A 72,089-nucleotide genomic window follows, 5' to 3' on the forward strand; every position below is an offset into this window, starting at 1 on the left:
TTTGTTGGATATGCTCAAGAATTTTTCTGAGATGCACACTTAGGACAAAACTAATGCATCACATTTGAACCTTCAACTTTATTATATGATTTTACCTTGTGATACAAAGTGATTATAATGATTTATCTTCCTACCAGATATATAGGAAATGAAAAATTTACTTTGTCCTTAAGATCATAAACATTGGAGCCAGACTGCCTGGGATTACTTTTCCTTTTAACTAAAATGCACAACTGAAGTACACTTAGAAAACCACACAAATGTAAGTGCACAGCTTGATGAATTCTCATAAATTGAACCTATCTTTATAACAAGCAACTAGATAAAGAACCCCAAAATTACGAACATCCATGTGTCTCTGCCTGTGTTGTTTTCCACTATTATATTCCCATCCCTTCAGAATAACTGGTATCTTTACTTCTAATTCCATAGATTAGTTTTGCCTGTTTATAAATTTTATACTACTGGAATCACAGAACATGTATTATTTGCTGCCTGGATTTTATGGCTCAATTCATATTGCTTAATACAACAGCAATCCATGCATTCTCACAGGCAAATAGAATATCATTGTATAAATACACCAGGATTTATTCATCCATTCCGCTGTCTGTTAGCAATTAGATAGATTTCTATTTGGGCTCATTTCTAATAACGCTGCTATCAGCATTCTCGTACATGTTTTTTTGAGAATGTACATACATTTTTGCTGGGTTACTTAGAAGTAAAATTGTTGATTTTAATATTTAGTAGATACTGCTGAACAGTTTTCCAAAGCAGTTCTACTGATTTTTGCTCTCTGCCAGCGGTGCATGAGAGTTGCAATTGCTCTACGACCACAACTTATTTGTTTTATTTCTACTTTGTTTTGTTTTGTTTCCACTTTAACCATTCTGGGGGTATATTTTAGCATTTCAATGCAGTTTTATTATGTATTTTACTCATGATTATGTCAGCAGAGCCCTTTAAAGACGTTTATAGACTATTTGGACTTTCTTTTTGTGAAGAACCTGTTAAATATTTTGTCAATTTTTTTTATTATTAGTTTCTGCTTTATAACAAAGTGAATCAGTCATACATATACAACTGTTCCCACATCCCTTCTCTCATGCATCTCCCTCTCTCCCACCCTCCCCATCCCACCCCTCCAGGCGGTCACAAAGCACCGAGCTGATCTCCCTGTGCTCTGCGGCTGCTTCCCACTAACTATCTACCTTACGTTTGGTAGTGTATATATGTCCATGCCTCTCTTTCGCTTTGTCACAGCTTACCCTTCCCCCTCCCCATATCCTCAAGTCCATTCTCAAGTAGGTCTGTGACTTTATTCCCATTTTACCCCTAGGTTCTTCATGACATTTTTTTTTAATTCCGTATATATGTGTTAGCATACGGTATTTGTCTTTCTCTTTCTGACTTACTTCACTCTGTATGACAGACTCTAGGTCTATCCACCTCATTACAAATAGCTCAGTTTCGTTTCTTTTTATGGCTGAGTAATATTCCATTGTATATATGTGCCACATGTTCTTTATCCATTCATCCGATGATGGACACTTAGGTTGTTTCCAGCTCCGGGCTATTGTGAATAGAGCTGCAATGAACATTTTGGTACATGTCTCTTTTTGAATTATGGTTTTCTCAGGGGATATGCCCAGTAGTGGGATTGCTGGGTCATATGGTAGTTCTATTTTTAGTTTTTTAAGGAACCTCCATACTGTTCTCCATAGTGGCTGTACCAATTCACGTTCCCAACAGCAGTGCAAGAGTGTTCCCTTTTCTCCACACCCTCTCCAGCATTTATTGTTTCAAGATTTCTTGATGATGGCCATTCTGACTGGTGTGAGATGATATCTCATTGTAGTTTTGATTTGCATTTCTCTAATGATTAATGATGTTGAGCATTCTTTCATGTGTTTGTTGGCAGTCTGTATATCTTCTTTGGAGAAATGCCTATTTAAGTCTTCTGCCCATTTTTGAATTGGGTTGTTTGTTTTTTTTGCTATTGAGCTGCATGAGCTGCTTATAAATTTTGGAGATTAATCCTTTGTCAGTTGCTTCATTTGCAAATATTTTCTTCTATTCTGAGGGTTGTCTTTTGGTCTTGTTTATGGTTTCCTTTGTTGTGCAAAAGCTTTGAAGTTTCATTAGGTCCCATTTGTTTATCTTTGTTTTTATTTCCATTTCTCTAGGAGGTGGATCCAAAAGGATCTTTCTGAGATTTATGTCATAGAGTGTCCTGCCTATGTTTTCCTCTAAGAGTTTGATAGTTTCTGGCCTTACATTTAGGTCTTTAATCCATTTTGAGCTTATTTTTGTGTATGGTGTTAGGGAATGATCTAATCTCAAACTTTTACATGTCCCTGTCCAGTTTTCCCAGCACCACTTATTGAAGAGGCTGTCCTTTCTCCACTGTACATTCCTGCCTCCTTTATCAAAGATAAGTTGGCCATATGTGTGTGAGTTTATCTCTGGACTTTCTATCCTGATCCACTGATCTATCTTTCTGTTTTTATGCCAGTACCACACTGTCTTAATTACTGTAGCTTTGTAGTATAGTCTGAAGTCAGGGAGCCTGATTCCTCCAGCTCCGTTTTTCGTTCTCAAGATTGCTTTGGCTATTCGGGGTCTTTTGTTTTTCCAAACAAATATTGAAATTTTTTGTTCTAGTTCTGTGAAAAATGCCAGTGGTAGTTTGATAAGGATTGCATTGAATCTGTAGATTGCTTTGGGTAGTAGAGTCATTTTCACAATATTGATTCTTCCAATCGAGGAGCATGGTATATCTCTCCATCTATTTGTATCATCTTTAATTTCTTTCATCAGTGTCTTATAATTTTCTGCATTCAGGTCTTTTGTCTCCTTAGGTAGGTTTATTCCTAGATATTTTATTCTTTTTGTTGCAGTGGTAAATGGGAGTGTTTCCTTGATTTCATTTTCTGATTTTTCATCATTAGTGTACAGGAATGCCAGAGATTTCTATACATTAATTTTGTATCCTGCTACTTTACCAAATTCATTGATTAGCTCTAGTAGTTTTTCGGTAGCATCTTTAGGATTCTCTATGTATATATAGTATCATGTCATCTGCAAACAGTGACAGCTTTACTTCTTCTTTTCCAATTTGGATTCCTTTTATTTCCTTTTCTTCTCTGATTGCTGTGGCTAAAACTTCCAAAACTAAGTTGAATAAGAGTGGTGAGAGTGGGCAGCCTTGTCTTGTTCCAAATGTTAGTGGAAATGGTTTCAGTTTTTCTCCATTGAGGACAATGTTGGCTGTGGGTTTGTCATATATGGCCTTTATTATGTTGAGGAAAGTTCCCTCTATGCCTACTTTCTGCAGGGTTTTTATCATAAATGGGTGTTGAATTTTGTCGAAAGCTTTCTCTGCATCTATTGAGATGATCATATGGTTTTTCTCCTTCAACTTGTTAATATGGTGTATCACATTGATTGATTTGCGTATATTGAAGAATCCTTGCATTCCTGGAATAAACCCCACTTGATCATGGTGTATGATCCTTTTAATGTGCTGTTGGATTCTGTTTGCTAGTATTTTGTTGAGGATTTTTGCATCTATGTTCATCAGTGATATTGGCCTGTAGTTTTCTTTCTTTGTGACATCCTTGCCTGGTTTTGGTATCAAGGTGATGGTGGCCTCATAGAATGAGTTTGGGAGTGTTCCTTCCTCTGATATTGTTTGGAAGTGTTTGAGAAAGATGGGTGTTAGCTCTTCTCTAAATGTTTGATAGAATTCGCCTGTGAAGCCATCTGGTCCTGGGCTTTTGTTTGATGGAAGATTTTTAATCACAGTTTCAACTTCAGTGCTTGTGATTGGTCTATTCATATTTTCTATTTCTTCCTGAGTCAGTCTTGGCAGGTTGTGCATTTCTAAGAATTTGTCCATTTCTTCCAGGTTGTCCATTTTATTGGCATAGTTTTGCTTATAGTAATCTCTCATGATCTTTTGTATTTCTGCAGTGTCAGTTGTTACTTCTTCTTTTTCATTTCTAATTCTATTGATTTGAGTCTTCTCCCTTCTTTTCTTGATGAGTCTGGCTAATGGTTTGTCAATTTTTTTTTTTATCTTCTCAAAGAACCAGCTTTTAGTTTGGTTGATCTTTGCTATCGTTTCCTTAATTTCTTTTTCATTTATTTCTGATCTGATGTTTATGATTTCTTTCCTTCTGATAACTTCGGGGTTTTTTTGTTCTTCTTTCTCTTATTGCTTTAGGTGCAGGGTCAGGTTGTTTACTCGAAATGTTTCCTGTTTCTTAAGGTGAGATTGTATTGCTATAAACTTCCCTCTTAGAACTGCTTTTGCTGCGTCCCATAGGATTTGGGTCGTCGTGTCTCCATTGTCATTTGTTTCTAGGTATTTTTAAATTTCCTCTTTGATTTCTTCAGTGATCACTTCGTTATTGAGTAGTGCATTGTTTAGCCTCCATGTGTTTGTATTTTTTACAGATCTTTTCCTGTAATTGATGTCTAGTCTCATAGCATTGTGGTCGGAAAAGATACTTGATACAATTTCAATTTTCTTAAATTTACCAAGGCTTGAGTTGTGACCCAAGATATGATCTATCCTGGAGAATGTTCCATGAGCACTTGAGAAAAATGTATATTCTGTTGTTTTTGGATGGAATGTCCTATAAATATCAACTAAGTCCATCTTGTTTAATGTACCATTTAAAGCTTGTGTTTCCTTCTTTATTTTCATTTTGGATGATCTGTCCATTGTTGAAAGTGGGGTGTTAAAGTCCCCTACTATGAGTGTGTTACTGTCGATTTCCCCTTTTATGGCTGTTAGTATTTGCCTTATGTATTGAGGTGCTCCTTTGTTGGGTGCATAAATATTTACAATTGTTATATCTTCTTCTTGGATCGATCCCTTTATTGTTATGTAGTGTCCTTCTTTGTCTCTTCTAATAGTCTTTATTTTAAAGTTTATTTTGTCTGATATAAGAATTGCTACTCCAGCTTTCTTTTGATTTCCATTTGCATGGAATATCTTTTTCCATCCCCTTACTTTCAATCTGTATGTGTCTCTAGGTCTGAAGTGGGTCTCTTGTAGACAGCATATATATGGGTCTTGTTTTTGTATCCATTCAGCCACTCTGTGTCTTTTGGTGGGAGCATTTAGTCCATTTACATTTAAGGTAATTATTGATATGTATGTTCCTATTCCCATTTCCTTGATTGCTTTGGGTTCGTTATTGTAAGTATTTCCTTCTGTTGTGTTTCTTGCCTAGAGAAGTTCCTTTAGCATTAGTTGTAAAGCTGGTTTGGTGGTGCTGAACTCTCTCAGCTTTTGCTTGTCTGTAAATGTTTTAATTTCTCCATCAAATCTGAATGAGATCCTTGCTGGGTAGAGTAATCTTGGTTGCAGTTTTCTCTCCTTCATCACTTTAATTATGTCCTGCCACTCCCTTCTGGCTTGTAGAGTTTCTGCTGAGAGATCAGCTGTTATCCTGATGGGGATTCCCTTGTGTGTTATTTGTTGTTTTTCCCTTGCTGCTTTTAATATGATTTCTTTGTGTTTAATTTTTGACAGTTTGATTAATATGTGTCTTGGCGTATTTCTCCTTGGATTTATTCTGTATGGGACTCTCTGTGCCTCCTGGACTTGATTAACTATTTCCTTTCCCATATTAGGGAAGTTTTCAACTATAATCTCTTCAAATATTTTCTCAGTCCCTTTCTTTTTCTCTTCTTCTTCTGGAACCCCTATAATTCGAATGTTGGTGCGTTTAATGTTGTCCCAGAGGTCTCTGAGACTGTCCTCTGTTCTTTTCATTCTTTTTTCTTTATTTTGCTCTGCAGCAATTATTTCCTCTATTTTATCTTCCATGTCACTTATCCATTCTTCTGCATCAGTTATTCTGCTATTGATCCCATCTAGAGTATTTTTCATTTCATTTATTGTGTTTTTAATCGATGCTTGATTCATCTTTAGTTCTTCTAGGTCCTTGTTAACTGTTTCTTGCATTTTGTCTATTCTATTTCCAAGATTATGGATCTTGGAAATAGAATCTTGGATCAGCTTTACTGTCATTATTCTGAATTCTTTTTCAGGTAGACTGCCTATTACCTCTTCATTTGTTAAGTCTGGTAGGTTTTTATCTTGTTCCTTCACCTGCTGTGTGTTTTTCTGTCTTCTCATTTTGCTTATGTTACTGTGTTTGGGGTCTCCTTTTTGCAGGCTTCAGATTCGTAGTTCCCGTTGTTTTTGGTGTCTGTTCCCAGTGGCTAAGGTTGTTTCAGTAGGTTGTGTAGGCTTCCTGGTGGGGGGGACTAATGCCTGTGTTCTGGTGGTTGAGGCTCGATCTTGTCTTTCTGGTGGACAGGTCCACGTCTGGTGGTGTGTTTTAGGGTGCCTATGGCCTTATTATGTTTTTATGTAGCCTCTCTGCTAATGGGTGGGGTTGTGTTCCTGCCTTGCTAGTTGCTTGGCATAGGGTGACCAGCACTGTAGCTTGCTGGTCGTTGACTGAAGCTGGGTGCTGGTGTTGAGATGGAGATCTCTGGGAGATTTTCGCTGCTTGATATTATGTGGAGCTGGGAGGTCTCTTGTGGACCCGTGTCCTGAAGTTGGCTCTCCCACTTCAGAGGCACAGCACTGACTCCTGGCTGCAGCACCAAAAGCCTTTCATCCACCCGGCTCAGAATAACAGGGAGAAAAAGTAGAAAGAAAGAATTAGTAGAAGAAAGAAAGAGAGAGGGAAAGAAAGGAAGATGGGAAGAAAGGAAGGAAGGATGGAAGAAAGAAAGAAAGGAGGGAGGGAGGGAGGAGGGATGGAAAGAAAGAAGGAAAGAAAGGAGGGAGGGAGGAATGAAAGCAAAAGGAAGAGTGAATGGAAGAAGGGAGGGAGGAAGGAAAGAAAGAAAGAAAGACAGGAGGGAGGGAGGGAGGAAGGAAAGAAATAGAAAGTGGAAAGAAGAAGGGTGGGAGGGAGGGAGGGAGGAAAGAAAAAGAAAGAAGGAAAGAAGGAGCGGAGGGAGGGAGGGAGGAAGGGAAGGTAGTAAAAAAAGAAAGAGCAGGTAAAGTAAAATAGAATAAAGTATGAAATATAGTAGCATTATTAAAATTAAAAAGTAATTATTGAAAATAAAAACGGACCAATAGAACCCTGGGACATATGGTGGAAGCAAAGCTATACAGAGAGAATCTTACACAGAAGATTACACATACACATTCACAAAAAGAGAGCAGAGGGAAAAATCAAAAATCTTGCTCTCCAAGTCCAACACCTCAGTTTGGGATAATTCGTTGTAAAAAGAGGAAAAGGACAAGAAGTCTGAAATCTTGCTAAGTCCACCTCCTTAATTTGGGATAATTCGTTGTAAAAAGAGGAAAAGGGGGGAAAGTCTTAAATCTTGTCCTCAAAGTCCACTTCCTCAATTTGGGATGATTCGCTGTCCATTCATGCACTCCACAGACGCAGGGCACATCAAATGGACCGTGGAGCTTTAATCCGCTGCCTCCCAGGCTGCACAGAGAGATTTCCCTGTCTCTGCTCTCACAGCTCCCGTGTCTCAGCCTTGGACCTGGCCCCGCCTCTGTGCGTAGGTCGCCGGAGGGCGTCCGTTCTTCGCTCATACAGGACGGGTTTAAAGGAGCCACTGATTCGGGGGCTCTGGCTCACTCAGGCAGAGGGGAGGGAGGGGTGCGCAGTGTGGGGTGGGCCTGCAGCGGCAGAGCCCGGCGTGACATTGCAGCAGCCTGTGGAGCTCCGTGCGCTTTCCCGGGAAAGCCGTCCCCGGGTCCCGGGACCCCGGCAGTGGCGGGGTGCACAGGCCCCCCGGAAGGCGGGGCGGACAGTGACCAGCGCTCGCACACAGGCCCCGCGGCACCGGCGGCGGTGGCGGTGGCAGCAGCAGCCCCAGCGTCCCATGCCCGTCTCCGAGGTCCGCGCCTTTCCCGCGGCTCGCGCCTGTCTCCGGCGCTTCCCCAAGCAGCCCTCTTAATGCCCTCTCCTCACGCACCAGGAAACAAGAGGGAAAAAAGTCTCTTGCCTCTTCGGCAGCTCCAGACCCTTTCCCCGGACTCCCTCCGGGCTAGCCGTGGTGCACTAACCCCTTCAGGCTCTCTTCCTGCCGCCAGCCCCAGTCCTCTCCCTGCGCTCCGACTGAAAGCCGATACCCGAGCCTCAGCTCCCAGCCCCGCCCGCCCCGGCGGCCGAGCAGACAAGCCTCTCGTACTGGTGTGTGCCTGAGGGCACCGGTCCTCTGTGCCAGAATCTCTCCGCTTTGCCCTCCGCACCCCTGTTGCTGTGCTCTCCTCCGCTACTCCGAAGCTTTCCCCCTCCGCCACCTGCAGTCTCCGCCCGCGAAGGGGCTTGTAGTGTGTAGAAACCTTCCCTCCTTCACGGTTCCCTCCCACTGGTGCAGGTCCCGTCCCTATCCTATTGTCTCTGTTTATTCTTTTTTTCTTTTGCCCTACCCAGGTATGTGGGGAGTTTCTTGCCTTTTGGGGGGTCTGAGGTCTTCTATCAGCGTTCAGTAGGTGTTCTGTAGGAGTTGTTCCACGTGTAGATGAATTTCTGATGTATCTGTGGGGAGGAAGGTGATCTCCGCGTCTTACTCTTCCACCATCTTCCTCCGGGGATCTGTCAATTTTTTAAAAATTGATTTTTCAATATTTTTTTCTTAGCAATTTTATTTGTATTCTGGATGCAAGGACTTTGGTAAGCTATTTATTTTAAATATTATGTCTGTGGCTTGTCTTTTTTAATCATTTGATGTTTCTCTTTGATGATGGCTTATACAATATAGTCCAAATTATCAAGTATTTCCCTCATGATTATTGCTTTAGAGTCCTATTTTTTTAAATATTGGAATACCCCAAGTACAATATGTTGTTTTCTTATATTTTATTTTAAAACATTATTGTTTTCCTCTTTGTATTTACACCTCTAATCTATCAGGAACTGTTTTTGTGTATGTTACAAAGTGGGGGCCAGACTCCCTGGTTTGAATCCTCTGTCCAGTAATTTTGCTGTGTAAACAGGGTAAGTTACTCAACATATTTGTCCCTAAATTTCTTCATCTGTAAAGTTGGGATAAGCATACTAACTAACACTTGTTATGACAGCTGCTGGGATTGTTGTCAACACGTAGCCCTCATCTGTCAACTTCTTTTAGGGAGGAATTCAGCTGAAGAGAGCTGCCTCACTAACCCCCTAGCCTGGGGTGTCTGGCATCCAATGGCTGATCAACACAAGTGATAAAGTCCCAGGTCTCTGTCACTTCAACTCAGACAGTTCTGACAGTCATTCTATTTTCACAACCATCATCTAGTTGGCTAAGGATTGTCTTGAGATTACATCACAGCTTGATTCCTCTTTCTGTTCAACCTGACTTCCTTCTTTTCTCTTCCTCAGGTGTTTGTCATAGGAGAAATCACTAACAAAGCTCCTGCATGGCAAAGTCAGCTTCCTTTTGAATAAACCAAACCTGTCACCCTACCTTGTGGGAATCTTATTTATGAGGATTAAGTAAGTTTATATATGTAAAGCCCTGGAGCACTGCTAATTACCATCTAGTGTAATCAAAGGAAGACCAGGGAAGGCTCTTGGGAGAAAATAGCCTCCGCATTAAGACAGGAATGGTGAACAGCTCCTAGCAAGTTTAAGTTTGTTACGTAGAAGGAAGTATGTTCCAGGCAGTGGAAGTAGCACATGCAAAAACTTTAAGAGAAGAACTAGAAACTGAAAGACATTCTGTATGTCCTGAGAATATTATGGGAGGAGGTAGTGTGTTCAGAAATAAGGCTGGACAGGTGAGCAGGAGTCTTCTTTTTCAGTGTGTTGTCAACTTTGCCAAGAGATTTGTATTTTTTTAATAAGAGGATGGAAATGGCCAAAAAGAAGCCATTACAGGAATTCATAAATATTTGTGTTGTGTATTTCCAAGATTACTCTAGCTCCAAAGAATTGAATAAATTAGAGAAGAGGTATTAGTTGGAAAACTATATTAGTCTAGTTTATCAGTGAGAGTGACATAAAATAAGTGCCAAAGGATCCAGAACCAAAAAGTTAGGTGCTAGCAATAGAGAGGAACCAAAATTAACATGATTTAGTAAATTATTTGTTATGGGGAGGGTGGGAGACAGAGGTCATGGTTAATGCTCTTGCTGATGGCTTTAGTAACTGTATGTATGGTATACTCTTTGTTGAGTGAGGGAAACAAGAGGAAGAGGTTTGACACAAAGTGAAAAACTTATTTTTAGATATGTATTAGACTACCTATTTGAAAATCCACATGGATCTTTTTTAAAGTAGACAAAAAGATATTATCACTGGATCAAAAGGTATTTTATGACTGTGGTACTTCAGTAATGTAATATTATTCAGTGCTAAAAAGAAAGGAGATATCATGTCATGAAAACACATGAATGAAATTCAAATGTATATTACTAAGTGAAAGAAGCCAATCTGAAAAGGCTACATGCTGTATGATTCCAATTTTATAACAAAGGCAAAACTGTAAAGACAGTAAAAAGATTCGTGATTACCAGGCATTTGGAGAGAGAGAGAGAGATGAATAGGCAAAGCACAAAGGATTTTTAAGACTGTGAAATGACTCTGTATGATACTATGATGATAGATATATGTCATTATAAATTTGTCCAAACCCCTAGAATACTCAGCACTAAGAGTGAACCCTAATCTAAACTATGGACTTTAGGTAATAATGACGTGCCAATGTAGGTTTCATCAATTGTAACAAACGCACCACTTTCATGAGGCACCCTGATATGCTGGAAGTTACACATGTGTCGGGGTAAGAGTTATACGGGAAATCACTGTGCCTTCTGCTCAATATTTCTGTGAACCTAAAACTGCTCCAAAGAACAAAGTTTACTTTAAAAAAGTATTTTATGTGGTCTAAGTTTCAGTAAAGATTTCTGCTTATATGGCATATATTAAAGGGACAATAGCATAAGTAGATTGCCAGGTATCTTTCTATTTTACATCCATTCAAAAACAAACAAATAAATATTATCTATTAAATGGCAATTAACCATTTAACATTAACCACAATTAAAAAATGGCAATTAACATTAACCACAATGAAAACACCCATGAGCAAAATTACCAAGAATCTGTGCCATATGGCTCTTACATTTTAGTAGTAAAAATCACACCCTCAAGAATTAGCATAAGAGTCAGTAAAAAATGTGCTTCATTAGTGGGGGTAAGTCCTAAGGATAATAATTGATCGTCTGAGAACTGACAAAGAGGAGACCAAATTAAAATAATGGAGAGGTGCATGACATGCTTGGTCCTACAATACTCATTTTTTTAACGCTTGTTTATTTTATGTTATTACAATCATCATTAATGCAGTATTATTTTTTGCTTTCTACTCAAAGACGTTTAGGTTTTCTTCGTTACCTTCTTTGTTCTAGTGAATTAGGATCCATTTATTTAATTTAAAAACTCTAGAATTCTAAAGATTCCATCTTACAGTGGGTGTATTCTGCATTCTATCTAGTGGCATATATACTCAATTTTAAAAGTAAATATTTGCTGAAAAAATTTGATGCAAATTTTTAAAGTGGTATGCTAGGTTATAATTTTAAAAGTAGTAGTGCAGTGATATAAAGGACTCACAACTCCTCATATCACTCACACTGAGAGACCACCTGGGTTGAGATTTGGAGATTTCCAAGTATCTTCAGGGCTTGTGGAGCTGTGCATGAGTCCCTTGGAGGGAGTGGGGAACAGAACCGTGAGTGGTGGTGGTTATTCCAACCCTAAACCAACAAAAAGAGGCTCTAAGTAGACAGCATGAAATGCTTAAGTTGTGTTTCTCTGCACTTGAGGGAACACCTTGAGCTCTTGTCTGATTTACAAATAAGAAAGGAGGAGAGACTGATGAAGTGGTTTATTGAAGCAGAATAAAGGTGATTTTTTGGTGTTCGACATTTCACAGTTTGTGAGGCAAAGCATTTGAGAGCATTTCTCTTGAGTTACATGAATCAACTCAAGAAAGAGAGCCAGAAAGCCATCATTTTAAAGTTTTGCCCAAGAGGGGGAAATAGAGCTTAGCAGAGAGAATCTAAAAGGATTCCTGGGTGCTGAGAACTGAGGGAATATCCAGTGGGAATTTGCTCTACAGGAAACTGCAGGTATGAGATCCCCAGAACAAGGCAACTTCTCTCAATACAACACACCCAGTTAGTCACCTACTAAATCTGAGATTGTGTGCATCATGGTGAGATTTCTTAAGTGAAATTTTTACTGATGCCCTTCTTTTGCACCTTTATACTCTAGGTCCTATCTCAACATTGTCAGATATTACAGTTATTTTTCTGGGGGAGAAGAAGCATTATGTAGGGGAAAGAAAGAGAGCAACTTGGTCATAATCCCCCTTTCTTGAGAGAGGCTTATATAAATGCGGAAACAGTCTCAACTTTAGATCATATTGGGTTGTTTGATTTTTACCTGGTGGTAGACATTTAAATTCTTGAATTAGAAATATATTTTATGGTCTAAAGTGCTTGTAATATTTTAAATTACCTAAAAGTAATCATAAAGTTAGGGACACTGGCCAGCTTTCCATCCAGGAGCAGGGAAAAAACAAACAAACCCTTCGATACAAATTCCAGGAGATAGTGGGAGAAAATGATTTACCATTACAATCAATGAGTTGTGTGAATTGTTCCTTATCAGTGAATCAGAAACCCACACACACAGACGTATACACACACACAGAAACTACTTTTGTTGCTGTTGTTATTGATAATGTGAAGGATGAAAGAGTAATCCATTGACTCCCTGTGTAAAACATGAATACTAAAATTCTACAAAATTTCCCCATATACACAACAGGCTTTTTAAAATTAAATGTGAGATATTTAAGTGCTGGTAAATATTAATTGTATTTTTATATTATCTGTCTTCTCTTTTAAAAGTTACTCATAATTGATTACTTTTACTTTTTAGAATATATTTTATAGGCTTATTGTATAGTTATGTAGACATGACTCTATATTTAGTTGGTTTTATTGCCAACATTAAGCTTTTTTTTACTCTCTTCCTCTTCAGTTTGCATTTTGATTCATTTTTCATTCAAAGAGAGATTACATTTATGTAATTTATTCAGGAAGTTTACTTGAGTGATATACTTACTAAAGTCTTGCTTTAGTGATTTTAATCAATGAATAATTTATAAGCACCTACTATGAGTCAGGGAAATCTGTTTGCTTATTGCATGACAGGTATTTTGGTTGAGTAGAGAATTCTTGAATTTTGAGTCTCCTTTGTATAACTCTTCACCTATCACCCCCCAAAAGCTCTTTAGTTGTATTTGCATTATAAATGTCCTTTAAAGTTTCCAGTCTGTTTTGTTTTTTCTGTGTATTTCGCTCATCTCCATTCTACATAATTTGGATGCTTACACAATTTTTGAATATTTGGAATAAAAGCATTTCCATGAAATAACACTTTGTATTAGCATCTTTTACTTTTGCTCATAGATTTGTGTTAGTCTTCATTTAGAAGAGTTTTTATTATTAACTTGAGTTATAAATAACTTGAATTTCCTGTTCTGTTTTATCTTGTTTATAGGTTGGATTTTCTTCATTTGTCAAAGGTCTTATATTTTCTTGTAATTATCCTTTTTTTCCCATTAATTTGTCAGTTGTCATTATTTTTCTGTAATTTCCAATAAGTTGCTTGATGCTTACTGGACAAAATTATGCCTATCAAACTTAAAAAAAAAAAAAAAACCAACTTCTCCATCTTTTTAGACTGTTTTCTCTTTATGATCAATTGCTCTAGCTTTATAGCCAAGATATGTTCTCTTGAATCTGTAGGACAAAATAAAAATTGTTCTGAAGTTTTGTTCTGTTTATGGCAGCGAAAGTGTTTTCATGGTACTATCTCCGTTGATTAACAATAGAAGACTCTGGCTTTTGACCTATTATGTCTTTACATATTTTTGATATTTTTCATTTTTGTACTCTTTTAAGTAAAAGTCCTAGAAATAATTCTCTCCTTGTAGTAATTTCTCATTCTGGAAAAGGACCATATTTGTGACACCCAAACATGAAAAGCCTTTTGATTTGTTGTGGCTTCCCAGTCTAAAAGGAATTCCTACTTCTCAAATACTCTGACTCCTACGGCTGCCTTTTGTCATTCATTGAACAATTAGTGATGCCCTATATCACTTGAGGAACATAGCTTTAGGCTAGGAAATACTGTTTAGAAGGAGAGGTACTCTGCCCTCATGGAGTTAAGAACATGCCTAATACTGCCCTTTGGGTTTATCAGGATTCCTCTGTGAATGCATAGCATTCTTTTTCAAAACAGGATATTCCATTTTCAAAGCAAAAGAAATCAAATGTCCTCCTTCTCTGTCAGGTGTCTGTTACTCTTTTGAATGCACTTAGCAAAAATCCCTGGTGACAAGTCTTATAAAATGTCCTTTTGAGTTTGAAGCAGTGATATGGATTTCACCACACTTTTCTTTATGTTGGTCACAAACCTAGTGTCTGTCTGGTTGGATAAGAAGGAAGATGAACACCCATGTTTATGCTGTTTGTGAGTCAGATGTCACTGTTGTCTCACAATTTCTAAAACTGTTCAGAATTTTTTCTGTGGCAGAAGACCTCTCTATCATAGAATCACTCTGTCTCATGGCAATTAATGTACTTGATTTTTATTTGAATTAATTGAGAAACAACTCTAGATGTATGGATACTAATGCATGTAAGATATTGCATTATTTTGTTCAACTTTAAGTGCAAATATATGCTCACACTCATTACCAACCATTAAGAATTTGATAAACCTATCCAGCAGATGTCATTGTTACCCCAATTTGGTGGATGTATAACTGATTATTTTGGTCATAGCGGTTGGAGGGGTACAATTTCATTTAAAGGGAATCTTTTTCAAGTATAAAGAAATATGGTACCATCTATGCAGAGATTCAATAATGCATATAAACTATATCAAGAAATTTTCTGTGTAGAAATGATAAAATAGCATAATAAATGTAAGAAAATCAATACAAACAATTTTCAAATAACATGTTTTTTAATAAATTATATATAATTATAATAAAAATATATGCAAATATAATTTATAAATATAGTTGATAGTTATGTATAATTTATTAAAATATACTTTTTAGAAATTAATGATTTTTATATATTTATTTTACTTATATATATACATATGTAATACGATTTATTTTATAGCTTGAATAGACATAATCAATAGATCCATATATATGTTTCTAAAATAATTTTGTGCCAATTTTATAGTATAAAATAAATCATATTTATTTAACTTACTGAATCCATGGACTAGATTTTAATTGAAGCAGTTAATACAAGGAAAATACATGTTAATGGTTCCTCATATCTGTTGGGAAACTTTATTAAAGATCTTGAAGAGTGACATGAAATATGAACTCTAAATATGATAGGATGTTGACAAAGACAGTGTCAGCATGGCAGGATAAGAGAATTAGCTAAGGAAATGTACATATCATCAGGACTTAGAAGGCCCATGGGTACTTTGACATAAATTTTTGTTTGTTTGTTTTTTATACTGTGATTTTCCTGTCATTGGTTTCATTTTATATTTGCTGGAAAAATTAACATGACCCAAGATTACATTTGGGATTCACTTTTCCCGGAAAAACATTTAGTAGACTTTTTATAATCAATTTTTTTCTAATAAAAACGTGATCTGTAAGCTTTTCATTTAAGGGGGAGAATAAAGAACACGTGTGTACTGATCGGTTTTACTAGAAAGCACATATTTTGAATTTACTATTTCTGGCAGTAACATGAGACTTTCAGTTTTGATTGGGAAATATGCACTATAAATTAAAACATAGTTGAACAAATATATGTAAAAATGTTATTCAAAATTTACTCTACCATAATCATTCTAATGTTTTAAGGAAACCTTAAATACAGTGTTTTTCAAAGTGTGGCCCCTGTGCTAGCAACATCAGTATTACCTGGGAACGTGTTAGAAATACACATTCTTAGACCTCACCCCAGACCTAAAGATTGAGAAACTCAGGGTTTGCTATAGAGCCCACCAGCTGTGTTTTAACTTCTCCAGCAGATTCTGAAGCCATGAATGTTTGAGAACCATTGCTCTAGTATAGTGGTTTACAACCCTAGCAGTGGAGTAGAATCACCTTGAGATCTTTTTCAAATGACTTTGCCTGATCTCCACCCATGTTGGTTCTGATTTAGTAGGTTTCAAAATATTTTTAAGCTTTCTATTTCTTACAACACTGTACATAACACAGTTACACTGTAATATGTTAATGACCTAATATTTTGTATGTCCCACAATGCTTTTTCTTTTTTCTCTTTTTCTTTCTCCTTCTTTTCCTCTTTTATTATAGGCTACTGCTATACATCCAAAGGGAAAAACAACAACAGCAACATTTCTACATTTTAACAAAATCTGTCATTATACCATGTTGACTTCGTAAACTAACTTTTCTAAATTAATCTTATAGACTCACACATGGCCCACCTCTAAATTAAACTGGCAACTGTACTACACTGGGAAAAAAAGTCATAGAGAGCAAACACTGAATTTCTGTCCAAAAAAAAAAAAATGTAATCTAAGACTTAGATACAACCGTATTCAACTTGATATTTACACTAATTCTATAGCACTTAATCTAATTTATTATTTTGTTTGATTATAAAAATAACACAAGCTCAACTATATAAAAGTATAAAGAAAAAGAATTTTATCCACAATTGTCAATTTGTAATACACATAATTTATATAAATATATAAATTTATATTATATAGTATACACATAAAACAATTATAAAAGTTAATATATTGCTTTGATGTATATCAAAAATTTTATGCAAATGTATTTATTATATAATATATGTGTATATTGAATATTAAGTAAATAAATCTATATAATCTCATTAATGAAGTACAGTATGCCTTATTTAAACATTATTATACTAGTTTTAATTTTTATAAAAATTCTGCAATGGTAATTGTATACTTTTTCTACATATCTATATATCCGATCAATAAGTACATAGATACATAGATAAATAATTATTTTTGGCATTTTAACAATTTATATAAATGGTAGAATCATACTTATCTGTCACTTTCAGTTTCCTTTTGGCTCACATATTTTTGAGATTTTTTTTCCATGTCTATCCTCTTATTTATAATATTAGAGTTTAATGCAAGATTAAAACATACTTTATTCATACTCCTAGGTACTATTCTTTCAGAGAAAATTATTTTTTGCAATATTTTATGACATTACTAGAAATGAATATTGTTGTATATATTTCTTTGTGGACATGTGATCCTTCTCTACAGAGTAGAAAACTAGATTAATCAATGCTGGGCTACATAGTCAACAGTTCTGCAATCACTAAAATGCTTTTCCTAAGTAATTGTGCCAATTTGAACTGCCTGTGAAAAAATTTAAATGATCCATTACCCAATAAGCTTGCTACAGTTTTATATAATGGCTTTTTATTATTATTTATATTTTGCTCCACTGATGGTTGTGAAATAGTAACATACTATTTTAATTTACATTTACATGTCTCTGGAATTTAAACATTTTCTCCAAATGTTATTCATTAACAGTTTGATTGTTAATCAAATTTTGGTTTTCTCTGTTGTAAGAGAATTGTTGTATATGAATTGTCTGTTCACATACTTTGGACTCTTCTTTGTTTGTTAATTTTTGATTAATTTGTAACAGCTTCTGTCATGGCTGCTAAAATTGTTCATTATTTACCTGTAAATATGTTTTCCTAGAGGGGCATTTGTATACTCACTTTGCTTAATGGTTTTTGTTATTGATAAGTTTTAATTGTATAATAGATAACATTACATTTTTAATATTTTGTCCTTATATTTTCTTAAGAAAGCTATATTGTTACATATTCTCCCTTGTTGTACACTACACGTTTTACTTTTCTTATGTTCATAATGTGGTCTTTACTCCTCTCAAATTTATTTTCTTCATAGGTAAGACAGAGACCAGACGAGGTTGGTTTTTTTTTTATACCTGTATAAGTAAATTATTTTTCTAGGACTGTTTATTGAACATAAATTTTGGAGTGAAATCTTATTTTCAGTTTTGGTGAGTCTCAGCCCCATAATCTACCCTATTCCAGAGCATCCAACTGGAATGTTGTGTGTGTTCACAGGGTCCCTCCCTCTGGCACAATCTGAATTCTAATTCCTGTCTACTCAACGTGGTGAGACTGCAGAGTATTCCAAGCAGTATTTTTTGAGAGGTTATTAAACATTTCAGCTTCTGCCCATGCAGAGTTTAGCAAATATCTTTGTGAAAATGAGTGTGTATTAGGCTTAGTTCTGCATCTCACCCTTCTTACTGAGCCTGTGTTCTTCAGTCTCTAATTTTGTCTCCATGAATCAAGGAGGCCACCAAAAGAGCTCTATTGCTTTCTCTTGAGCAGCCTCCCCCTGCCCACAAAAGGTTCCTGTTCTCAACCTCTATCCTGCACACAGAATGGATGAAGGGGCTACAGAATATCAGCTCACCTCCCCATGGTTTCCTGGCTCCCGAGCCTTGGTCCCTGCAGTCCCAGTTTCTCCAGAAGCCCTCTATGTCCTTAAATGGGTTCTAAATGTTTTATCTGTGTTTTCTAATTATTCTCAGGAGAATTGTATTGCTTCAGGCTACTCCATTATAACCAGAAGCAAAAGTATAATGTGGTTAATTTTATATTTGAATTTGTTTAATTTATTTTGTATTCTTAATTTATTTGTGTGTCTTGCATTTACTCTGCTTTATCCTTTGTTTATATGGAAAAAGCATTCTCTTTTACTCTGTCCTTCTTATTACCCTAACAGCCCACTCCCTCCTTAGAAGATGTATATTTAAGGATATACTTTCAATAATTTTCTTTACTATTGTAGCATGCATAGTTGCCATAGAAGGTCTGAAGCTAATAAAGAGTTCTATCCTACTCCTAACTAAAAGAAGAGACTAATTGCTTTAACATCACATACCTGCTCTCCAGTTACATGCTATTGTGCTAGTTATTTTATTTTAACGTTTTTAAACCGCCAAAAATTTCTTATTAAGATTTCAAATCTTTTTAATTTCTAAAAAATATTTGTAGACACAATTAGTATTTTTTAAAATTACATGCTTCTTTCATCTTTTCTCTCTTCTGGTTTCCAAAATGCATCCTTTATTTAACTTTTCATGAATAGCAATGAATAACATTTTCAAGTTTGACAATGTGAAAATGTTTGCATTTGTCTCACTCTTGTAATACAATAGGACATGAAACTGCTTCTGGTCAGTTCATTATTTAAGTGCTTAATAATTAATAATTGTTTTGAAACTATGTATGGTGACTGATGTCAACTAGATTTATTGTGGTGATAATTTTGCAATATATACAAATATCAAATAACTACTTCATACAGCTGAAACTAATATAATGTTATATGTCAATTTTTCCTCAATTAAAAAAAAGAAAAATAGGGCTTTCCTGGTGGTGCAGTGGTTGAGAGACCGCCTGCCGATGCAGGGGACACGGGTTCGTGCCCTGGTCTGGGAAGATCCCACATGTCACGGAGCGGCTGGGCCTGTGAGCCATGGCCGCTGAGCCTGCGTGTCCAGAGCCTGTGCTCCACAACGGGAGAGGCCACAACAGTGAGAGGGCTGCATACAGCAAAAAAATAAATAAATAAATAAAAAAGAATGGGCGCTTTGGAGTGAGTTCATCCCAAGTGGTGTCTGACTCTGAACTTACTAGCTTTGCCTATAGATATTGGGAAAATTTCTTAAACATTTTACCTAACCTGTAAAATGGGATGAAATGGTATCTTCATAATGATCCCTTGAGGAAATTAAATAAAATAGCACATATAAAAGATTTAACACAATAACCAGCTGTTGATAGGGAGGAGAGTCATATTGAAAGATATTTAGGAGATATATAGAGACCACTTCACAATTTTTATATGATAATGACTTACAGAAGAAAATTTGATTGGCAGAAGGTGTATTACTTAGGACACAGATTAAGACAATGGCATATGTATTGTGGATGCATTGTAGCAGCACCCATACATAGGTACTGAACTCTGTATTAGTTATAATACAAGCTCAGTTACTGTGACAAAGGTTCAAAAACAGCAGTGGCTTAAACAAGATAGAAGTTTGTCTGTCAAGTAAGAGTTTTATTATAGGCAGTCCAGGGTTGTTATTGTGGTTGTATTGTATCTGGGACACAGGCACTTTGTATATTGTTGCTCTGCCATTTTTCACATGTGGCTTTGACCCCTTTGCATAATAAATGTGTTATATTTCCACCATATCCATATTCCACAGAGTAGGAAGGAGAGAAACTAATGGAGATCATAATCCCTTTCTTTAAATCTGAGTCAGGAAGGTGACAATGTTACTAACATTCCATCACCCAAAACATAATTACATATACCCACCTGCAAAGGAGATTGCAACATGTAGTATTTATCTCAGTTACTGGGAGATCAATTAAACTCACAGAACCTCTGTTATTTGAGGGGAAATGGGGAAAGTGGGTATTGAATTTCTTGCATGGTTTACCAGTTTAGCCACCCAAGTATACTTTTCTCACTCCCTCACTTTCCAAGTGAGACGATGACAATAACATGTCTTAATAAGTTACTTTATTCTACTCCAAGTCATGGTCTTTAGTTTATGAATGATCCTCTACATAAAGGAGAAATTACCTGCCCCCCCCAACCAGATATAAAATGGTAGACTAGCAGACACATGACCACAATTAAAATCTTCCTCTAAAAAGGAGATAATGGGAAACATAAATTAATCATCAATCCATGATAATGATCATATTACAGAAATTATGGGAATTTCTTTCCCTAAACATTGAAAATAAGTTAGCTCATGTGACAGCCTGGATCTTGTTCTGTCCATTTCTCTCTGTGGTCCCTGGCTTTGACCTCTGAAGGATGTTTCTTGCCCATCATTTATTCTGGAAGAATTTAATGTGGGCATTGGAGAATATAGCTCTTGGGGACGTAAGATATTGCAACCCATTTTTTCCTGCAGGCAAATTTGGGATTCAGAGGATCAAACACTGACAATAAATTACCCTGCAAAATAAGAATACTATCAGTTTATTGGCAGACAGGAAGTTACAAATGCAAATAAGCACAGTTAGAGGTCACATTTTGACAATTTCTTTTAGAAAACACTGACTTTTGGTTACTACCTTCTGTGCTCTTTACATTATTCCTTCATTTGGCTTATTAAAGCCGTTCGATATAGTAGGCTTGGATGGAAGAGTAATTGTCTTAATCTCATTTTTTACCATTTAGCTGGCTTCCAATGTCCATCCAAGAATATAGAGGGAAATTAAATAATCGGAGAATCTAGAATAGAAGTTATTTGAAGCAATACACCTAAAGTTGTGTGTAGCAATTGCCATCACAATCTGTCAGTCAAAATATAACTTCCCTGGTGGTCCAGTGGTTAAGGCTCTATACTTCCAATTCAGGGGGCGTGGGTTTGATCCCTGGTCAGGGAACTAATATCCCACGTGCCACAAGGCAAAATAAAAATAGAAATAAAATCAATAAAAAAAATATTTATATGGCCACCTCTAGAGGTAAAGGCATATGAGAAATGTATTCTGTGTATGGGGAGTGACACACCAAGATGTTACTTAGGCTGTTATTAATAAAGAAGGGAAGAATTGATATTAGAAAATAATTAGCAATCTCTGACACTGAAAGATGAACACTTGTTTTGAAGCACAGTGCTTTTTATATTAATTAAATTTAAATTGGTTAAATCTTTCAATTAAAAGACAAAGATGTTGATATGCCATTTACAAGAATGATATCTAAAATATAAGGATGAAGAAAGGTTGAAAGTAAACAAATGATGTGTATGAAAAAATTGCTAGGAATATGTTAGTATTAGAAAACAGTATTTAAGACAAAAGAGTATCCAGGAACCAAAAGTGAATGCCCAAGCAGATCCTATACCAGACTTGCCGGAACAATTTTTATTGAGAGGAAGTCACAAAAACAGCAGTGGTGGCAAGTATGTGGACCCCCTGTTGCCCACTCAGGAACAGATATAACCAATTTGCTTTCCTGTACTCCTGAAATTAACACAATATTGTAAATCAACTATACTTGAATTAAAAAAAATATACATGGGTAAAGAAGAAATAATATTGGATATTATAAAAGTTTCATATGGATCTTATGGTAAATAGTATATATCTTAAATTGTGGCTTATATCTAAAAATTACAGAGAGAACTATTTACCTTCAAATGCAAATGTTAGAAAAAAAGGGTAACAATTAATGAGCTAAGCATCTATCCAATTAAAATGCATAAAAAGCAGCAAACTAAACTTGAACAGAGGAGTAGGAAGGAAGGAGGGACAAGTATGGATAGAAATTAGTACAATAAGAAAAGATCAAATAATAGAAGAGATCAACAAAACCCAAAGAGTTCTGAAAATACTAATAACCTTGGTAAACCTCTTGAGAGAAGGATAAAGAAAAAAGAAAAAGCACAGAACAACCAGTTTGAGGATTAGTTATAAATTAGAATATATATATATTAGAAAAATATAAATTTTCAAACTTACAAAGTTGTATCACAGCAATAAAATTTCCTCTCACATTTAAATTACAGTAACATATGGCTTCACAAATTAATTAGTCCAAACATTCCAAAAAAAAAACTAATACAAATTTTTAAATAAAATACTAATGAGAGAACACTTCAGCACATTTGATGAGGCTAGAAAGAATTTGGTGCTAACATCTTGGACAGCCTGAGGAAGGAATATAATAGCCATTCTTGCTCATGAGCAAAGGTACAAATATTCTAAACAAACATCAAATCAATCCCAGAAATTTATAAAGAAGATAATCAAGTAATAGGGTTTGTCCCTGGGATTAAAGATTGGGTCACACACAAAAACATCAATTGATGTAAACCACAACATTGATAGAGTGAAGGAGAGAGAAATATATATTAATTTTCATAGAGGCAAAAAATATGAGTAATAAAAGCCATTATTCTTTTTTTTTTAGGTGGAGGCAGATGATGGAAATCTATTTTATTCACCCTTCCAATAGGACAACTGGGCAGGTTCTAATGTCTGCGCATTTTCCTAAGACAGTATTAACATCACTTACATACATATTAACTCATACATATTTAGCAATGAAAATATTGAGTAATATGTCCTTTGGCTTTTTTTGTTTGTTATTTTTTGAAGTACAACTGACATATAACATTATATTAGTTTCAGGTGTACAAAATAATGATTCGATAATTGTAAACACTGCAAAATGATCACCACAATAAGTCTAGTTAACATCTGTCACTATACATAGTTACAAACATTTTTTCCTTGTGCTGAGAACTTTAAAAATTTACTCTCAACAACTTTCAAATATGTAATACAGTATTATTAAGTATAGTCACCATGCTGTACATTACATCTCCAGGACTTACTTATTTTATAACTGGAAGTTTGAACACAAGGTACAAACTGCCAGTCATTATCCTTTCTTGATTAAAAAATGTCTCTAAGCTAAGTATTGATATGGAGAAACTCCTTTTTCTAATAAAGAGTACCTTCAAAAAATCAAAGCAAGCATAATTATTAGGGGATCTTTGAAAGCTTACTTTTTGATAACAAGAACAAGACATTAATGTTCGCTAACACAACTTCTATGTATCACACTGCAATTGTAAATGCACTGTATAAAAAAGAGAAAAGTGGTAAACAGTGTCAAGATTAAAAGTCTACAAAAAATCATTATTGGCTGATATGATTATATTTATATATACATAGATATTTCAAAGAATCTTCATACAAATTATCATAAGTAATGAGGGCTTAGGAAATTTTCTAATTATTATTTTAATTCTAATAGAATTTATTTTTATTTCTAGATTACAGAAACAACCAGGAAATAACACAAAACTAAAAAGTAACTAGTAATAAATCTGACAAATAATGTAAGGACCTCTAAGAAGAAAATTGTATAAGTTTATTGAGAGACATAAAAGAAAGCTAATAAGTGGAGAGATACATCATATTCTCCATATTCAAGGATTGCAAGAATCAAATATAATAGATGTCCACTGGTTATAATTGATATTTCAGTGCAATTTAAATCAGTCTCACCAGATGTGTGTGTGTGTGTGTAAATAGCTAATTATCTCTGGACAAAAAGGAAAAAGGTGGGGCTCGCTTTGCAAGAATCAACATGTAGATAAATTGATAGAATAAAAACTTCAGAAGGCCCAAATATATATCTTAATTTGATACATAAGGATATTATTTTTCATATCAGTGCATCAATTTTTTTTTGTTTTAATAACAGTGCTGAGAAAATCGAGTAGCTAAATAGAAAAATATAAAATTGAATTACTATTTCCCAACATACAAAAAATGCAGGTAAAGAGTGTAAAAGCAAAGCTACTAAATGTTAGGAAAAAATGTAAGTAACTTTAAAAAAATCTTGAGATAGGGAAGAATATGTGAAACAAAACATTAAAAGCATAAACATCAAAATGTTTAACAACATTTAAAAAAAAACATCTGTTCATTAAATAACACTAAAATGAGAGTGAAAAAACAAGCCACAAAGTGGTAGAATATATTTTCAGGGACTATAACTAACAAAAAAATATTTAAGTTCTTAAAAATTAATAAAAATAAACAGAAAAAAATACAAATACCACACAGCAAAATAATTCAGTAGGAATATCATACTATGAAGAATACAAATACCCAATAAAAAATCTGAAGATGTGTTAGTCTTAAGAGACAAGTATACTAAAACCACAATTAGGTATTATTACACTCCCTATATATTGGCAAAAATACTTAATTATGAAATTCTAAGCATAGGAGTGGAGTGGGGCGCACACACTCTCACATACTGCATGAGGGAGTGAAGTTGGTCTAAGAATTTTGGAAAACTATTTGGCATTGCCCAGTAATGTGCAAGATGCACAAACTCTACAGATCAGCAATTCCACTCTCAGGTACAAACTTTAGAAAATTTCTTGCACATGTATGCAGAATCATGTACAAGAATGTGAACAGACACATAGTTTATTATTGCCCAAATTTGACAAATATTTTAAGCAAACAGTAACAGTAATAAATAGATTATGGTAGATTCTAAAATGGAACAAAATATAACAATTAAATGCAATACGTCTATAGGCAATGAGTATGAAACTCAAACAATATTGAGAGAAAATACATGCAATATGATTAAATTTATATAAAGTTTGGAAAGAAGCAACATTATGCATACAAAGTTTATAAATGCATAAATTTAGAATTATTAGCATGGTATGATGACAATAGAAATCAGAGCAAAGTAGTTCATCTGGGAAATGTGGGGGTTCATGTTCAGGAAGGGGCACTTTTGGGGCTTCTGCTATGATGGCAATAATTTATTATTTGAAATAATGATCAATACATCAATGCTTGCTTTTTATTATTCTGGAAACTCTGCATATATATTTTATGCACATCACATTAAAATATGTGATGAACCAAAAGAAATGAAGAAAACATCTTAATTACTGACACTGTAAGTCCCATAGGCACACCATATCCATTGTTTGTGAAAATAAGTTTATATGGTATTTTTTTCTACTTTAGGTAATGCTTTTCTTTGGATGAGATTTATGATGGAAGAAACCTATAATGACTCTCTTTTATGCTCCTTATCTAATTAAACAAGTAAAACAAAAGCAAAAAGGTTTTAGCTTAGTTTCTCAGGGAGAAAATTAAAGCAGTATATAAAAAGCAGTATGCTTATTTGAGAAGATAAGTTCAGTTTTGTTTTGTACTTGTTGAGATTGACATAAACATTATCTTTGGAAAGAAAGTTTTCCTATTTTATTGATTAGTGAATTAACACTCCCAGATCAAAATGCTGATGTCCATGATTTAAAACCAGTTGTAGAGTAGATGTTTTGATGTGGATGCTAAAAGGGTCCTTTAATACTACTAAATTTTATGTAGTTGACTTTGAAATATAGTTAATAAAATTTTGCCACTTTGGCATGGCCAAAATGTTTACATGTTCTTTACTAGAATTACCTTCTTATGCTATAGTTGCTAGCAGTGCATCGCCTTCACAAAATGACTTAATCATGTAATGTAGGAGATTATTCTTTGCAGTAGGAAGTATCTAAGTGTTATAATAGTTTGGTATTTATAGCTTTTAGTTTGTCAGTATAGTTCCCCAAACTCTATAACAATCTTACTTATCCATCTTCTTTCTTTTCTTTATCAAAAAAGTAAATATTTTAAGTTATAGTTGTATAAATATTTCCAGAGAAGATGGGCAATTATAAAATAAAAGAAGAGGACAGAGAAGGAAGAGTAGGAGAAAACAAAGAAAGAGGAGAAAGAAAGAAAATTTCAAAAGAAAGGAAGAAGGGGGGCAGGGAAGAAAGGAAGGAAGAAAGGAAGGGAGGGAAGGTGGAAAAAACAGTGTCTTGCATCAGAGTTACTTATTACTTTTTGTATTTCAATGCAGAAAATACTACGTATAAGCTACTTAATAAGGAAAACAGGTTTGGGTATGCTCAAAAGGGCTTGGGTAAGAAATATCTGTGGTGAATTGACAAAATGGGACCACTCAATCGGCACTAGAATGGCTTAAGTGGGAAACATAGATGAGAGAAAGGTTCAAAGTATTTCACTTGTGAAATACAATTCATGTTTTGGGCAAGACAAGAAAGTTTTACACATAAAAAATTTTCTCTGCCTTTGGCCTCCTTTCTCCCCACCACTGTGCACTGTGTATTTGCATTATACATCAGCCAAAGCTTCCCCATCAACAAAAATACTTGCTCAACCATAATGAGCAACAATCCTCTAGATCAACAAGACAACTCCTTAAAAGATAACGTGCTTTCTTTATCTTGTAAGGGGCCAGATGACACTTAGATCTGGATTGTGTAAACTGTCAGTGATACATCATTTAATGTACAGCCCCCTGTCTCAAAAAAACTTAAATAAATGTACCTTGATTTCCAACAGGTGGAACACTTCTCAGGACTTTCTGAGCTGCTCTTTCCTGTGTTATAATCCTCAAATTTAGCTCGAATAAAATTTTGTACTTCTTTCATAGATTGGCTTTATTTTTTGAGATTAATTTTTGTTGGCACACTGCAGAAAAATAATGACAAAGGGAAGGAAGAAAAGGATTGGCATATTTATTTGCTAATTTGCTGGTTCCATGATACAAACACTGAGCTTAAAGTGGGGGTGAGGCTGAGAAATAACACTTAAAACTCTTGTTCTAATCTTGTATAAAACATTGAAATTTGATTATAGGACAAGCAGTCCCAGAGCTAAATTAAGATATAAGAATCTTTCTTGTCAGAATATTCATTCTCATCATCACTTGAGTCTTTTCATATTCTTCACAAAATCGAGAGTGATATTATGTCAATCTCAGAAGTTTAAATCTGTAAATAATATAGTACCTGATAATTTTTTGCTTAGTTGGTAAAAACTTCATCTTTTTCTCCTGAAATATTTCAGGAAATATTAAACATAATCCATCAAGCTTGCTTCCCAAACTACTGTAGCCTACATCCATTAGTACAAAAAGTTTATAATAATTTTACTTCTTTATTCTCCCTGGCTTAAATTCCAGGTTTTTCTGACATTTTATACTTTCTTTGGTTCTTTTTTTTTTTAATAAGTGAGTATTCCTTTACTCTGTCTCTTTCATCCTGAGTCATCATTTACCACAATATTTCACATTCCTAGTCCTTCTATCATTATCTGCTCATATACAACATTTTCTGTGCAAGTCTCAGTGCTCACCAGCTTCCTCTCCACTTCCACTCTCCCTGGTATAAGAAATAATTTGTAAAGTATTGTTTAGTTACAATCCTTTCTCATGAAATGTATCTTGGCTGGGTGTGGAACTGTTGGTTTGCAGGTCTTTTTCTCAAATAATCTCTGGGAAGTTGTTTCAAAACGTGATTGCATGATAGAATCACCCAGAGAGATTCTGAATAGTATTGCCCACTGATCAACTTATAGAGATCCCAATATATTTGCTCTGGGGTTAGACACATTGTTACTGTCTTTTAAAACTCTGAGAAGATTTTAATGTGCATATAGGTTTAAAAAACACTGACCTAAAATAAGGGTTTATATCTTTGTTTTCATTATTTCGTCAGCTTCTAATTTTACAGATAAGATTTTTTTTACATCATATTATTCTTCCCCCCAACTGTTTTGGAATGTAATGTGTGTTCTTTCCGTTTCTGGAAACCTTTATTATTATTTTTTCTTTCATAATCCAGGTAACTCATCTTTTTCTAGGTGGGTCTTCTCTTTATCTTGTCTACAACCTGGTCACACCTACCTAGATCTAGTCACTTAAAATTGTTCCAACTCAGCATGCAGCCATTACCTATCACTCTCCTATTCCCAACAATTTGGCTGTACTTCACACATACTTACAAAATCTTTCCCATGATACTGGTGTTTAAATTATTTTATCTCTTTATACCTCTGCATAGTGCCTTATAGATTTTTTATATGAAAACCATAAAAGGGATTTTGTAAGGAGTAAGGTATTTTATTTACAAACTTCTCCAACAAATAAATACTGGGTTGAGATAGTCATAATTCACTAATGAGTACAATTAGTTTCCATGCCCAAGTAGGACTAAGAAAGTGAATTTGCTGGCTTGGGAAAAGAATCCAGTTAATCCTTCCTGCAGTATATGATAAATCTGTGTAAGCAGGAGCCATATTCCAAAGAGTTTATATAAGGGGGCACATGCTTAAGCTATCCCAAAATGTATTAAATACTTATTATATTGGGCTAATCAATTCTGAGACCTTAAATTCCTCAGGCACCAGTTCTCTTGCATTCTAACAGCAAAGTGCCCTGACAATTTTCAGTATCCTATAATTTCCCTGTTTTAGGTGTGCCAAAAATTAAGATAATACCTATTCAGAATTTATAATATGAAGACTAATCCAAGGTATGGGAAAATTATGAAGTTACATACACTAGTAACTTCTAAAATTAATTTTAGTGAATCTATATTTTCTGTCATCTTATCTCTAAATTTACAATTGTTATTAGTATTTTCACATTACTTTTATTACATTTATAGCATAAAATATAAATATATAAATGTATTATATGTACTATTACCTTAAGTTCTAGAGGCAAGAAGTTCAAAATCAGTTTCACTCTGCTGCAATCAAGGTATCAGTAAGGCCACACTATCTCTAGAGACCCTAGGCAGAACCAATTCCTTGCCTCTTCCAGCATTCCTTGGCTTGTGGACACAAAACTCCCATCTTTGCTTGTCTGATCCCATTGCTTTCCCTCCCTCCTCCTGTGTGTCAAATCTCTATTTTTTTTCTTTTTGTAAGGATACATGTGATTGCATTTTAGGGTCCATCCAGAAAATCCAGAATAATTTTCCATCTCAAAACCTTACATTTAATCACAATGCATAGTCCTTTTTTTGTCATAAAAGGTGACATTCACAGGCTTCAGAAATTAGGACATGGATATCTCTTGGTGGGTCATTAGTCACACCTTTCTATTCAAATGATGTTCTTAATTATGATGTCAGAATATGTAAACATATTTAGCATCTACAGATAAAGATAAGCATGGTTTATTGCAGTATATGAATTAATATAGATAATACAAAAGGAAATTTATCCCATTTAGATAGTTTTTTGGTTGAAACATCTATAATTGAACCTGTAACTAGAGAATCAGTTGTCTGATTATCCTTTGAAGAAAATTATCCTTACAATATGTATGCTAGAATGAAAAACAAGAATTTATTTTCATTTAAGCCAAGTTCATTTACTTGATAACTGAAGCTGAACATATTCCTTTTCTTTTGCCATATAAAAATGAGTTTTTACTGTAACTATACAGCATCTACTATGAAATTACTTCATGAGCTGTTATATGAATGTACAACATGTTAGTAAAATACTAAGAACTTTATAATATTAGTTTTCTTCCAAGTGAGTGCAAACCATTATAAAGTGAAGGAAAAACTGAGTTAATAGAGGTTCCAAAATTTACTGGCTTAGCAAAAATAAATGTTTATTCACTTACTTAGGTAACAAACCTATGGTGATAGTCTTGGTTGGTGAATGGCTTTGTTCCACATGGTTATTCTGGTAGCCTGTTTTTTTTTTTGGCTATTCTATCTTCTCTTAAGTTGTTTGCTTCATATGCCATGGTTCACAAGCATATTCATTTTTGTGTAAGGGAAGAAGAAAGAGATAAAATGTGAGATACTTGAAGCTCACATGCTGTTATTTCTTTTTATGTCTAATGCAGGATTCTGCATACTGAATAAATGTTCATTAATTGAATATTGTTTAATTACATTAAATGTGTTTTTATTTTATATTATTCTCCAAGTCTCATGCAATCGAGGATTTATTGACTGAGAAGATTTTTAAAAATCCTCCACTAAAAACACATTCATTATCTGTTCCTTAGCAGGATGATATCTAAATTCCAGTATCATGATACATTATATTTTAGCCACCTTATTTATACACTGTCTTCCATATTTTAATTAAGGTATTTAATTATCATTCCAGGCTTTACACTTTCTGATCATAATTTGTTAACTACTTTGATATGTGTTAATCACCAGCCATTTAAACAAAAATCAATATGGATATTTTTAATTAAAAAGGATAATGCATGTAAAATATGATCTCTTAACAGTGGAAATAACATTTTTTATATCAAATATTTTTTAAAAGTACAGCTTTGGAGAAGTTTTATATTGATTTTTCTAATTCATCAAGCTAAACTGCAGTTGCAAAATTTTCAACAATTATTCTATTTTTACTGTTACTAAGTCAGACTGCTTTAGTCTGACTTAATAACAGAGTTGGGTTTTTAGTGTTAAATTGATGAAAATTATTATTTCTCTATTCATTGTATAGTTTTGCCACACATTTCTACATGCATCTAAAGCAACAGTGGTGTTGATAAATACGTAGCCTGTGTAGATACATGACGTTTTAATAAGAGGATCTCTTGGAGGTCAGTTTGTCTGAACTTCACAGAATGTTTGAGTAATAAATGTAAACTTTGGCAGGAGGTGTCAGGAGGGGAGGAAAAGTATTATTTACCCCATCCATAAAAGTAAGGGGGTAAATGAGACTTTTAATCCTGTAAATTATTTTAGTTAGGTGAATTTGCTAATACTTATCTCATTTGTTGAGTGTGTATGTGCACCCACATGAGTATATTTAAAGAAAGTTTTTCTTTTCAATTGTTTCTAAGTTTCCTAGTCCAATGTGATGATGATAGAGCAAAAATTTAAGCCAATAAATAGTACACATTGTTATTGAACTATTCACATATTAATAAAATCTATTACTTAAGGGCTAATTAAGAATAACTTTGAACCACAGTTTTCATTTGGAAGGGTCATTTTGAATTTTCTATATCTCAGAAATTTGCACTCAGGGTTTATGAGTGTGAATGGATTTTTTTTTAATCCAATGGTTAGAGTGTGTTTGCATAATTATAAAGCAATAGTTTTTATTTTTCTTAAAACCCAATGATTGTATATAATCATAACTATAAAAAAGTTCAAAAAACTAAAAATAGTACATAATGTATAATGATAACAAAGGAACAGCTGAGAATAGTTGAGATCAGGTTTGGTTTTGCAAACAAGGTTATCTCAGTTAATACTATCTTTAGAAAAGATTTTTGCCTCACCATGTTATAAAAATTCTATGAATGAGATGATTTTAAAATCTATTTTTGTTGCAAGTTAATTATTTGAACTTTTGTTAAATTTAAGTACTATTTCTATTTAAATATTCTTAAATAAAGAACCATATAAATTCTCATCTTAATATTTTCAAAGGAAAAAGGACAATTTCTAATTTTCACATTAATAATTATAGAGAACTTAAGAGAGAAGGGGGAAAAGTAGAAAAAAAAGAAAAACAAGTTTTTGACTACAAGGTTGATTTTTTTCACTTACCTGAGGTCAGGGAGTTGGTTTTCTGTCCTCCCTTCCATCCCCTTTGCCTAAACAAAATCTGAGAAGTGGTAGCTACTCAGATATTCCCGAATTACTAAATTAATGAGTGAGTGGAGGACAGTCTTCTTACTCCTCAGTCCCAATTTTCATGCTCACACTCCCCAAATGAATAAAATTAAAACAGATGCAGCTAGGATTCTTTAAAGTTCAAACATCTTGTTAAAAAGAGAGATGAAAGTCTTTTTTGCTCTCTCTCAATTGGGCCTCATCATGTATATTTTTATTGCTTCTTATCTAGCAAACCAGCCAACTAGGATTTTCCTGCTTCCTTCCTAAATTGATTTAAGTGAGTCTTACATAGAGAGTTCAATAGTATATCAAAAGCAATATACATCAAAATTAGTATGAGAAGAGAAAAGGAAGCACAGGTGAGTGTTCCCTATAAGTTTATATAGGTTTGCAAGAAAAAGGTCAAAAATTTAGTTCTGATCTGTATATTCAAAGCAAACAAAGAAGAATATTCTCACATGTGTCAACATATAACACATTCTTATTACTGAAAATAAGTGTAAAACTCCATGATTCTGAGATCTGAGCAAAAGTTCTTCTTTTAAGCCTCATTATTAGATACTAAAGGTGCCAATGACCAAGGAGGGAAAGTACTTTTATTTCCAGACATTTAAATTCAGGAAGGAATTGAACTAAAGAGCCCAATCTTCTCTACCTTTGAAGCTGGAATAGTGAGGGAGACTAATAAGCAGATAGGCATTTTCTGTGTTCTTCCAGAGAGCACTGGATATGGTAAGATACTCACTTGCATCCAACTTATCTACCCCAGGAGTTCACAGTGGCAAATATTTAAACAATTGGACTGGAAACCGCAAAATGAGCTCACAGAAAGACACAATAACCTATGTGAGGGCTCCAATTACTAGGGAGGTATGTATTACAATGAGAACACTTGTCAAATGAGATACAACTATTGAAGAAAGGATAAATGGATGACAAACATCACACATACAAGCACACCCACACACAGACACACACACACAAAGAGAGCCATCTGCAACGAAAACAACATTCTCTGGAGCTTAAATATATGATTATTAAACTAAAAATTAAATACAGATTAAGTACAGTATAGATGAAATAAATGATTTGTAGTTCCCCTCTGAGGCTCGAATTAATGCTCTGGAAAATCAAGGGCAAGAAAATCTCAAAGCACAAAGCAGAACATTAACATGAAGTAATCATGAAGGAAACAATTTATAAAAAAAACTTTGAAAGAGCTGAAAAGAGAGAATGGAACAGATGTGGGAGAGGCAATAATTAAACAATTTATAGAAGAGAATTTCCCCTTGGTAGGAAACATCTGAGTCTACAGATTGAAAGGTGTCACTATTACTCAGGGTAAATTGATGAGAAACACGCAGAGAGGACAAATTCTGGTAAAACTGCTGAGCTCTAAATAAGAAGATTAAAAATATTACAAGTTTCCAGGCAAAAGAACAAAGATGGTCAACTGGCCTTGGACTTCTGATGTGTAACATTGGACATGAACACGGTGGAATCCTCCATCCCCATGTTATCATTCAGGGTGAAATGGATTCTTATCTTACTGTAAAATATGTGGAAACAGTATATACTGATTTTAAAGAGAAGCATCATAAAAGTATTTTAATATTAAAATAAATTCAAGAGGTAAAATACTTGTTACCTGGGGAAAAATAAACATTTTATATTTATAAAGAAGCTACACGATTAAATGAAAAAAAGGGCAACAATGAAATCTAAAACTCAAGAAAATAGGGCATGAAATTTGATATTAACAGTATAGAATTTAGAAGTTTTGAAGCACGAAAAAAATCTTTGAACATAATGATTAGACACTAGTGTTGGTTGATGATTTGTGGCAGAAGTGACCTATATTGGTCCTGAATATTGCTGATAATATAAGAATGAAACAAAAAACAAACAAAAAATAAATGAAATAAAATTTCTAAATGAATAAAAAGTTTCTAAATGAAATGAAACCTTTAATGTTTTCTAGAAATTTTCTGTTTATTATAAGGAAAGCAGACCAAAAATGAATTGAAGGATAAGGAAAACAACCTCTGGAATAGATGACATCACCACTGACGGAATAAATGACAAAGACTGTCAAAATAATTCAGAGCTTACAGTAAAATGAACAAGTTATTAGTAAGAAGGAATGAGGCAATAATTCTTCTGCCACCAAGAGAACACCAAATTAACTCCTGATTGATTAACTCTTGCATATAATACAATGTTTTATATTTTGTTTGTTTTTGTTCTCTGATTTTATTGCAGTATCCCAAGTTATACTGCACATAATTTAAATTACTCCCATTTAAGAACTTCCTTATTCCACCCCTCTGGTTTCACTACATGGGGTTTGTGTAAAGAAAATTCTAATGCCCTTTCTCTTCTTTTTAACATCTTTACTGAAGTATAATTGGTTTACAATGTTATGTTAGTTTCTGCAATATAACAAAGTGAATCAGCTATACACATACATATATCACCATATCCCCTCCCTCTTGCATCTCCCTCCGACCCTCTCTACCCCACCCCTCTAGGTGGTCACAAAGCACCGAGCTGAACTCCCTGTGCTATGCAGCTTCTTTCTACTAGCTATCTATTTTACATTTCGTAGTGTATATATGTCAATGATATTCTTTCACTTCATCCCAGCTTACCCTTCACCCTCCCCATGTCCTCAAGTCCATTCTCTACTTCTGCATCTTTATTCCTGTACTGCCCCTAGGTTCATCAGATCCTTTTTTTTTTTTTTTTTTTTTTAGATTCCATATATATGTGTTAGCATACAGTATTTGTTTTTCCCTTTCTGACTTACTTCACTCTGTATGACAGACTCTAGGTCCATCCACCTCACTACAAATAACTCAATATCGTTTCTTTTTATGGCTTAGTAGTATTCCATTGTGTATATGTGCCACATATTCTTTATCCTTTCATCTGTCAATGGACATGTAGGTTCCCTCCATGTCCTGTCTATTGTAAATAGTGCTGCAATGAACATTGTGATACATGACTCTTTTTGAATTATGGTTTTCTCAGGGTATATGCCCAGTAGTGGGATTGCTGGATCATATGGTAGTTCTATTTTTAGTTTTTTAAGGAACTTGCATACTATTCTCCATAGTGTCTGTATCAATTGACATTCCCATCAACAGTGCAAGAGGGTTCCCTTTTCTCCACACTTTCTCCAGCATTTATTGTTTGTAGATTTTTTGATGATGGCCATTCTGACAGGTGTGAGGTGATACCTCAATGTAGTTTTGATTTGCATTTCTCTAATGATTAGTGATGTTGAGGATCGTTTCCTGTGTTTGTGGGCAGTCTTTATATCTTCCTTGGAGAAATATCTATTCAGGTCTTCTGCCCATTTATGGTTTGGCTTTTTGTTTTTTTATATTGAGCTGCATGAGCTGCTTGTAAAATTTGGAGATTAATCCTTTGTCAGTTGCTTCCTTTGCAAATATTTTCTCCCATTCTGAAAGTTATATTTTGTCTTGTTTATGGTTTCTTTTGCTGTGCAAAAGCTTTTAAGTTTCATTAGGTCCCATTTGTTTTTGTTTTTATTTCCATTTCTCTAGCAGGTGGGTCAAAAAGGATTTTGCTGTGATTTATGTCAAAGACTGTTCTTCCTATTTTTCCTCTAAGAGTTTTATGGTGTACGGTTTTACATTTAGGTCTTTAATCCATTTTGAGTTAATTTTTGTGTATGGTGTTAGGAAGTGTTCTAATTTCAATCTTTTACACATAGTTGTCCAGTTTTCCCAGCACCATCTATTGAAGAGGCTGTCTTTATTCAATTGTATATTTGTGCCTCCTTTATCAAAGATAAGCTGACCATAAGTGTGTGGATTTATCTCTGGGCTTTCAATCCTGTTCCATTGATCTATATTTTTGTTTTGTACAGGTGCCATACTGTCTTGATTACTGTAGCTTTGTACTATAGTCTTAAGTCTGGAAGCCTGATTCCCCCAGCTCCGTTTTTTTCTCAATATTGTTTTGGCTATTCGGGGTCTTTTGTGTTTCCACACAAATTGTGTAATTTTTTGTTCTGTGAAAACTGCCATTGGTAGTTTGATAGAGATTGCATTGAATCTGTAGATTACTTTGAGTAGTATAGTCATTTTCACAATGTTGATTCTTCCAATCCAAGAATATTGTATATCTCTCTATCTGTTTGTATCATCTTTAATTTCTTTCATAAGTGTCTTATAGTTTTCTGCATAGGTCTTTTGCCTCCTTAGGTAGGTTTATTCCTAGGTATTTTATTCTTTTTGTTGCAATGGTAAATGGGAGTGTTTTCTTAATTTCTCTTACAGATTTTTCATCATTAGTGTATAGGACAGCAAGAAATTTCTGTGCATTAATTTTGGATTCTGCTACTTACCAAAATCATTGATTAGCTCTAGTAGTTTTCTGGTAGAATCATTAGGATTCTCTATGTATAGTGTCATGTCATCTGCAAGTAGTGACAGTTTTACTTCTTCTTTTTAAATTTGGATTCTTTTTATTTCTTTTTCTTCTCTGACTGCTGTGGCTAAAACTTCCAAAACTATGTTGAATAAGAGTGGTGAGAGTGGGCAACCTTGTCTTGTTCCTGATCTTAGAGGAAATGGTTTCAGTTTTTCACTATTTAGAACGTTGTTGGCTGTGGGTTTGTCATATATGGCCTTTATTATGTTGAGGTAGGTTCCCTCTATGCCCACTTTCTAGAGAGTTTTTATCATAAATAGGTGTTGTTTTTTGTCAAAAGCTTTTTCTGCATCTATTGAGAATATCATATATCTCTTATCCTTCAGTTTGTTAATATGGTGTATCACATTGATTGATTTGCATATATTGAAGAATCCTTGCATTCCTGGGATAAAACCCACTTGATCATAGTGTATGATCCTTTTGATGTGCTGCTTGATTCTGTTTGCTAGTATTTTGTTGAGGATTTTTATATTTGTTTCCATCAGTGATATTGCTCTGTAGTTTTCTTTCTTTGTGACATCTTTGTCTGGTTTTGGTATCAGGGTGATGGTGGCCTTGTAGAATGAGTTTGGGAGCGTTCCTCCCTCTGCTATATTTCGGAAGAGTTTGAGAAGGATATGTGTTATCTCTTCTCTAAATGTTTGATAGAATTCACCTGTGAAGCCATCTTGTCCTGGGTTTTCATTTGTTGGAAGACTTTTAATCATAGTTTCAATTTCAGTGCTTGTGATTTGTTTGTTTATATTTTCTATTTCTTCCTGGCTCAGTCATGGAAGGTTATACCTTTCTAAGAATTTGTCCATTTCTTCCAGGTTGTCCATTTTATTGGCATAGAGTTGCTTGTAGTAATCCTTCATGATCCTTTGTATTTCTGCAGTGTCAGTTGTTACTTCTCCTTTTTCATTTCTAATTCTGTTCATTTGTGTCTGCTCCCTTTTTTTCTTTGTGAGTCTGGCTAGTGGTTTATCAATTTTGTTTATCTTCTCAAAGAACCAGCTTTTAGTTTTATTGATATTTGCTATCATTTCCTTCATTTCTTTTCATTTATTTTTCATCTGATCTTTATGATTTCTTTCCTTCTGTTAATTTTGGTTTTTTTTTTGTTGTTCTTTCTCTAATAGCTTTAGGTGTAAGGTTAGGTTGTTTATTTGAGATTTTCCCTGTTTCTTGAAGTAGGATTTTATTGCTATAAATTTCCCTCTTAGAACTGCTTTTTCTGCATCTCATACGTTTTGGGTCATAGTGTTTTCATTGTCATTTGTTTCTAGGTATTTTTTGATTTCCTCTTTAATTTCTTCAGTGATCTCTTAGTTATTTAGTAGCATACTAAATAGTAGCTTTCATGTGTTTGTATTTTTTACAGTTTATTTTCCTGTAATTTATACCTAGTCTCTTAGCCTTGTTATCTGAAAAGATACTTGGAATTATTTCAATTTTCTTAAATTTACCAAGGATTGACTTGGGCCCAAGATATGATCTATCCTGGAGGATGTTCCATGAGCACTTGAGAAGAAAGTGTATTCTGCTGTTTTTGGATGGAATGTCCTATAAATATCAATTAAGTCCATTTGTCTAATGTGTCATTTAAAGCTTGTGTTTCCTTACTTATTTTCATTTTGGATGATCTGTCCATGGCAAAAGTGGGGTGTTAAAGTCACATACTACTATTATGTTACTGTTGATTTCCACTTTTATAGCAGTTAGAATTTGCCTCATGTACTGAGGTGCTCCTGTGTTGGGTGCATAAATATTTACAATTGTTATATCTTCTTCTTGGATTGATCCCTTGATCATTATGTAGTGTCCTTCTTTGTCTCTTGTAATAGTCTTTATTTTAAAGTCTATTTTTTCTGATATGAGAATTGCTACTCCAGCTTTCTTTTGATTTTCATTTTCTTGGGATATCTTTTTCTATCCCCTCACTTTCAGTCTGTATGTGTCCCTAGGTCTGAAGTTTGTCTCTTGTAGACAGCGTATATATGGGTCTTGTTTTTGTATCCATTTAGCCAGTCTATGTCTTTTTATGGAGCATTTAATCCATTTACATTTAAAGTAATTATTGATATATATATTCCTATTACCATTTTCTTCATTGTTTTGGGTTTGTTTTTGTAAGTCTTTTCCTTCTCTTGTGTTTCCTGCCTAGAGAAGTTCCTTTGACATTTGTTGTAAAGCTGGTTTGGTCATGCTGAATTCTCTTAACTTTTGCTTGTCTGTAAAGGTTTTAATTTCTCCATTGAATCTGAATGTGATCCTTGCTGGGTAGAGTAATCTTGGTTGTATGTTTTTCCCTTTCATCACTTGAAATATGTCCTGCCACTCCCTTCTGGCTTGCAGTATTTTGTTGAGAGATCAGCTGTTAAACTTATGGGAATTTAAAATGTTATTAAATAGTCTTAAAATGAGTTTATTTCTCATAAAAGCACTAAAATATTAGTTCAGATGTTGTCCCAAGAGAAAGAGTAAATGAGTGTGGGTGTTCACTATTGCTCATTTGGAGATCAGTTTATTTATAATGAAAAGGAATTTCTAAAAGTTTTTATAAAAACACCTATATTTGAAACCATAGTGTCATTTAGACTTCTAATATGGAACGATGAATCCCTCTTTGAAACAATTACTCTCTCAATTAATGCCAATTCACAAATGTTGTATTAACTAGTTTTTTGAAACCTGTAGCTGCTGTTATAATTAATACAATGCTCTTAGTTTAAAATGAGTTTATTGCATCTGATATTTGTTCTCATGAATAAGGAGAATAAAAATTCTATTACCCAAGAGTCACAGAAATATTTTACACTAAAAAAATACTTTTAAAATACAGAGGCACTATCCAATTTTTATATGCCTTAGCTCTTGCTTTTCTCTGCACTCTATATTAATGTTGACAAATCCTTGTTACCATTATGAATGAAAAGGCATTATAATGAAGTCACTGATAAATGGAAATATGCATTTAAGTTCAAATCTCCCTTGCTTTTCTGTTAAAGCTTTGCCACTAAAATAAAATGAGTGGCATTTCTCTAATCCAGAGCCAATTAAATTATTGGACAGAATTTAAATTTATTTGAGGGTTTTTTCCTCTTTGGTTTTCCTCAATTTGTCTATGTATTTCTTTTATATTGGAAACTGGTATAAGACATCTAATTAATGACCACAGCTAAATTTTTTTGCATGTTTTTAAGATACAGACACTTTAGTAAATGTTTTGCCTACTTTATGACATGAAACCTTCCATGAGGTTGGTTATATTCTTATCTTCATTTTAAGAAAGAGAAAACTGAGGTTTACAAGGAAAAATATTTGACTTTTATTACCTGGCTCGAAAGTCATGATCTTGCACTTTTAGGCAATCTGATACCACAAGCCAAAATGTAGATAACTCAAATTATGAGGGATTCATGTACAATTATATACAAAGATTTTTTTTTTAGTATATTGGGTTTTTTTTGTTGTTGCTTTTACAGAAAACACTATGAATTCCTGGTGCGACACTCACTCAGAAATTTGGTATGACAGCCTTGAAGTTTTGTTCCTTTTCTTCTATTATTTACTTTACTAGGGGCTTACTGACTCATATACATCTGAAAGGAGGCTTAAAGAGCTTTTATATTAAATCAATACACAAAATATCTCCAGGAAATAATCTTATCACAGTTGGCTGTAATTTAACAATCCCTGATCATACAGGACTTTAAATGATATATTAAGCCAAACACTTCCACCTGTATAAAGCATAAGTAAAAGCATATTATATTTTAAAAATCTGTGCTTTTCCATATTGGTAAATGAAATGGTGTGAAAATTAATTTATTCTTAATTTTGGCTTCCATGTTTTGGTTTCTTATTGTGTTCAACTACTAGGAGTTTTTTCCCTATTTAAGGAACTTTGTATCAATTTTTAATTCAGGTGAAATGTTTACATGAATATACTGCTTTTATTTCAGAAAGTTTTTCAATATTTTAACACCACTAGTGAAATATTTTTTATGTTTTATTTGTATTTTTATCTGATTTTTTTCTAAATTTCACACACATTTGTTTCTCACTTTGAAAAACTTCAAACATATATAAAAGTAAACAAGACTATAATGAATGCATATTTACCTATCACTTAGCCTCACCAATTATTAACACATGGTCAATATTGATCATCCATAATTTTTAGTATCTTTCAAATAATTGAAAATATAGCTATAATACTATTATCACACATAATTTTTAATACTTAATTCTTTACTCTCAATTCTGTTTCCTAATGTCTTTCATCTTTTTTGCAAATATCAGGTTAAGCTTCAAACTGTTTGTGGGCACATCTTCCTGGCATGTTTTCATTTCTAGATTTTATTGGAAAATGTTTTCCTGAAATTCTAAGATGGCGAGGTGTGAGGACAGTTTTACAGACTTCATAGTGCTATAGCTCCTTCATCTCTTTGGTTTCAACTCTTAGCTGTGTTTCCTTGCTGTGAGGTTTTGTCCTGGGTGGATGTTTTGCTTTATTAGTTTAAAGAATTTAGACTCAGGATTCACCTTTTCAGTACTTACCATGAATCCATGAACAGGAGTGCAAAATTCCTTCCCACTTTCACTCCCTGTTGACTCATTGCTTTCCCTGACACAATTTCTAGAATGTATTTGTTGGCAATTTGTTGGTTCCCCTCTTCTCAGATTTGTCAGATGCCCTTTGTTCCCATCCTCTTCTCTCATACAGATTCTTGTATCCTGTGGGCTTGAAGCTATGTTTTTTCCCTATATGCTTATATTTATGGGTTCCTAAATAGTTACATATGGCTCTATGGTAAAAGTCATTGTATATTTTTGGTTTTGTTAGTCTTGTTATTCTGCCACAATCTTCCACCAATTCTTTATTTCACACGTACTCTTGAACTGTAGTTTAGTTGAACATAAAATTTAGATGGTTGGGTCTTTATTTGGTTTGTTTCTTTGGTCTTCAGATTTTGAAGATATTATTGCATTGTTTTTTGGTGCTTATTGCTGTCAGTGAGAAAAGTATTAACTGTTGTTATAATTGTATTTGTCCAATAATTAATAATGAGATTAAAAAGAGACACAAAAACTATTGGCTTTTTTTTTCATATCACAAATAGTTTCATTCATTTAAGGTACTGTTTATTTAAATTTCCACGTATTTACATTTTCTTTTTTGGTGAAAAAATAATTTATATTTTCTTCAGATATGACATTTCTGGTAATAAATTTGGTGTATACCAGGAAGAATTATATGATGGATTCAAAAAGCTTGGACTTAGAAGTCGGGAGGTACATTTTTTTCTCTGCCATTAATTAATTAGATCATTTTGGAATATTTCATTTAAATATTTCTTCTTAGGATATTATATCTTTTATGGGGACTAATAATGTATTGTCCCTGCCTTATAGAGAGTTTGGAAGTACAAAATTAAATTTTAAATATGTATAGAGAAGAAAATTACTCTATCAATTTAAGCATTATTTGACCATTATCGTTTTTTGTAATAGTATTACAAAATAGTATTTTTATAGGACAAAATTGTATAATGCTTACCTGAAGATAAATGTCATAGCTGTAATTATATGTACATATGGATATATACACAAATAAAATACTAATACAAAATACATCTTTTTCAGTATCAGACAATTCTTAGGAGAAAAATTGCATGTTTTGATTGGCCACTATTTGAAATTAATATTCCTCCAACTATGTTATGTATTCATACATACATAGGAAAAATACATAGAAAAAATAGCATAGAGAGTAATTCTATGGAATAAAAGACATTATTGCTTAGAGGAATAGAATACGAAAAATATACAATATTGTTTATCTTATTACAGCAGAAGTTAACATAAAAATAAAAGTATCATCATACTTATATTACAAATGTTATATTTCCAGAGTCATATTCTTGAGGGACTCATGAAACAACCAATCATGTTTCTGTTAAAATGCAAGATGTTATGTATTATTTAAAATTGCTTTGGGAACAATCATTGAAAGTTTCACTAAAATGAGAAATTTTTTTGAACATATTCCTTTCATTTTTTACTTATCAATTGAAGAATTTATTCACAGTGTTAAGCTGGGAAAGGATATGACAACTTCTTTTTTATTCATTTTATAGTGATACATATCAATCATGTATGAACAAGACAATGATTCTTTTTAATAATCAGCTAGGCATATAAAGTGTACTTCAACAAAAATTAAAAAAAATAATAATATTCAGTGATTTACAGTAAATCTGTATGTAGCAGTATTGCTTCTGACAGGAAAGCAAGAAACACATGGGCTATACCATTATGAGTACTTATGCTAATTAAAGTGAAACAGAAATGTTCAACCTATTTTTTTATCATCAAGTTCAGGCAGAAGGAAAAACTTAGTTCAAGCTTTCAAACTTTACCTTTTTAAGAGGATTTACTTTTTTTTTTTTCCTTCTCAGTAAGTTTTTGTTTTAACCAACCTCAACACACACTAAACACACACTCTGTTCTGCTACTTGCCAGGACACTTTGCATCTGAACTCAGAGTTCAATATGTCAGTTTCATTTTGGTTAATTAAAATATTATCTCTAAAATCACAGATGTTGCTGGGGGGGAGGGGTTAAAAACAGGTTAAGAGAATAGAATGTTGTGTATATGCTATGTATCAATGTATGCATTTTAAAATTACTTTTTTCTAATTATAATGCAAAGCTATTTTTCATTGAGATGATTGGTATTTAAGTATTGCAACAAAATATAAGCAGGATATTTTCAAACAATTTCAATAATGTATAACCTTTTACTTGTATGTTTGTTTTATATGTTAGGTATAATAATTTGCATGTATTAGATTATTACCTAATATTTTTATGACAAAAACTAAATCTTATTGCTGATCTATAAAATCCTTCTTTCTGTGAGTTTATATTTTAAAATAGGACGTAGTTTTCTGTAAGAAAATTGTTCTAAAAGAAAAGAAAATCTCATTGAATCTTTTTATGATCATACAGTTAATTAAAGCCACATGATCCCATACACATAAAATAAAATTAGGGGAATAAATTTATTATCCATCATGAAGTCTATTTTCCATTATGTACAATATAGTGAAGGTCCAAAAGGTACAGAAAAATCACATCAAAACTGAGAAAAATACATTTATCTGAAAAATTTTTTTTCCTCTCTACCCAACAAAATGTTCCTTAGAGAACAGTATGATGACTATTGCTCAAATGTTATTTTCAGGAGCTTCGCAGAAGTTATTTTTAAACTAAGGGTTTAAATTCACTTGCTGCAAATAGATTAGGTGTCCAGTTTGCGCATAGTTCTGTCTGAGGCCTGCAGGGAATGCTTGTTCTGCATCTACACCAGTCTTTGTTATAGAAGATATGTCATTTTTACATTTATGTATATGTATAACTGAATCACCTTGTTGTACATCTGAAACTAACACAACATTGTAAATCAACTACACTCCAATAAAATTAAAATTTAAAAAAAAACACGGTATTACAAGGCAGAAAATAAGTGCCACACAAAAAATTGTAAGACAAAGTACTATAAAAATACAAAAAAGCTAAAAGGTACTTTCAACTGAGGGCAGACAAAGACTGGTGCAGGGTGTGGGGTGGGACAGTGGGCATGAGAAAACTTCAAATAGGAAGTTTTATTAATGTATATTTTTATCAGTGCTAAGGAAATCCAGTTGCTCTTGCCAAATCTCATCTTTTACTTTGTATTTCTTTTTGCTAGTAAATTTCCTAAAATTTTGAACATTTTTCAGGAAATTTTTGAAATTCAAAGTGACTTAGTATACCAAATGTCATGCAAATCCATTTCCATTACCAGTGTTCCTCAATTCAAATGAAGATGTATTCACATAAGTGGACTGGTGAATCCACATATTTTTTAAACATAAGACATGGACCAAAGGATGAATTGGGTCTGAAAACATTTCCAGAACATCCATTTCCAATGTATCACATATCATCCGGACATATCTACTATCATTCACATTAGCTATTCTAATGATGATCTTGTCCCTATTTTTTTTTTTTGAGGTCTATCAGAGCATTAGGTGGCTGTGTTTCTCAAGGACTAAAAGTATGTTTCTGTGTTTTGTTTTGTTTTGATTGTTTAAGAACAAAAGTTTACCAGTTTTCATGCACCTGAGTAAGAGTTTGATGAAAAAAATAGTTAATAGAACAAAAGTATTTTAAAAATTAATAATTTTCTTTAAATATTGAATGTCAAAACTTCTTTTGGAAGTAATTCTTTACTATGAAATTTCACCAGGCTAAACATTTAGATATGAGCATCATATTGCCCAGTTCCCACTGAGAAGCCAGTGACCTGACCCATCCCTGCTTTAGATTTTTTTCATTTATTTATCAAACTCCGTACAGTGCTCTTTGACAAGCAATATTTTAAGTGTTTACTAAAATACCCATACAGTATGCCAACCACGAGACAGAAAACTATTGCTATCCTTGTGCTTTTATTACAGGTGTGGAAACAGAAGCAGAGTTATGTACCACGCCCAAGGTCACACAGCTGGTAACTTGATAGATCAGGATTTGAACCCAGGCAGTCTGTCTCCAGAAGCCTCCCTGACTCTACCTGGAGTTTTCTCTCTTCATGAAAATTCAGTGAGCCAATCCCCAGCATCTTTTCAGGCAGTTGAGGTTAAATGATTTTTATAATGATACTAAATGTTATTTGTCATTTTTTACCTTGATACACTCAAAAATGTACAGTGGAGTTTTCCAGAGGTTGCATGATATCTGATGTAACAGCAAATGTTACATCATTAAGCCAAATGTTAAAGAGTTTCATTAAAATGTAAAACAATGATGCTCTTATTACTATATTTTTGATTGCTCTGGAAATAAAGTTATCTTATAAAAACATATTACATTGATATAAATAAAACATATTTAAATAAGTAAATATATTTACTTGCTTATTTTAAATAATTATTGGTAAATATTTTCAAAATGTTTCATTTAATGTCTAATGTGGAACATATATGTAACTTTGTAACAATTTCATTCCATGTAAACAAAACCCCTTTGAGATTTTGAAGTTTTAAGAGTGTAGAGGGGTCCTAAAACTAAACATTTGAGAATCACTGCCTTTGGAACTTGTTTGGGGACTAAATCACACATAAATTAATTACAATTTGGGGTTAAATATACTCTTTGATGGAGGATTATTATTTTATCTCCCTGATTATATTTTAATTTTATTATGGGTTTCATAGCTTTAAGACAAAAAATTTAAGTTTTTAAAAATAAAATAAAACTTGAAATTACATACACAAAAATTCGACTGGGGCTTCCCTGGTGGTGCAGTGGTTGAGAGTCCGCCTGCCGATGCAGGGGACGCGGGTTCGTGCCCCAGTCTGGAAGGATCCCACATGCCGTGGAGCGGCTGGGCCCGTGAACCATGGCCGCTGGGCCTGCGCATCCAGAGCCTGTGCTCCACAACAGTAGAGGCTGCAACAGTGAGATGCCCGTGTACCACACACACACAAAAATTCGACTGGTCTCAATATCTTTTATTTCTTATTCATAATTATAAAGTTACTTAAATCTCCCCCTAGGAAAGGTGACTTCTACCACAGATGATTCTTACTAGACCTCACACATCATGCTCATTTTTACTTAAGCTGAATTGTTTATACACGCAACACAACATGATGGAGAAAGCACAAGTTCTTGAAATGAATAAAGGCTGAAATAAATTTTTTTCCACTACTTGCCAGGCATACTTGGTGAATTTGCTTGAACTCTCTGATCAATAATACTCATCCTGAATATCTGCTGTGATAATTGTATGAAACACACATCATTGAATCCTAGCTGAATATCAGTTTTCTTGTCAGTAAAATTATGATAAAAATTGTTTTGAAGATTCTTGCAACTCATCCATAAACAGCACTTTGGATACTTTTAACAGTGAGAATGCCTGGAATAAATATTAGTGATTAAATTAATTACCTAGCATGTTGTAGGCATTAATAAATGAGAATTTCCTTCCTACTTCCTTTTAAAAAATTTACAGCCAGATCTAAGTTTCATGATCTAGATCAAGTTTAACATTTTCACTAAATTCTACCCTCTTTTCCTTCAGTAAATTTCAATGTTTAGACATATTTATACTTATAGGCATATACATGCTCATAAAATGTAGTATTATTTACATGTTTGTATGTTTACTTTGTCATAATGTAGTAACAAGTATTTTTTGGAACCTTACTGTTAAATTTATAAAAATTCAGGATTTTTATATCCTCCTGGTAAGTGGGCATCAGACAATAAAATTCTTTATTCCAAATAATTGCTTTTTTTATCTTGAAGTCTAATTTGTATGATATTAACATTGACTCATAAACATTATTTGGACAGTCAATATATTTTAAGATAACTTCCCCCTTGTAATCCTTACATAGTTAAATTTATTGTTTCAGAAACCTATTGTAGTAAAATTGTTCTTTAATATTATGCACTAAGGCTGCTGTTTAAGATCAAGTAATGATTCAGTGGAAAAATATTTTGTGTATTCAATTTTCCTGAGCATATTCTTTTCACAAGTGCTATAACAGAAGTTAATATGGACTTAGTCATAATAGTCACCAGAAACTATTCCTCATTCCTCTAAAAATGGAGAGGTATAAATGCTGGAATGATCCAGGATGACCTGAACTCCGGTTGCAGGGTACCCCTTCTACTAGGCCTTTGGCCTGTATTCTCCAATCATCCTGGACCTAGTGTAAACTGTACTTTTTTCCAAGAGTGATTTACAGATTAATTGCTTTATCTAATAATGTGTTACACAAGATATTAATAATTATTTACTCAAGAGTAATCCTGCAAATGGTATCTAATTTATTTTTCATTATAAATAACAGTTGCCCAGACCAATATTTCATATTAGTGTATCATTTCAATTCTTGCAACTCATGTGGATTTAAAGCACTCTATTCTTAAATTGTTTTATGTTTCAAAGTATCATTTTTCTAGCTATAGGATTGTTGTTAACTGATTAAGAAAGCAAAATAAAATGTTGTAAGTAGTAAATATAGAAACTTAATTCACTAAAATTGAATTCATAAAGGAATTTATATTTAAACATTTTCAACCATAAATGCTAGAACACTTTAAAAAATAGGCTAATATATGTAATTATTTCTTTTCAAGCAAGCTTTGAATCTCAAAACAAAGGGATTCTCAAAAACAAAGATAAACAATGAGTCACTGTCTTTACATGTGAAGCTATAGAATACTTCTGCAATTTAACTACTTTCACTATTTTTCATAAACAAACTATTTTTGGAGGAAAAATAAAGCAGACATGGGAACACATATCTGTTTCAATATCAGTGGTGATGAAATAAGGTAAAGTATGTATGTGGGGGGTATGGGGGACCAGAAGACAAACAAATCTTATAAACAGTAATAAATATTAATAAAGTTAGTCTATGTACACTTAATGTTACATATTGTAAAGATGGTTACTCAAAATAAGCTATGAAGTCATTAAATGTGAGCATATTGGAGAATAATATATTGAATAAATGCAATAATGCTACCAAAGAAGTATTTTGCTTTACATTATACAATTTTCTAAACATGTTTTTCTTCTTTTGAATTTTACTTAGAGATTTTTAAAAAGCTATAATTGTAAAATGTATATGATAAATTTTAGGATCTTCTCAAAGAAATTATAAAGTTGCCAAATAATGTAATACTCTTACAGTAATAAAATCATATGAAATAGAAAAAGAAATTCAAGATAAAATGAAAAAAGAACATATTTATCTTTTCCAGTTTATTTGCAAAAGTTAAAGGTACGTATTGTGAATTTTTCAGTTATCACACTTAAAGAATTAGACTTTCTAAAAATACATACTATTACCTGAGATGTATTAATGTTTCCCTAATACTTGTCCATATGTCTGATTAAAGATGCAATTTCTAGTTCCAGATATGAAATTCAATGGAACTTTACACAAGTTCCGGGCTTGTAAGGCCTGGGCAAAACACCAACCGGTTGTAAAGATGCCATTTTCTTAAAACCTGATGGAAAAGAAGGGGAGAATCTGAAGCCAAAACCTGGAGGTTTTCTTTTTTTTTTTTTTAAACACTTTTATACCACTTTTACTGTGATTACAGTTTTTCTACCATTTTATGTGGAAACCTATATTCTAAGTCAGGAAAAAAACGGTCAGCTTCTTTTGACAGCTTGTGAGTGTAAGTGCAGTTTAGTTACATTTCTGTTTTTAAGACTCTGACTTGTTTATGTGTATTACACAAAGTCAATTTTCATTAATTATGCCATTATTATTATTTTAGAAGCATCAGGCAGATCTGTATGCAATGAAACAAAATGATAGATAGGTCTTCCGTGAATGTAAGGCAGGGTTTGGAGTCAGGCAGATCTGAATTTCAAGTCTCAGGTCTGCCATTTGTTAGTTATATCACCTTCAGTAAGAGTCCCTGATTCTTAGATTCTTCATCTTTAAAAATGTTAGCTTCTTGACAATAAGCTGCTATTTTTAGAGTGCTTAGGACCTTGTTTCTAACATCCAACAATAAGAGGTGGCTATTATTTATTTACCAGTTAATTCATATATTCTGTTTATATTATTGTAAAACAGGTAGCTGATCTTGTACTTTTTTACGGAAGTATAGTTGATTTGCAATATTATATTAGTTTCAGGTGTACAATATAGTGAGTCAACATTTTATAGATTATACTTCATTTAAATTATTACAAAACCGTGGCTATATTTCCCTGTGCTGTACAATATATCAGTGTTGCTTATTTATTTTTTATGTAATAGTTTGTACTTCTTAATCCCACACTCATATCTTACCCCTCCCCCCTTCCTTTTCCTCATTGGTAACCACTAGTTTGTTCTCTACATCTGTGACTCTGCTTCTATTTTGTTACATACATTTATATGTCATATGCTTTAGATTCCACATATAAGTAATAACAGAGTATCTTTCTCTGTCTGACTTATTTCACTAAGCTTAATATTCTCTAGGCCCATCCACATCTCTACAAATAACTCAATTTCGTTTTTTATGGCTGAGTAATATTCCATTGTATATATGTACTACACCTTTTTTATCCATTCATCTGTTGATGGACAGTTAAGTTGCTTCCATATCTTGACTATTGTAAATAATGCTGCAATAAACATTGGGGTGCATGTGTCTTTTTGAATGTGTTTTTATTTTCATCAGATAAATACCCAGGAGTAGAATTTCTGCCTCATATGGTAGTTCTATTTTTAGTTTTTTGAGAAACCTCCATATTGTTCTCCATAGTGGTTGCACCAATTTACATTCCATCCAACAGTGTACGGTGGTTCCCTTTTCTCCACATCCTCTTTAACATTCGTTATTTGTAGATTTTTCCATGAAAACTATTCTGACAAGTGTTTGGTGATATCACATTGTGGTTTTGATTTTTATTTCTCTAATGATTAGCAATGTTGATCATCTTTTCCTGTGCCTGTTATCCATCTGCCTGTCTTCTTTGGAAAAGTATCTAATCAGGGCTCTGCCCAGTTTTTAATTGAACAGCTACATGTAAAAGAATAAGATTAGAACACTTCCTCACACTAGATACAAAAAGTAAATGAACTTGAAATGGATTAAAGATCTAAATATAAAACCTGAAACCATAGAATTCCTGGAAGAAAACTTAGACCACTAAATTGTAGCATTATTTGTTTGGATCCCTCTCCTAAGGAAAAGGAAATAAAAACAAAAATAAACAAATAGGACCTAATTAAACTTGAAGACTTTTGCACAGCAAATGAAACTATTGACCAGAGGAAAAGACAACACACAGAATAGGAGAAAGTATTTGCAAATAATATGACTGATAAAGGGTTAATATCCAAAATGTATAAACAGCTAATACAACTGATCATGTACTTTTGATGGTGGTAAAAATGACCCTAGAGAATACTGAAGAAATTGGAGCGCCATCTCTTTCTTCTGAGTCCTCATGCTTCTATGGATGTAGATGAGCCTATTTTCTGGAGTTGAAATTTTTGAGTCTAATCTATAGAGTTATACTTTAATATGTATAACTTGATCCTTTGACTATTGAGACAAAACTGTTTAGGCCAGTGGTTCTGAAGTGTGGCGTGGATTTGCTTAAGAGTGCACAAGACTCTTTGGAGAGATTTGCAAGTTATTTATTTTCATAATGCTACCCAGATGTTGTTAAGCTTTTTCACTCTTGTTTTCTCATGAGTGTACAGTGGTGTTCTCCTGGAACTACAAGGTGTCTGAGATCACAATAGATGAAATCCAGGAGCAGATATGAGATTCCAGCTGTTTATGAAGTAAAACATTACAGAGATTTGCAAAAAGTAAAACAATGCAGCTTTTCTATTTTTCTTTTAAAATATAATTATTTTCCAAAAACTATGTTACTTATGCTAACATGTGGTATTATTTTGAAACAAGTCAATAAGTACACTTAAAATTTCTGTTATTTTATTTTCTAATATCTGAAGTAACAACAGATAATCCACCAAACCAACAAAGCTCCTTGTGTGTGTGTTGTTCTCAATCATTTTTAAGAGTCTAAATGGGTTAAAAATAAAATTAATAGAGAGTTTTTATCCAAGAATCAAGGCAGACAATTAAAGAATAAAATATCAGGGCTAATCACAGTAAAAACCATTAAGGGAAAAGGAGAAAAAGAAGACATTTATCACAAGTTATGGACAGCAGAGAAAAGACAAGCAGAGATAGATGGAAGAGAAAGCTCATCTGATCTCTATTATAACCCTGTTATCCTGGCAGGTGTTATTTCAGGAAGACCTGGCTTTCTGTCTGCACATGCTGCCACATTAACACAAATGATTATTGTTGGAAAGGGCATGGAATGTCATTGTTAAGCAATCACAGAGCCAATTAATTGTCCCTTGTGAAGAAGGGTGTTTTTTTGTATTCAGTATTGATTTACTTTAACAAAATTCTATTAATACATTTAGTAGTGAATTGCATTATTTATGATGTATTCCTCAATATTTTTAATGTGTTTTATATTTATAAAGTATGCATTTATATATTTAGAAAATGTGTATGCTTTAAAATGATAATAAACTTGGTGACATGTGGATAGCTTATATATATTTAAAGTTTGATATTTTAAATAAGTAGAACCATAATACACACTTGCTTTATTAAGTAGGGATTAGAAATTTTTATTCTATTTATTCATCCTGAACATTAATACAATTAAATATATTGTTACTTATAAATATTACAATTATTTTATTTTAGAATAAAGTTCTAAGTTAAACAAATTACTCAGTAGAAGGAAACTTGAATATTTTCTCTTGATCCAGTGATGAAAAAAATAACTTATATTGAATCACACTATTAACAAAGATATATCTTTTATCCTATTAAAGGAAATTATAAAAGTAGAAGAACAGATAAAACAATTAGCATCTCAACTCTTATTTTTTTCTAATTTTCATAGCAAGATAAAAAAATTCTGAACATCCTATTTATATACTTATTCTCCTTTACTGATAAAAATAGAAGAGATCAGATTAATTACATTATTATGAACAAGTGAGATTGTCTGACTTTAACCTCAAAAATCTAATATGATGCAAGTAGTATTGACTTTCTAGGTGACAAAATTTGATTATGCAATTGTACAAGAATGTTTCAACATATGGTGTATAATGATAAAATAGAGAAGTGTTTATTTCATATGATTCCATAATGGATATATACTCATTTTGAAAATTTGCAAAATACAGAAATCTCTAATGAAGCAAAATCATGAATAGCTTATCACATCAAGATTATCAGCATGGATAGTGAGATGTGGCCCATTAATTTATGGGACATTTAATCTTTAACAAAGTGTAAATCAGGTTTCTTCAGGTCAGTGTCAACTGGACAATGACATAGGATCCAGGACTCACCATCAAGTTATAAACTGTTAACTCCATGAGCTCTCTTTATAAAAATCCATCAGAGGCAATATGATTCCCTCCAGCATTAATCAGTTTCATATTCTGACAAAATCTTGGAAAAAATAAAAATAAATTCCAAGAAATTCTAGTTCTTGCTCAACGGAACTTGCTCTTTTAAAATTCTTCAGGAGTTTATGCTTCAATAAACTCTTTCAACTATTGATTCATTTTTATGAATTGAAGATACATGGCAGTATATAATAGTAAAATGCAGATTTAACTAATATAGAGACATTTGTCAAGAAAATATGTTACGTTAAAAGAGAGTACAAATTAGAAATTTAAATTTAGGTGGATTTGCAATGAGCAATCTGAGTGTAAGAAACTTGGGGGGAGGTTATGAGTAAAGAGTGGGTGTGATTCATACAGTTCTTAAAGGACTGTATAAGCCAGCTCAAAAAGATGGCTACCTTGTGGAAATGCAGGTCCAGTACTGACATTGCCAGATACCAGGTACTCTCATTTTTTTTTTTTTTTGAGAGATGGAAAATCTGGATCTTTAAATAAAATATCCTGTTTTTTAAAAATGTTTTGAACAACGACAAACAAACCAACAAACTGCTGTGTGATTCAGCAGGCATACATCTCCCTCTCAGACACCTGGTTTAATGAACTGTTTACCATTGAGAGAATGTTAGTCAACGTTACAATTCTTGTAAGTGAAATTTTAAGCATATAATACTGGGAACTATATTTGGAATTTACATGTCCAAAATTATTTTATAACTTCTTTCTTTTAAAAACAAATAACCATTAAAAAAATTAGCCCTACCTACAGACTATTTGATTAAATCCTTTATTGTTTTTAGACTTCCTCAGATTGACTTGTAAACATACTTTCTGAAACTCCTAAAGTTTCCTTTTCAGTCGTCCTGTTCTTGAGTCATAGAAGAAATATTATCTTGTTTCCTACTGAAGTCATAAAACAGAGGCTTATAATAGTGTAAGAATTTTTTTCTTGAGCACTTGAGGATGCTTCACTATTTATATTCTGCAGATATGGATTTTAAAGATAAAGAAAATTCAGAGAGAGAAAGAAGAAAGTTTTATTGTTTTACCCATAGGCTAATGTTATTTTTGTTTGTTTTAAAAATATGCTTACTATTTCCATCAAGGTGAATTCCACCCAAAATTGACATTTGTAAACAAAAATATCTTGAAAATTTCTTACCTTTATTTGCTGTTTATATGGGTAGAGGAAGATTTTTTTCTTTCTAAATAAAAGTTGAAATGTGGCTGCCAAAGGATGTTCTTAAACATTTTCCAGTGTCCCCTATATGATTAGCTCTTGGGATTTTGCTGGACTGAAATAGGGCTTTCTCAAACCTTGTCTCCAATCCAGTATCTGGCTGCACAAAGGGTAGTTTTTGCTCCAGTTGCCCTTAGTCAGAGATTTCTTCTTTTAACAAATATAAGGCTTAGAAACCTATACTCTGTTTCATGGGCTTTTCTTGTCATTTATATTAAGGAACTGCCCGTTTTACTGAGCTCTACTGTGTTATTTTTGAACACAGAAAGAAATAAAGCCATTCACTTTTGACAGAATGGATGGCACAGGACTCTGGAGCCTTATACGTCACAGAGGTTGATTCTTCTTATCGGTGTAGATTACACCTCAAGAGACTTTGAGTAAATGGGAGTGGGAGGTGGGGTGGGAAAACAGTGAACAGACATCTCCCATACATTTCCTAGCAATCCATACTCTTGTGCACCAGAGTGAAGACTGTGTGTTAACAATTATGTTTTTTGAATCACAGTTTTTCTGGTTGCAGTAGTTACCAGTCCTAGGGTACTTGTATAATTATTGACTATTTTCTTTATATTTATATCCTGGTGAAGTTTTAAGTATTTAAAAAAAACTATTCATCAGTATATTGACAGAAAACAGTGTCAGGAATTATAAAGGAATGCTAGTCTGATACCATTTTTATACTGAACTTAAATTATTATATTTCAAATTCTATAGTATGACTCTTTTTAGGAGAAAGTTACACTTAAACATGGTGATATAAATAAATATTAACAATAACCAATACACATTGGAATAGAGAGAATATACATAGTTGAAATTCATAAAAAATGTAATGAATGCTGCATAGATAAAATTTTTTTCAGCTTCCTTCTCACTAAGTGATTACCAAAGACAAAATTGCTGTAATTTGTGTGCTATGGACTCCCATCAGGTCCTTGCTGACTCAATGACTGACTAATAAGTAGACTAATTTAAGTTTAATATCTCTTCTGTGCATCCTTTATTAGTGGTGTGGAAGAGCATTAAAAGGCCAAAAGTCTGTCAACAGGAGAGATAAATAATAATATGCTGATAATCTACTGAATTAGAGAACTCTGAGTACTATATCTGAGAAGAATATACATTCACATTGCCTCATTCTGAAAGAAAGACACTCAAAGTTTGAGTTTTAATTTAACTAGTAATTTATTTTTTTTAATTTTTATTTTTTTTGTGTGTGGTACGCGGGCCTCTCACTGTTGTGGCCTCTCCCACTGCAGAGCACAGGCTCAGGACGCGCAGGCTCAGTGGCCACGGCTCACAGGCCCAGCTGCTCCGCGGCATGTGGGATCCTCCCGGACCGGGGCACGAACCCGTGTCCCCTGCATCGGCAGGCGGACTCTCAACCACTGCGCCACTAGGGAAGCCCTTAACTAGTAATTTAAATGGTTATATTCTTGTTTAATTAAGTAACTAAATCTGGGCAAATAAACAAAAGAGCTATACCATTTCAGCACACATTTCTTCAGTATTTACTTTGAACTCCAGAAAAATCATATTGCATTGGTGTCCTTGGAAGTATTACAAACCTATTAATAGATTAATTTTTCAAATTATTTTCATTCCTAAATGACAGTGTCATGATATATAAATGAGGGATGAAAATATATTAAATCAACTTGTAGTAAAAGATTAAAATTATAGGAAATAATTTTAATTTCCTCTGAATAAAAGCAAGTTTTGAACTATTAAATAAAATGACATAGACAATTTTAAATCTAGCGGTGTGAAAAAAGAAATTGTTCCTAAGGCTTTTTATCTCTAGATAGAAACCAGAAGACTTGTTTACACTTTTTGGATGTGAAATTCTAATGAGTAATAACAGCTTCTAGGCAGATGCCTCAAGTCTGTTAAGAATGGGTGTGTCATACAGATAAAAAGGAAAGAGGACAACTATAATTAGGAAGGCCATTCTGATCACTAATTTGAAGATCAACAGTACTTATCCTTTGGTCTTTGGATCAACAATCCCAAGACAACTTGACTACTGAGACTTACATGTGTTGTCATGCTAATTGGAGAAATTGGCACTGATGTCGTAAATGGAATTGAACTATAGCACCTTTAAAATGTCAACACTTCTGTAGAGGAGGGTTTGGGTTAAAAAAGAAAAAAAAATCTCTCACATTAGACAAATCAGAAATATAACAATTCTATGGGTGATATGCTGCCCATTAAAGAAATATGGAAGAATGAGCAGTGTACAGGCTGTGGGATCGGGATTGTATCTCTTAATTTTTCTGAGATCACTGTTTCATCTATAAAGAGCGAAAAGAGTATTTTCGTCTCAGGTTTGGAATGAGGATCACTTCCTTGAAGATCATCAAAATTATAAATCTCTAATCAATCATTTTTTTGTAGGTTACAAAGGCTTCTGCATACACAGTGTTATATAAGGCATTCTGACTTCACTCCTAAAGGTTTTCTCAACTCCTTTATGGATGAGAATGCTCCAATGTGTATTCTTGAATACAGTGGCTAATTTTCCAGTAAGTTAGTAGATATGTTCGAGGGGCTCAAATGAGTAAAATTTGGAAAATGTAGAGATAAACATATATAAAGGATTTCTTTCCTTCACAACTTCTCAGAGCCTTTAATAGGCTGATGTGCTTTGTGACTTTGCAAGGGTATGTGGGAAATAAAATCTGTTGGATCTCAAATATGTTTGACCACAGACTCTTTTATTCAGGGACTATTTTGAGAGACTAATATGCAAAGAACACTTTGTGATGTGATGCTCTAGTTTTCAGATGTCCTTGTGTTCAGAAGCAGCTGTATTGTTTTGCAAAGTTTGTGATGAGGCGAAAGGACAAAGAAGATAATCTTCCTCTCTTCAAACCCTGACATCCCCACTTACTCAATTGACTTTATCTTTAACCATAAGCTAATGTTATGTTTGTTTTATTATGTTATGTATATTCCATATGTTACGTTAAAGATATAAAGGTCTCATAAAAGTGCCTGATATAAAAATGCTCAATACAAGTTACAAATTTCGAAGAGTTGGAGGGCTATAGGAAACAAAGACAATGCTCTTAAAGGGTACATGTAAATTATGGTTTTCTCAGGGTATATGCCCAGTAGTGGAATTGCTGGGTCATGTGGTAGTTCTATTTTCAGTATTTTAAGGAACCTCCCTACTGTTCTCCATAGTGGCTGTATCAATTTACATTCCCACCAACAGTGCAAGAGAATGCCCTTTTCTCCACACCCTCTCCAACATTTATTGTTTGTAGATTTTTTGATAATGGCCATCCTGACTGGTGTGATGTGATACCTCAATGTAGTTTTGATTTGCATTTCTCTAATAATTAGTGATGTTGAGCCTCTTTTCAACCATAATTCAGAAAGAGACATGTACCACAATGTTCATTGCAGCACTATTTACAATGTCCAGGACATGGAAGCAACATAAATGTCCATCGACAGATGAATGGATAAAGAAGATGTGGAACATGTATACAATGGAATATTACTCAACCATGAAAAGAAAAGAAAGTGAATTATTTGTAGTGAGGTGGATGGACATAAAGTCTGTCATACAGAGTGAACTAAGTCAGAAAGAGAAAAACAAATACCATATACAAACACATATATATGGAATCTAAAAAAAACCACAAAAGTATTGATGAACTTAGTGGCAGGGCAGGAATAAAGACATAGACATAGGGAATCGACTTGAGGACATGGAGGGTGGAGGGGGAAGCTGGGGTGAAGTGAGAGTGATATCAAAATATACACACTACAGAATGTAAAATAGCTAATGGGAAGTATTATCATAGCACAGGGGGATCGGCTCAGTGCTTTGCGATAACCTAGAGAGGTGGGGTAGGGAGGGTAGGAGGGAGGCTCAAGGGGGAGTGGATATGAGGATATAGGTATGGGTATGGCTGATTCACTTTGTTGTACAACAGAAACTAACACAGTATTGTGAAGCAATTATACTCCAATAAAGATCTGGGGTTTTTTTTGTTTTTTTTTTTAAGAATACATGTAAAAAATCTCACAAGCTCTGAATCCTAGCACAGAGGTAGTAGTTTGAAAGCCACCTGTGTCAGAGCTGATAGTGATAGAGCAGGATAATCAAATAGTTAGCTTAGAAACCCCATTAGGGGATTGTAGATAGAGAGGGAAATTTAGGGGGCTTTGGGAGACCACAGTAAGCTTAATGATCACTCAAGAAAGTAATGGGAAAATCATGAAACAATGTAGGTTTGCTTAACTCATAAAGCAGAACAAGTCATTTAGCATCAAAGCCAGATTGGCTTGCTTAACAACAAAATCAATCAATCAGTCAATCACTAATTATTAGAGAAATGCAAATCAAAACTACAATGAGGTATCACCTCACACCAGTTAGAATGGGCATCATCAGAAAATCTACAAACAACAAATGTTGGAGAGGGTGTGGAGAAAAGGGAACACTCTTGCACTGTTGGTGGGAATGTAAATTGATACAACCACTATGGAAAACAGTATGGAGGTTCCTTAAAAAACTAAAAATAGAATTACCATATGACCTAGCAATCCTACTACTGGGTATATACCCAGAGAAAACCATAATTCAAAAAGACACATGCACCCCAATGTTCATTGCAGCACTATTTACAATAACCAGGTCATGGAAGCAACCTAAATGCCCATTGACAGACGAATGGATAAAGAAGATGTGGTGCATATATACAATGGAATATTAGCCATAAAAAGGAATGAAATTAAGTCATTTGTTGAGACATGGATTGACCTAGAGACTGTCATACAGAGTGAAGTCAGAAAGAGAAAAACAAATATCGTATATTAACACATGTATGAGGAACCTAGAAAAATGGTACAGATGAACCAGTTTGCAGGGCAGAATTTGAGACACAGATGTAGAGAACAAACATATGAACCCCAAGGGGGGAAAACTGCAGTGGGGTGGGGATGGTGGTGTGCTGAATTGGGCGATTGGGATCGACAAAAATACACTGATGTGTATAAAATTGATGATTAATAAAAACCTGCAGCATAAAAACAAACAAACAAAAAACCAACTAATACTAAACTTTCTTTGGGTTATTTGTATGGAAATATGTTAATATAAATGTTTCAGACATTACATGAAATTTCTAAAAATCTTATATGTTCTGGTATAATGTTACAAGTCATAATTCTAGTTATTACTTTAAAATGTATATCTCAGAAATTAAAATTTTAAAAAAAGCTAACTTGATTAGCAACAAAACCATACAACAGAAGCATGAGACATGCCCCAAAACAATAAAACAACTGTGGCATGAGACCTACATACTGCCCAGTGAGCTCAATAACTTAATGACCTCCAAAACATGCTCTTTGATCCCTGGGACATGCTCTTTGCACAGTGCCCCCAAAACAATAAAACAATAGTGGAGAATAAGGCCTACAACCTGCCCAGTGGTATCAAGTTAATGACCCCCAGGACATGCTCTGTGCACACAAAAAAAAACAATCATTTATGGAAAGGTGGCATTTCAAAGTGAAAGACCCTTATTGTACTGAGACCTGAAGTAATTTTTCCCAAGTGCTAAGACAGTCCTGGCCTGACCAGGTAGGGACAAGAAAACTCCCCTGCCCACCCTGGAGTAGGAGCCAATGATGGAAACGTGATGTCTACTCAAGAAAGACAAAGAAGGCATTCTTCTCCTCCTGTCTCTTCCTTTAATTATAAAAACATAACTCACTAAGTACTCGGGGCAGTGCAACATTTGCCTGCCCACTTGTAAACCTCACAAGCGTCCTACTCTAAAAAAAAAGTCACTTCTTATCTATCACTTTGCCTCTCGCTGAATTCTTTCTGCACTGAGACACAAAGAACCTGAGTCTCAGTTAGTCCAGACACCAGGTGAGGGATTCTAATTAAAGGACCATGAGTTCATGTCCCAATCTGGGTTTTGGCTGGTTTCAAGTCCCAATCTAAGTTACATCAGTTTCAGACCTACCTGCAGATCTTGGAGAGGCAGGAGGCAGCTGAGAGGCCCCTGTGGGTGGAGACTCTGGCTGCAGCCATTTTGGGGATCTTGTTCTACCACACTGACACTGGGGCTGGCAAGTGTCATTCTGGAATCTTGTCTCTAGCCTAGTAGTGTCAGGGACTGACCCCACACACCAGTGGCCCCACAGCAGTTGTACTCTACCAGGTATTTTAACCAGCCACACTGGGAGCTTGTGCCACCCAACAGAACACCCACAGCAGTGTACAAGGCAGGGCATTACAACTAGCCAGGCCAGGGGCCCACCCCAATGACCAGGGTGCCCACAAAAGTCTGCCTGCTGCAACAGAAGGATTCATGCAGCCCACAGAGGGAACACCCCTGGGACATCTAGATCTGGTGGCCAGAGGAGAGAAGTGATATTTAGCAACCATTGACTAAGGGGCATTCTGGCTCCAGATTATATGCTCTTAATGACTATGCCATGCTCTCTTTATTGTAAGCACCTCCAAGTCCTTTTTACATAGTCAAACTATTAATACTTACACAAATTTTGAGTCTGTGGAGCAAACAGAACCCAAAGGCAGTAATTCCAGAGGGGAAAATTACTAGAAAGAGAAAGTGTCCAGATTCTTTCCACTATGTATCAAGGACTAAAAAACAATCCAAATGGAAAAAGAATTTTTTTCATAATAGCCATTCTTACAGGTGTGAGGTCATAATCTCATTGTGGTTTTGATTTGCCTTCCCCTGATGATTAGTAATGTTGAGCATCTTTTTTATATACCTGATGGCCATTTGGATGTCTTCTTAGAGATATGGCTATCAAGTCCTCTGCCCTTTTAAAATTTGGTTATTTGATTTTTTATTACTGAGTTATAGGAGTCTCCTATATACTTTGGTTATTAACCCTTTATCAGATATACAGATTGCAAATGTTTTCTCCCATGACTGTTTCCTTTGTTGTGCATAGCTTTTTAGTTTGATGTAGTCCCACTTGTCAGTTTTTACTCATTGCTGTGCTTTCAGTGTCATATCCAAGATATCATTTTCTTGACCAATGTCATGAAGTTTCCTCTTGTGATTTCTTCTAAGAATTTTGCAATTTCAGCATTTCGTATTTACATTTTAAGCTAATTTGATTTTATTTTTGTGTATGGTATAAGATAAGGGTCCAATTTTATTCTTTCACATGCAGATATCAATTTTTCCCAACACCATTTATTGAAGAGTCTATCCTTCCCCATTGTTTATTTTGGCACCCTTGTTGAAGATTAGTTGACTGTATATGTGTGGATTTATTTCAAAAAGCATAAGATAAAAAGAATTAGTAAGGATGAAAAGAAATGGGAACACACATACCGTATTGGTGGGAATTTTAATTGGTGCAGCTGCTATGAGAACAGTATGGAGGTTTCTCAAAAAAATAAAATAAAAATAGGATTCCCATATGATCCAGCAATTCTACTTCTGGGTATATATCCAGAAGAATAGACATCAAGAACTCAAAGGGATATTTGCATTCCTATGTTCATTGCAGCATAATTCACAATAGCCAGGCTATGAAAACAAACTGCATGTCCATCAAAGGAGGAATGGATAAAGAAAATGTTGTAATATACATACAGTGGAATCTTAGCTTTTAAAAAGGAGAAACCAGAGGGAGGAGATTTGGAGACATATATGTATGTATAGCTGATTCACTTTGTTATAATGCAAAAACTAACACACCACTATGAAGCAATTATACTCCAATAAAGATGTTAAAAAAAAAAAGGAGAAACGCTTGTCATATGTAACAACACAGAAGACCCAGAAGGACATCATGCTAAGTGAAATAAGCCAGTTACAGAAGGACAAATGCAGCATGATTCCATTTATACGACATATTCACAATAGTCAAACTCATAGAAATAGAGGGGAAAATGGTGGTTTGTGGGAACTGGGGTGAGAGGGAAGAGGGGAGTTGCTCTATAATGGGTATAGAGTATCAGTTGTATAAGGTGGATATGTTTTAGAGATCTACTGTACAACATTATATATACAGTTAAGAGTATGTTTTATACACTTAAAAATTGTTGAGTAGGTTTCATTTAATTGTTCTTACCACAGTTTTTTAAAGTTACCATCTTTGTTAATTTTTATAAACGAGACTGGGGCAAAACTGTGGAGCACACTAAGCTTGCCTCAATTTTTCATACAAAATACATAATGTTAACAGTATCCCTAGCCAATGGGATAGCACCAACACCATCACCATGACTGAACTTCCTTCCTTAGGTAATGCATATCCTACTGTAGAATCCTCAAATTTAACTTCCCCAAGGCCCAATGTCTGTTAGATAATAAATTAACCTATGAATAATGAGTTCATGTGCTTCTCTTTCTGAGTCATATAGGTACTTTATAATTATTTTTTAGAAAGTATCTTATTCAAAATATTGCTAGGGGTAAAAATTCTAGGATTGTAGATTAATTTTGAGGGTATGAAGTTTCCTTTATCATCTATAATACAACAGAGTGATTTGAGTCAGTAAATACTAAGTGCCAAGTGTTGGTAATACAGAGACAAAGAATATGAATCCTAACAGTAGCTGCCTGCTGAATGGGGGACAGATGAAACAAAATAAAGAGACTAAAGAGTCAATGGATTCAGGTTTTATTAAAAAGCTTATTATTGTGATTATTTGATTAATGAAATATTTCAATGTAGACCAAAGAATTGTTTGACAAATGGTTTTTCCTCACCCAAATAAAATATTACAATCTTAGATTTGAGATGGACGCTGATGGTTGCTAGTGAGATTACTTTCCTCATGATACAAGAATCTACTCTATATCATGTGACTGAAAACGGTAATGTATGTAGCCTTTGCTCAAATATTACTCATAATGGGCTGAATTTTTAGGTAATTATTCAATATATGGAGATAAAATGTATCTTCTTGATTTATCTACACATTTATTCTACTTTTGCACTCTGGAGTAAAAAGAACTTATTTCTAGAAGGGAGATTCAAGATGGCAGAAGAGTAAGATGCAGAGATCACCTTCCTGGCACAAATACATCAGAAATACATCTACACGTAGAGCAACTCCTACAGAACACCTACTGAACCCTGGCAGAAGACCTCAGACCTCCCAAAAGGCAAGAAACCCCCCACGTACCTGGGTAGGGCAAAAGAAAAAAGAATAAACAGAGACAAAGAATAGGGACAGGACCTGCATCAGTGGGAGGGAGCCATGAAGGAGGAAAGGTTTCCACACACTAAAAGCCCCTTTGCAGGCAGAGAATGCGGGTGATGGAGCGGGGGAGCTTTGGGGCCGCGGAGGAGAGCACAGCAACAGGGTTGTGGAGGGCAAAGTGGAGACATTCTCGCACAGAGGATCGGTGCCGACCAGCACTCACCAGCCCGAGAGGCTTGTCTGCTTGCCCGCCGAGGCAGGCGGGGCTGGGAGCTGAGGCTTGGGCTTCAGTCAGATCGCAGGGAGAGGACTGGGGTTGGCTGTGTGAACACACCCTGCTGGGGGTTAGTGCGCCACAGCTATCCGAGAGGGAGTCTGGGGAAAAGTCTGGAGCTGCCGAAGAGGCAAGAGTCTTTTTCTTCCCTCTTTGTTTCCTGGTGTGTGAGGAGAGGGGATTAAGAGCGCTGCTTAAAGGAGCTCCAGAGACGGGCGCGAACCACGGCTGAAAGCGCGGACCCAAGAGACAGGCATGGGACACTGGAGCTGCTGCTGCTGCCGCCAAGAGTGTGCGAGCGCAGGTCACTATCCACACCCCCCTTCCAGGGAGCCTGTGCAGCCCGGCACTGCCAGGGTCCCAGGATCCAGGGACAACTTCCCCTAGACAACACATGGTGCACCTCAGGGTGGTGAAACGTCACGCCGGCCTCTGCCGCCGCAGGCTCGCCCCACACTCCATACCCCTCCTCCCCCCGGCCTGAGTGAGCCAGAGCCCCCTAATCAGCTGCTCCTTTAACCCTGTCCTGTCTGAGCGAGGAACAGACGCCCTCAGGTTACCTACCCACAGAGGCGGATCCAAATCCAAAGCTGAGACCCAGGAGCTGTGCGAACAAACAAGAGAAAGGGAAATTTCTCCCAGCAACCTCAGGAGCAGAGGATTAAAGCTCCACAATCAATTGATGTACCCTGCATCTGTGGAATGACTGCATAGACAACAAAGCATGCCAAAAAGAGGAGGTAGACTTTGGGAGCAATGATATATATATTTTTTCCCTTTTTCTCTTTTTTGAGTGTGTATGTGTATGCTTCTGTGTGTGATTTTTGTCTGTATAGCTTTGCTTTTACCACTTGTCCTAGGATTCTGTCTGTCCATTTTTTTGTTTGTTTTTTATTACTTAAAAAATTCTTAATAATAATTTTTTTATTTTACTTTATTTTATTTTATCTTCTTCCTTTTTTTCTTTTTTTTCTCCCTTTTATTCTGAGCTGTGTGGAGGACAGGCTTTTGGTGCTCCAGCAAGGCATCAGGGCTGGGTCACTGAGGTGGGAGAGCCACGTTCAGGACACTGGTCCACAAGAGACCTCCCAGCTCCACATATCAAATGGCGAAAATCTCCCAGAGATCTCCAGCTCAAGACCAAGACCCAGCTCCATTCAATGACCAGCAAGCTACAGTCCTGGATACCATATGCCAAACAACTAGCAAGACAGGAACACAACCCCATCCATTAGCACAACACTGCCTAAAATCATAATAAGGCCACAGACACCCCAAAACACAAAACCAGATGTGGACCTGCCCACCAGAAAGACAAGATACAGCCTCATCCACCACAATACAGACACTAGTCCCCTCCACCAGGAAGCCTACGCAACCCAGTGAACCAACCTTAGCCATTGGGGACAGACACCAAAAACAACAAAAATTACGAACCTGCAGCCTGCGAAAAGGAGAACCCAAACCCAGTAATTTAAACAAAATGAGAAGACAGAGAAACACACAACAGATGAAGCAACAAGGCAAAAATCCAAGAGACCTAACAAATGAAGAGGAAATAAGCAGTTTACCAGAAAAAGAATTCAGAATAATGATAGTAAATATGATCCAAAATCTTGGAAATAGAATGGAGAAAATGTAAGAAACGTTTAACAAGGACCTAGAAGTACTAAAGAGCAAACAAACAGTGATGAACAGCACAATAAATGAAATTAAAAATTCTCTAGAAGGGATCAATAGCAGAATAACTGAGGCAGAAGAACAGATAAGTGACCTGGAAGATAAAACAGTGGAAATAACTACTACAGAGGAGGATACACAAAAACGAATGAAAAGAATTGAGGAGAGTATCAGAGACTTCTTTGACAACAGTGAATGCACTAACAATCAAATTATAGGGGTCCCAGAAGAAGAAGAGTAAAAGAAAGGGACTGAGACAATATTTGAGGAGATTATAGTTGAAAACTTCCCTAATATGGGAAAGGAAATAGTTAATCAAGTCCAGGAAGCACAGAGGGTCCCATACAGGATAAATCCAAGGAGAAACACGCCAAGACACATATTAATCAAACTATCAAAAATTAAATACAAAGAACGAATATTAAAAGCAGCAAGGGAAAAGCAAAAAATAACACACAAGGGAATCCCCATAAGGTTAACATCTGATCTCTCAGCAGAAACTCTGAGGTGTGGCAGGATATATTTAAAGTGATGAAGGAGGAAAACTACAACCAAGATTACTCTACCCAGCAAGGATCTCATTCATATTAGATGGAGAAATTAAAATCTTTAAAGACAAGCAAAAGCTAAGAGAATTCAGCACCACCAAACCAGCTATACAACAAATCCTAAAGGAATTTCTCTAGGTAGGAAACACAAGAGAACGAAAAGACCTACAAAAATAAATGGAAAACAATTAACAAAATGGTAATAGGAACATAGATATCGATAATTACCTTAAATGTAAATGGATTAAATACTCCAACCAAAAGACATACACTGGCTGAATGGATATATATATATATAAAACCCGTATATATGCTGTCTACAAGAGACCCACTTCAGACCTAGGGACACATACAGACTGAAAGTGAGGGAATAGAGAAAGATATTCCATGCAAATGGAAATCAAAAGAAAGCTGGAGTAGCAATTCTCATGTCAGACAAAATAGACTTTAAAACAAAGACTATTACAAGAGACAAAGAAGACACTACATAATGATCAAGGGATAAATCCAAGAAGAAGTTATAACAATTGTAAATATTTATGCACTCAACATAAGAGCACCTCAATACATAAGGCAAATACTAACAGCCATAAAAGGGGAAATTGACAGTAACACAATCATAGTAGGGGACTTCAATGCCTCACTTTCACCAATGGACAGATCATCCAAAATGAAAATAAAGAAGGAAACAAAAGCTTTAAATGATACATTAAACAAGATGGACTTAATTGATGTTTATAGGACATTCCATCCAAAAACAACAGAATACACATTGTTCTCAAGTGCTCATGGAACATTTTCCAGGATAGATCATATCTTGGGTCACAAATCAAGCCTTGGTAAATTAAAGAAAATTGAAATTGTATCAAGTATCTTTTCCGACCACAATGGTATGAGGCTAGATATCAATTACAGGAAAAAATCTGTAAGAAATACAAACACATGGAGGCTAAACAACACATTACATTACTTCATAACACAGAGATCACTGAAAAAATCAAAAAGGAAATAAAAAAATACCTAGAAACAATTGACAATGGAGACAAGATGATCCAAAACCTATGGGATACAGCAAAAGCAGTTCTGAGAGGGAAGTTTATAGCAATAATATCCTACCTTAGGAAACAAGAAACATCTCAAATAAACAACCTAAACTTACACCTAAAGCATGAGAGAAAGAAGAAGAAAAACACCCCAAACTTAGCAGAAGGAAAGAAATCATAAAGATCAGATCGGAAATAAATGAAAAAGAAATGAAGGAAACGATAGCCAAGATCAATAAAACTAAAAGCTGGTTCTGTGAGAATACAAACAAAATTGATAAACCATTAGCCAGACTTATCAAGAAAAAAAGGGAGAGGACTCAAATCAATAGAATTAGAAATGGAAAAGGAGAAGTAACAACTGACACTGCAGAAATACAAAGGATCAGGAAAGATTACAATAAGCTCATATATGCCAATAAAATGGACAACCTGGAAGAAATTGATAAATCTTTAAAGTGAACAACATTCCGAGACTGAACCTGGAAGAAACAGAAAATATGAGCAGACCAATCACAAGCACTGAAATTGAAACTGTGATTAAAAATCTTCCAACAAACAAAAACCCAGGACCAGACGGCTTCACAGGCGAATTCTACCTAACATTTAGAGAAGAGCTAACACCTATCCTTCTCAAACTCTTCCAAAATATAGCAGAGGGAGGAACACTCCCAAACTCATTCTACGAGGCTGCCATCACTCTGATACCAAAACTAGACAAACATGTTACTAAGAAAGAAAACTATAGGCCAATATCATGGGTGAACATATATGCAACAATCCTCAACAAAATACTAGCAAACAGAATCCAACAACACATTAAAAAGATCATACACCATGACCAAGTGGGTTTTATTCCAGGAATGCAAGGATTCTTCAATATATACAAATCAATCAATGTGATACACCATATTAACAAATTGAAGGAGAAAAACCGTATGATCATCTCAATAGATGCAGAGAAAGCTTTCGACAAAATTCAACATCCATTTATGATAAAAACCCTCCAGAAAGTAAGCATAGAGGGAGATTTCCTCAACATAATAAAGGCCATATATGACAAACCCACAGCCAGCATCATCCTCAATGGTGAAAAACTGAAAGCATTTCCACAAAGATCAGGAACAAGACAAAATTGCCCACTCTCACCACTGTTATTAAACATAGTTTTGGAAGTTTTAGCCACAGCAAACAGAGAAGAAAGAGAAATAAAAGGAATCCGAATTGGAAAAGAAGAAGTAAAGCTGTCACTGTTTGCAGATGACATGATACTATACATAGAGAATCCTAAAGATGCCACCAGAAAACTCCTAGAGCTAATCAATGAATTTGGTAAAGTAGCAGGATACAAAATTAATGCACAGAAATCTCTTGCATTCCTATACGTGAATGATGAAAAATCTGAAAGTGCAATTAAGAAAACACTCCCATTTACCATTGCAACATAAAGTATAAAATATCTAGGAATAAACCTACCTAGGGAGACAAAAGTTCTGTATGCAGAAAATTATAAGACACTGATGAAAGAAATTAAAGATGATACAAATAGATGGAGAGATATACCATGCAGTGTACAATGCAATATTACTCAGCCATTAAAAGGAACGAAACTCAGTTAATTGTAGTGAGGTGGATGGACATAGAGACTGTCACACAGAGTGAAGTAAGTCAGAAAGAGAAAAACAAATACCGTATGCTAACACATATATATGGAATCTAAAAAAAAAACAATGGTCTTGAAGAACCTAGGGGCAAGACAGGATTAAAGATGCATACCTACTAGAGAAGGGACTTGAGGATACAGGGAGGGGGAAGGGTCAGCTGGGACAAAGTGAGAGAGTGGCATGGACATATATACACTAACAAACGTAAAATAGATAGCTAGTGGGAAGCAGCCGCATAGCACAGGGTGATCATCTCGGTGCTTTGTGGCCACCTATAGTGATGGGATAGGGAGGGTGGGAGGGAGGGAGATGCAAGAGGGAAGAGATATGGGGACATATGTATATGTATAACTGATTCACTTTGTTTTAAAGCAGAAACTAACACACCATTGTAAAGCAATTATACTCCAATAAAGATGTTTAAAAAAAAGAGCTTATTTCTTATTTCACAAGACAGCTTTTAAAATCCGTCTACACTTTGATGTTGGGATCAGTGATTTTAAGACAACTTGAACATCAAGGCTACGTGTGTTGTCAAATAATCAGAAAAATAGTTATCAGTGCATTGAATACTAATGAACTTGAGCAATGTAAGAAAATTAAGACTGAGATGATACCTTTTCCTCACCAACAGTGCTTCTCTTTTCTTTGCTAAGCACCTCTGATTCCAACAACTTTTATTTATATGACACAGTTGACAGTGCTCTTACCACTCTCATGTCCCTGATTCCAATATTTAGCACAATTTTTTAATAATCTTATTAAAGTGTGCTATGCAGACACACAGGTGTGGTCAGTCTTACACAAAAGCGAATGATCCAGATTGTCTCCTTGTCATGTGAACCTTATTGTCTTATAATGAGATGATAACCAAGATAACTTTTTTACTTGAACTTTTTACCAACCTGGATAATGAATTTTGAAATTAGTCAATTTATTCTTTCATCCTGGTTGGAAGATTTTATATTGATTCAGGTTTATATATACAATTGTATTGCTCATTTCATATTAATTTTCTATTTGGTAAAGATACTACTGATATTAATTCTTTCATTCAATTCATTGGCTAATATTAACAACTCAATTTTATCTACAAGTTTTAATCATATTTTTGTGTTATCATCTAAGTTAAACATTTATTAAATATCATAGCACCTTTTGACTCTTCTCTATTATCTGTTCTCTAGCTTGACCTCACTCTAATAATCAACTTCTGGAAATTTAATCACACAGATAGTTACAATTATACCCACTTATCATCAAGCTGTTGTTATCCAAGCATCCTCTCAAGGATAATATGAGAAATTGTGCCCAGTGACCTACTGAAATAAAGATACAACAAAACTATATTATTTTTCTGAAATCTAAAACAAATCTTTGAAATAAGAAACTAATTTGTTGTAAGCCAGAGAGAGATGCATCAATGGTTAGCACACTCAGGGCCTCCAAAAATAAATAAATAAATAGACAAAAAAGACATTATTTTGGCATAAAGTGATTTCTTCAAATTTGTCTCTAGACCTCACCCTGTGATTTAATGTACCTTATGCTCTCATGATTCTTGATATTTGGCCTTAATAACCTCACTTAATTGGTTTCCTTGTTTTCCCCCCAACATTATCAGATTTCATTTTCTTCCTACTACTGGTTTTTTAATCATGCCTTCAGATCTAGTTTCATGATTTGTCTTCCATGATGGCCTTCTAGTAAAACACTATCCTTTAGACTGACTCCAACTACAAAACTATTCCCCATCTCCAGATTCTGATATCCTTTCCCAAACTTGTTCTTGCTGAATTCTAAACTTTCATGGTTATGATAACATGCGTTGTATTTATTTATTTAATATTTATTTATTTATTTTGGCTGTGTTGGGTCTTTATTGTGGCATGTGGAATTTTTCATTGAGGCTCTCATTGTGGCACATGGGTTCTTCATTGCTGTGCATGGGCTTCCCTTTAGTTGTGGCGTGTGGGTTCTCTCTCTCTAGTTGTGACACGGGCTCCAGAGCATGTAGGCTCTGTAGTTTGCAGCACATAGGCTCTCTAGTTGAGACGCACGAGCTCAGTGGTTGTGGCACACTGGCTTTGTTGCCCTGCAGCATGTGGGATCTTTGTTCCCCCACCAGAGATTGAACCCATGTAACCTGCATTGGAAGGCAGATTCTTTACCACTGGACAACCAGGGAATTCCCAACATTTGTTGTATTTAAATTCTTATTTTGATGTAATTCAAAAATGGCCTCAAAATGCTAACTCAAATACATGTACATTGGCACAATATCAGAATTCTTGACATTTCAGGCAGATATTGGTATAGGTGTCTTTTGGCAAGAATGATTATCCTATTTAATATGGTGCCAACTTTTGTCAGTACTGCTGATTAAGAAATTCTAACCTCACTTCTACCCACTCCTGAAACACTCACTTGACTATTTCACTTTAATTTTTTTTTTTTGAATTTTGAGATAATTTTTATTTAAGAAAGAGTGGGGTCCAAATGACTTTTGTCTGTGAATTCTTTCAGAGCCAATAATTTCTATTTTATCCACTTCTGTTTATTTCCATAGACTAACCCATAATATAAAAGTTTTTAGCTAATATTTATTTTTCTAAATTACTGCATTAAAAACATACATAATTTAAGCCAATGAGCCTATTCCCAAAGATATCTGTGAGAACTACTAGATAATAAAGATGGGAGGAAATTATTTTAGAACTCATTGAAATAATGGTTCTTAAATTTTTATGTTCATCAGAATCATCTATGATGTATGCTTAAAATATAAATTACTGGACCTCTCAAATAAAAATTATTAAAAGATAATGTCAAGGAATAATCAGATTTTTTTATAGTTTCCAAGTGATATCTATCTACTGTTCACCAAAATATGTGCTAGAGTGAATATAAATTTTTTTGTTCTATATATAAAAACAGTAAACATAAAGAAGTTAGAGTTGAATTAAGGGTGCTCTGACTTATGAAGAACTAGAAAGAAAAGAAGGCAAGCACATTGGTAGAGAGCTTTAGTTACAATTTAAAAATTGGGGTCAGGGTATATTCTGTGGACTCAAAAGAACATGTTGGAGACATTTTGGAGACTGAAATAAAAGGTATGAAAATTAGTTACTTCTACAGCTAAGTTTATTTTAGTGGAGGGACAAATAAGCTGAATATGAGGAGATCTGTAACAAGGATATTTAGATGAATTGCTTTAGTTGTTTTAACAAATGGAAAACATAACTGTTAGACAATATGAAACAATCATTTTAAAGAAAGAGACAGCCACGAATTGCAATAAAATGTCTTACAAGTTGGGAACTTGAAACTGTATCTTGATCAATGTTACACTCTTTGTAGTTCTACTCACTCCACTACTTTGCTGAATGTTTTCAAAGGTCTGCTAAATATTTCCCATAACAAGGAGCTCTTGATGTTCTGAAGAGAATGGGATTAGGGCAAATCTGATTTTTAGAAAGTCAATTTTCCATTTGTTCTGCTTTCTTTAGATTTCACATCTGTTTTTTTTAATGTTAGTAGTATTCTTCACAGTATTTTAAAGAATTGCCTTTCTATATATTACTTTAGAGGAAAGTCCGAAGAGTGGAAAAATTGATATATCTCACAAAAATCTTAAACCTTTGCACCATAGATTTTTCTCATTCTAATAATAGTTTCCATTTTACATGTAACAATTAGACACAATCCTCATCTTACAAGGCATTTACAATATTCTCCAGAGCTCTGTGGTATAAGGATTTCTTTTGTTAGTTATATTATATATTATTCTTAATTGTCAATATGTTTTGTGTTCATCTGGCA

The sequence above is a fragment of the Mesoplodon densirostris genome, chromosome 5 (assembly GCF_025265405.1).
Source record: "Mesoplodon densirostris isolate mMesDen1 chromosome 5, mMesDen1 primary haplotype, whole genome shotgun sequence".
Taxonomy (NCBI): domain Eukaryota; kingdom Metazoa; phylum Chordata; class Mammalia; order Artiodactyla; family Ziphiidae; genus Mesoplodon; species Mesoplodon densirostris.